Source organism: Macaca nemestrina, chromosome 12 (genome assembly GCF_043159975.1).
Source record: "Macaca nemestrina isolate mMacNem1 chromosome 12, mMacNem.hap1, whole genome shotgun sequence".
NCBI lineage: Eukaryota > Metazoa > Chordata > Mammalia > Primates > Cercopithecidae > Macaca > Macaca nemestrina.
This window is the reverse complement of record NC_092136.1, coordinates 37939792-38011880: the sequence shown is the minus strand read 5'-3', so window position 1 is coordinate 38011880 and position 72089 is coordinate 37939792. Positions and strand designations below refer to the sequence as shown.

The following is a 72089-nucleotide window of genomic DNA, read 5'->3' as shown; positions in this document are numbered from 1 at the left end:
GCGGTGGCTCAAGCCTGTAATCCCAGCACTTTGGGAGGCCGAGACGGGTGGATCACGAGGTCAGGAGATCGAGACCATCCTGGCTAACACGGTGAAACCCCGTCTCTACTAAAAAAATACAAAAAACTAGCCGGGCGCGGTGGCGGGCGCCTGTAGTCCCAGCTACTCGGGAGGCTGAGGCAGGAGAATGGCGTGAACCCGGGAGGCGGAGCTTGCAGTGAGCTGAGATCGGGCCACTGCACTCCAGCCTGGGCGACAGAGCGAGACTCCGTCTCAAAAAAAAAAAAAAAAAAAAAAGAAAGGAAAATATATTATAAATTCCAATACTGCCAATATTTGCAACAAAAGTGATTTTAATTTTGTTAGCAGCCATTCTATTTTATAATTATTGATATGTTCATGTATTTGCCTGGCTGCAGAGATACCATACTTTCCAGGTGTCATCATGTGAGTGACTCCTAACTGCTTCCACCCTTGGTAAAATTCACTCCATGGGAGTGGAGTGGCAACTGACTGGCAATCTGGGAGGCAGCAACAGGCCCTTATCCTGGACACGCCTAGAGAGGGGGCAAGCTCTGCCCCTGCGGGATTGGCACCATCAGAGTTCAGTCCCGACCATGCCCATTCCATGCTTGAAAATTGTCCAGACTGAGCCCGCAGCCACAGGCTTCTCTGAGAAGCTTCTCTGGCCAGTTTTGAGAATGCCCATTTTCTTCTCAGGCCTCAGGTACATGCCTCTGCCCAGCCTTGAGCAGAGCGTCCGCTCTGTGAGAGCAAGAGCTTTGTTCTGTTTTCCAAAGAATTCCCAGCCCCTAACCATGGCTGGTAAATGGTGGACATCTGACAAACATTTGTGGTCAGTATAAATTAATAAGTAATAAAGCTCATATTCTGGCCCTCATCTGCCACTTATTTATTTCCTGCTGTACCTAGAACCCAAGTGGGGAAGGGAGATACTCTTTATTGATCCCTGTCAAAACCCCCGATTTCCCAGATAGTCCAAGAGTGGCTTCTTCAGTTCACACCATTCAGATCTCTCTTTAAATGTCATCTCAGATGTCCTTACCTGCCCTATCAAAAACACCACCACAGTCTTCTTTCAAATTGTTTCTTCTGTGAACAAATACTGTTTACTATGTGGTAGGTGCTGTTCTCAGCTATAAATATATAACAGAAAACTAAACAGTGTCCTGCCTGCCCTCAAGTTTATAATCTTGAGGAGGGAGTAGCCAAAATGGACAAATAAATACATAGCAACAGAGGGTAAAGAAGGTTCCAGGTAGAGAGAACCGCAAGTGTGAAGGTCTGTCCTACTGGAGATACTTGGAGACAGAGAGGGAGAAAGTGTATGAGTGAAGGCTGGGGAGGGAAGCAGCAGCTGGATTATGCAGGGCTTGGTGGGTCATGGTGAGGGGCTTGGGTTTCTATTCTAACCGGGCTGGGCAGCCAACGGATGTCTTAAGGATAACTGGTAGAAAGGACTCACCAGCACACAGCAGGTGCTTTCAAGATAACATGAGTGCTGACTGGGTGCAGTGGTTCACCCCTGTAATCCCAGCACTTTGGGAGGCCAAGGCAGGCAGATCACCTGAAGTTAGGAGTTCAAGACTAGCCTGGCCAACATGGTGAAACCCCATGTCTACTAAAAATACAAAAATTAGTCGGACATGATGGCGGGTGCCTGTAATCCCAGCTACTTGGGAGGCTGAGGTAGGAAGAATCGCTTGAACCTGGGAGGCGGAGGTTGCACTGAGCTGAGGTCGTGCCATTGCACCCCAGCCTGGGTGACAGAGGGCCAGAATATGAGCTCAAAACTCCGTCTCAAAAAAAAAAAAAAAAAAAAAAAGAAAAAAGAAAAAAAGAAAAAAATGGTAATATGAGTGCTTAGTAATTACAAGCATGATGGGAAGTGCGGTTGGTGCTGTATGGAGATTCTGACAAAAGCTACAATAAGCTGCTTAGACACGTTGAGCCCATGTCCCTGAGTCCACCCCAAACATACCCCAGTGTGAGGAGAAGGGACTGTGGGATTTAGCTGGCACCTTGACAAGTGACTGAATGTCCGTGAGTCTTATTTTTTTTATTGCTCTCCAGCTCCCCTAGCCTGCTGGACTTCATAATACTTGTCACTACCTAAAATTATGTTATTTGTTCTCTTGTTCTTCTGCTTCTCCCACTAGAATATGTGCTCCTTATCAGCAGGATTTTATCTTGTAGACTGCTATATCTTAAGTACACTGTCCAGTACATAATAGATGCTCAATAAATACATGTTGAGTGAATGAATAAATGAATGAATTAATTTTATGGTATGTACCCAGTAAAACAAGACTCAAAATCAAGCTCATTTTATTGAAATGTATAAAACCATAGCTGATCACTTTCTTCTTCCAATTTTTCCCATTGTCATTTCTTCAGTTAGTTCCTTCCACTATCATCAACAGTTAATAAAATGCTCTTTCATTATTTTTTAATACAAAATTTATGTAGAAATAGGGTCTATGTTGCCCAGACTGGTCTCCAAATCCTGGCCTCAAGCAATCCTCCCACCTCAGCCTCTGAAATTGTTGGGATTATAGGCGTGAGCCACTACACCCAGGCTATTTTTTTAAATGTTTTTTTTTTCCTATGGAAATAATTCAGATTGCTGCCATTTTCTGTAGCATTCATCACTTAAAAATTTTTAATTGCTACAACATTCTTTTTATAATTTTGTGATACAAAGTAACAAAGGTAGAAAACAATAGGTGGTATTTTCAATGTACTAATGCTATTTAATGAAATAATAATACCTGTATGCTGGGGAAGAGATGCCAACTTAAAAATATCCAATTGAATATTCACATAAATATACTAGTTAGATTCATACTCTGCTTTTTTGTTGTTTTTCATACAGGACTCTAGATTAAAAAAAAAAAAACTGCAACAAATCCAACAAGAAACCTAAAAAAATTAAAATAAAATGAATGAGAGACAAAATCTTGCTAAAAGTGCAAGGCGGTATTGGGGAAAAATTATGGGTTTTGAGAACAAACTCGGGATTAGAATCTGGTCCATGAGTTAGTATGAGTGTGTAATTATGAATAAGCTATTTGGTGTTTTTGATTCTGTGAAACAGAATAACACCCATCTTATTGGGGGGTATAAGGATTAGAGGCAGCGCTTAGTAGATGCTTTATGAAAGGCAGCCATGCATGATTATCAATATTTCTGATATTTTAGCAAATACCCCCTTTGTGCATAAACTAGTGTATATGTCATCACGATACAAAATAGTTCACATCAAACCAATTGCATGCTAATGTTATTGAGCTTTTAGAACAGTAATGGACTTTAAACTGGTCCCTGACCTTTTTGGCACCAGGGAATGGTTTTGTGGAAGATAATATTTTCCACAGGGGTTGCGGGGGAAGGCGGTGGTTTACGGGGAGATAGGAATGGTTTCAGGATGAAACTGTTTCACCTCAGCTCATCAGGCATTAGATTCTCATAATGAGTAGGCAACTTAGGTCCCTTGCATTGCATGCACAGTTCACAATAAGGTTCACGCTCCTATGAGAATCTAACGCCGTCATCGCTGATCTGACAGGAGGCGGAGCTCAGGCGATAATGCTCGCATTCCTGCCACTCACCTCCTGGTGTGTAGCCTGGTTCCTAACAGATTTACCAGACACTAACAGATCTGCAGCGTGGAGTTGGGGACCTCAGCTCTAGGACAAAGGTTTTCAAACTGTGCTCAGAGGAACTCCTGTCTGCAGCATGGGACGGTGGGTTGAAGAGGGACAGCCTTCTTGAAACAGCATAGTTCTATATATTAGGCTTTGGCTGAAGAGAGGACTTTTCTAAGGAATAGAGAAATGAAACCAGATTGGAAACTACCAACCTCCCTTATTATACAGTCAAGAAAATGAAGACTTAAGGCCGGGCGCGGTGGCTCAAGCCTGTAATCCCAGCACTTTGGGAGGCCGAGACGGGCGGATCACGAGGTCAGGAGATCGAGACCATCCTGGCTAACACGGTGAAACCCCGTCTCTACTAAAAAATACAAAAAACTAGCCAGGCGTGGTGGCGGGCGCCTGTAGTCCCAGCTACTTGGGAGGCTGAGGCAGGAGAAAGGCGTGAACCCGGGAGGCGGAGCTTGCAGTGAGCTGAGATCCGGCCACTGCACTCCAGCCTGGGTGACAGAGCAAGACTCCGTCTCAAAAAAAAAGAAAATGAAGACTTAAGGATCATGTTAATGGCAGAACTGGAACGTAAGTCCAGTGTTTCTTCCACTACACTTTGTCATTGCTGTTATTTTTTGAGACAGGGTCTCATTCTGTCATCCAGGATGGAGGGCAGTAGCATGATCAGGACTCACAGCAGCCTTGAACTCCCAGGCTCAACTGATTCTCTGCCTCAGCCTCCCCAGTAACTGGGACCACAGGTGTGCACCATGCCTGGCTAACTTTTGTATTTTTTGTAAAGACAGGGTTTTGCCGTGTTGCCCAGGCTGGTCCTGAACTTCTGGGCTCAAACGGTCTGTCTGCCTTGGCCTCTCAAAGTGGTGGGATTACAGGTGTGAGCCACTGTGTCCAGCCCGGCTATTTTTTATTTAAAATTACACACTAGACATTTTAAAAACTAGGTCTTGGTTAGCAGTGCACAATTCTTTTTTTTTTTTTTTTTTGAGACGGAGTCTTGCTCTGTTGCCCAGGCTGGAGTGCAGTGGCGCGATCTTGGCTCACTGCAAGCTCAGCCTCCCGGGTTCATGCCATTCTCCTGCCTCAGTCTCCCGAGTAGCTGGGACTACAGGCGCCCACCACCACGCCCGGCTAATTTTTTTTGTATTTTTAGTAGAGACGGGGTTTCACCGCGTTAGCCAGGATGGTCTCGATCTCCTGACCTCGATCTCCGCCTGCCTCGGCCTCCCAAAGTGCTGGGATTACAGGCGTGAACTGCCACGCCCGGCCAAGCAGTGCACAATTCTTCATTTAATTTTGGTTGTTGCAATACCCAAAGAAAGAGAATCTTTGTTCTATTTTTAAAAATTAGGTGTTACTGTACAAATTTTATCTATTAACATTAGTTGGAACAGTTTTACATAAAAGATGAAAGTAACCTTCATTGTCCTCCACAAACGGTACTTGGCATTTTAATGGCGTGAGCTAATAAAAGATTGACAAGGGTATTGTCCCTTTAGTATTTTGATCCGTTCTAGGACATCTAACATCAAGATCAGTTGATACTGTGTCTACCTGATACACACGTTTGTTTTTATATAGTTCTAATATAAATTATTGATCTACCTGTGGAATTATGGAAAGCCAGTCAATTCTACAAGGTATAACAAGTCATCACACCATGTTTTAGGCACTGTGTTAATAGGGGTACAGTTGTGTCCTTCTTGCTGTCATGTAACTTAAATTCTAATGGAAAAGAAACAATTAAGCATGTTAATATAAACAAGGTTTTGGCCGGGCACGGTGGCTGATGCCTATAATCTCAGCACTTTGGGAGGCCAAGGTGGGTGGATCACCTGAGATCAGGAGTTCGAGACCAGCCTGACCAACATGGTGAAACCCCATCTCTATTAAAAATACAAAATTAGCTGGGCATGGTGGCATGTCTGTAATCCCAACTACTTAAGAGACTGAAGCAGGAAGATCGCTTGAACCTGGGAGGCGGAGGTTGCAGTGAGCTTGGATCACGCCGCTGACCTCCAGCCTGGGCAACAAGAGTGAAACTGTCTCTCAAAAAAACAAACAAACAAACAAACAAAAAAAACCAGAAACAAAAACACCCCAAAAATCAAAAACAACAAGATATTGCCATATTAAAGGATGAGGAATCAGCCTTGAGATGGTGAACAGGCAAAGTAACTTCAGCTGACACCTGAACGAGGGCAGCCAGTTAGTGGAATAACTAGAGGGAAGCTTTCCAGTAAGGGAATAGGCTGTGGAGCAAAACAAATAGGGCAGTGGACCGAGATGAGGCCTGAGAGGAAGTAGGGCATGGATTATGCGCAACCTTTGAGGTCATGGCAAGGTATTTGGATTTTATCCTAAGTATAATGCAGAGTTTTAAAGAGGGAGCAACACAATCAGTTCTGACTTAATTAATGCTTGGTACTAGGCCCATGGATCATAAGGAACCTGTACAAACCTTTACAGGCTGAAATGCCCCAGGTCAAAGACAAATCCTCATCTCACTCCAGCTGGAGCAAGGACTGCTGCAGAAACTACTCTCAGTGCTGAAGGAGACAATGCCCTGACCATACCAACTCCTGACAAGTCCTGGGGTTAAGACGCAGCCATGCAGTAACTGCCAACCTAAAGTGAAGAAACAGCTAGGTGCTTAGGTGCTTATGAGTCCAGGGGGCCAACGTGGAGGCACAAGCTCAGTTACACAGCTGCACAGGTGTCCAAGGAAGCATTTCAACCATAGAAAACAAAGAAACCAGCATTCTCCTCACCCCCAAGGGCCAGGAATTTCATCCTTTCTTAGCCAAAGCCACTTCTACTGGAATGTTTTTATCACACATTGGAGAACCAACATTTAATTTTGCTTCTGTACCCAGTTTTGGTAGTGATGCTGCCGAAAGGTGGATTCTCTCACATATCCATTTTCTAGGGCTGGCATAACAAAGTACCACAAACTGGGTGGCTTCAGTGAGTTATTGTTTCACGGTCTGGAGGCTGTTAAGTCCAAGATCAAAGTGTCAGGAGACTTGGTTCCTTCTCAGTGTAAGGGAGAATTTGGTCTATGCCTTTCTTCTTGCTTCTGGAAGTTTGTTGGCAATCTTCAATATTTCTTGATTTGTAGAACCATCACCCCAATCTTTGCCTTCATCTACCCATCGTGTTCTCCCTGGGTGTGAGTCTGTGTTCAAATCTCTCTCAGGTTTTCAAAAAGTATGGTACTAGCCATACTGAATTAGGGCCCACCCAAATGACCTCATTTTAATTGGATTACCCCGTAAAGATCTTATCTCAAAATGAAGTCACATTCTGAGGTACTGGAGGTTAGGACTCCAACCTATCTTAGGGGACCACAATTCAACCCGTAAATCTGTAAAACACAAAGGTTAGATAGCATTAAAGTCTGGGCTCAAAATTATGTCACATAAGAGATACCAGGAATAACTTCCTTCTTCATGGTTTGATTGCATTTCTTTGTCAAATAAAAAACAAACACAAAATTAGTTTTGGGTTTTTAATACTCTCTGATGAAATGAATTACTTCCAGTAACTGCCATATACAGGAAACTTACCTGCTGCAGTGGCTAAAATTTCTATCCCTATTGGTTAGAATGAGAAATCATCCACAGGTTCTTACCTAGAGATAACTCTAAAAACACCAAATCTTTTTTTTTTTTTTGAGATGGGGTCTCTGTTGCCCAGACTGGAGTGTAGTGGTGCTATCTCAGTTCAGTGCAATCTCTGCCTCCTGGGCTCAAGCAATTCTCATGAGAACCTCAGCTTCCCTAGTAGCTAGGACTACAGGGACGTGCCACCACACCTGGCTAATTTTTGTACTTTGAGACAGAGTCTCACTCTGTTGCCTAGGCTGGAGTGCAGTGGTGAAATCTTAGCTCACTGCAACCTCTGGCTTCCGGGTTCAAGCAATTCTCCTGCCTCGGCCTCCCAAGTAGCTGGGATTACAGGAACACGCCACCATGCCTGGCTTATTTTTGTATTTTCAGTAGACACAAGGTTTCGCCATGTTGGCCAGGCTGGTCTTGAACTCCTGACCTCAAGTGATCCACCCTCCTTGGCCTCCCAAAGTGTTGGGATTACAGGCGTGAGCCACTATGCTGGGCCTCAATTTTTGTCTTTTTAGTAGAGACGGGTTTTTGCCATGTTGCCCAGGCTGGTCTCAAACTCCTGGGCTTAAGCGATCCACCTGCCTCAGCCTCCCAAAGTGCTGGGATTACAGGTGTGAGCCACTGCACCTGGCCCCAAAACACCAAATCTTGATGTTTGGTGATTTTAAATATACATATTGTGGTGTCCAAATAGACCCTGTCACAAAATAAATAAAAAAAAAAAGATTTGGTGTTTTAAAAGTTGTCTCTAGGTAAGAAAGTGTGGATGACTTCTCATTCTAACCAACAGGTATAGTTTATGAGAATTAGGAGAGGTCTTACATATACCTTATTGAAATGAAGCATTTGTCCCTTTAAAATTAAACCTCAAAAAAATAAAATCGACAAATGGGTTCTGTATGAATTTACCTTTTGCTCTGTATATAAAGTAAATCTTAAAGATTCCATCAGGGAGATTATCTGCCACTAATAAATACATGTACAAAATATGGGTAATTGATTATATTAAAATCAGAATAATCAAAATAGTGAATATAACAAAACCCAACTCGAAAAATTTAGCAAATGGATACTCTGGTCTACGAAAGTTTTGAAAAAACTGAGTCCTAACACTAAATGCTTTTTGTTGTTCCGCGGCTGCATGGCACATTTCCACACTTTTTTAAAGTTAATGGTGGTGATGCCTTGTACTAACACCTAGTCCAGCAGTCTACTATCTCTAGAACTAGGTTGTTGCCTTACAGTTTAACAAATCCTTACTTGGACTTATTTTCCAATGATTTTCATTTGAATATGGCCTCAATCCTCAAAGTTCCAATTTAAAAATTCTGAGTTTCTTTGACCAAAATAGAAATTTGATAATTTCTTATGAATCTTATTCTTCTAAAGTTTTTAAGCATAAAGGTTGTTTTCTAAACATCAAAAATAAAAACTTGCTAATTTTAATTTTTTGACCAGAATTACTTCCTTTAGCTCATAAGGTTCTGAAGCTATTTTACATGAACAAAAGCAAACACAAACAGTATTTACTATGCCAGGCACCTTTTTAAGGGCCTTACAGAAAATGGCATGACACTTACAGGTATTTTTATTACCGATGACAGGTGAGGGAACTAAGGCACAAAGAAATCAAGCAATTTGTTTAAGGTGACACACGGTAATGGTGGAACTGGGATTGAAACCAGAGTTGTCTGGCTTCAGAATCTGTGCTCTCAATCACATGTCATATTGCCACTCTCGAAATAACACAAGAAAATGTTTTTTTCTTTTTAAATTTTATGAAAGACAAACCAAAATATAGAAATTCAAAGTTTCATTTCGGCAGCCACCATGAATTATGCTTTTTTATACATAGCTTTGACAAACATTATCTATTGTGTAGTTATATCAACTTTTTTCAATTCCAAAGAACGAGGACATAACTCATACAAATTTATTTTAAATATGCCTTAAAGTCAGAATTAAATTGATAAATGAATTAATCTATTGAAAAAGTGTCATTTTACATCCATTCTGGGTATTACCACAAATTTTAAAAGTAGAAGCATAGTATTTGCCAGTATTTTTAAAAACCGAGTCAATACAAATTAGTCTCAAAGTTCTTGAAAATTAGTAAGTAATTTTTCCCACTACTTAACCATAACTGGAATAACCTTTGAAGAAACACTACCAGCAAACTTTAGACAACAATTCTAAAACCAGATTGTTGGCAGAGGACACAACAAAATGTAGGTTAGAAAATTCATAAACATACATTTATTCAGGAAATACAATTACTAGAATCCTTGATATTTCAATGATCATTCCACATTATAAAATATTCACAAACATGTAGTTTTTAAAGTCGTCATGCTGACATTCTTTTTGGATAAGCCATAACCATTTCTTCTATTAAATGCTATAATATCCATTTTAATTGTAAACAAAGTACTTGAGCCAAACTACTTAAGTACTTGAGCAAAAGAACTTTAAAAATCTTGGAGGAGGAGGACAATGATATTTTTTAAAAACATATTTGAGGCTGGGCACGGTGGCTCATGCCAGTAATTCCAGCACTTTGGGAGGCCGCGGGGGGTGAATCATGAGGTCAGGAGATTGAGACCATCCTGGCTAACATGGTGAAACCCCGTCTCTACTAAAAATACAAAAAAATTAGCCGGGCGTGGTGGCACACGCCTGTAGTCCCAGCTACTTGGGGGGCTGAGGCAGGAGAATCACTTGAACTGCCTTGAGGCGGCGGAGGTTCAAGTGAGCTGAGATTGCACCACTGCATGCCAGCCTGGGCAACAGAGCAAGACTCCGTCTCAAAAAAAAAAAACAAAACAAACAAAAAAACCAAAAACATGTTTGAATCATCAAATCCTAAAGAACTAGGCTGTTATAATCTACTACTACACTAACAAATCAAGTGCTCACATTAAGACAGCACATAAATTAACGACAATACTGCTCATCTGCAATTTTTAAACATGCTTTCTCAAGTAACAGACACATATTCTTGTAAGTTTTAAAGGCAAAGGGGGCAGATTGATGACAGACATAAAAAGCTCACATTTAAACTACTGGTAGATTTTATTTAAAAAAAAAAAAAAAAGAAGAAGAAAAAAAGGTAAGACTGTAATTACTTCCCAAATAAGAAATGCCAAGTACCTTTTATTCCTAAAGAAATTACTTGGCCAGGTGCAGTGGCTCACGCCTATAATCCTAATGCTTTGGAAGGCTGAGGTGGAAGCCAAAGAGTTTCAGGCTGCAGTGAGCTATGATCATACCACTGTGTTCCAGCCTGGGAGACAAAGCAAGATCCTGTCTCTTTAAAAAAAAAAAAAAACACAAAAAACTAAGAAATATAATTAATCATTAAGTAGCTGCAAATTAAACTGTTCTATTCTGATACTTCCTGACAGTGTCCAGTGTAATCAGATCATTTTATAATGGGTTCTCAACCCTAGGTGTCCTTTAGAACCACTTGGAAAGCTTAAAAAAAAAAAAAGTGGTTTTGATTTAATTGTTACGGAATAGGACCCAGGTATCAATTTTTTAAAGCTCTGCTGGGCTTTCGAATATGTAGCTAAGATTGAGAATCACTAAGTCAACACATTTTGATATATCAAGAAAATAAACGGAAATGGGGGTGATAATTTATATTTGTAATTGACAAATCAAACATCTATCATATCCTATGTACCTAGTTTTATTCATGAATCATCCATTTCTAAGATAAAAATTCCCATCATTTCCTCACTGCACTAAACCACCACTGTACATCTCTGGCAATGAATGACTGTATTTTTCTATGGTCAAGATTTAAAATTCTGGGATACATTATGAAAACTGCATTAATGAAAACAAACTACTGCTATTCATGCTCAACAGCAGCAAGCTAAACTACTATATTTGGCTCCTTTGAGCTACCCTTATTTTAAGAATTATAAATAGGTGTCAACCCACACAAAGAACAGATTGTGGATTACCGTAGGGAAAAAAAAATAGCTTACTCAACTTACTAAAAGTTTCAACACCAAAAAAGATTTAACTTGGCTGAAAGTTATTAAACAGCTGAGACACAGACCCAGGAAACTATAATTTATAATGAAACGTTGATACATCTGTAAAAGCTATTGCAGCTGTAGCTATACTAAAATAAGATTTCTTCAGGGTTTACTTACCCTGAAATGCAAGAATACAAGCATAACAATAATATTACTGTTTTTATATGCACCAATACCTCTCTTTAATATATAAAGCTCTACAACAAATACCTCTAATAATTTTACAATTAAATTAAGTCCATACTTCTATACTACTTTGGTCTCAACATTTTTAAAACATCAATTAATTTTGAAAATATACAATTTAACAACATGATCCTATCAATAACAAGCACATTTTGCAGTGGATTAAAGACACATTCAACCATGCAATCCAGTGTTCAATACCTAAATGATAAATAACAATGCCGATTGACTTTTGTTTTGAAAAATCATTGAAAACTGGAATAATCATCTGAGACTCACTCACAGAGATCACAAACATGCAGAAAAAAGCATACTATTCTTCCTGAAGGAATGTTACAAAATGCCCACTCTTTTATACAAGGTCAATAACGATGCCAAATTACTTATATTTTTCAATCCATCATCTTCTAACATTTGTCACTTAAGTTTTTCTTAAAGTACACATGTTCCTGTAAGTTGTGACAGAAAATGAACCTCAACTCTCAGTCTTTAAGACCTCAGTCACAGTCACACACTAATAGCTGCCTTTTAGTAAAATAGTGACATCCAGTGGACAAATGAAATATTTCTCAAATTCCCATATTTGAATCATAAACAAAAGGTGCATCTCTAAATCCAACAATTTTAGTATGAGTTCCTATTTTGATGGAATCTACAGATTCTCATGAAAACATCACATCATAATTTCTATGTATCTTAAATATATCCTCTTTTCTTCCTAAAATCAATTATTTAAATTGAGCTAGTAAGAATGTCTACTCTCGAAGCTAGTGAGGTTAATGGTATTACTTTTCCTTTTTTGCTTCAGCTACTTCCCACCACAAAATAACTGGTTTCTCTCTAGGAATGGAAGGACCAAAATATAGGGGAAATACTGTGCATTTAAATAAAAATGAATAGTATTTAAAATAAATTGCAAAAGATGAAATCTGAACCTGTTTTGCATTTATAATTTGATGTATTGTTGAATATAAATAGGGATGTAATAAGTAATGCTATCGATTACATCCTCTTGTCTCAATGTTCAAATATTAAGAATACATCCTTTAGCAATGATTGTTTCAGTGTTTAAAAACTTACTTTTATAAATCAATATAAATGAATATCCATTATATATTATGCTTAAGTAAAAGTGAAAAAACTTGCACTGGGCTGAGTCATGATTTACCACTGGTTTTGTATATATTGTGTGTGTGTTCAAAGTACAAAATGCAGCAATGATGTTAACATTGACGGTGTAATGAACTGCTGTAGGTGAGACTGTTATGTTTAACTTCTTGGAAAACCTGTAAAGAAATTTCACAGGTTAAAAAAAACAGAGTAAGCAAAAAAAGAATTGGAGAACTTTACTTTTAAATCAGCAGCCAAATGAAGAAAACTTCCTTTCTAAAAAAAGATTAAGAATGTAAAAGTACATTTTAATATTAAAAAAGCATTTTAAAAAATCTATAACAACTTTATGACAAAATCTGCATTTGAAAAAGGCCTGTAAAAACAGTAGGACAGAATTGCCCTCATCACCTTTTACTTTTTCTTGTCAGAAAAAAGTGTATGCATCTCTAGAACCATAAATGATGTTAAAATAGGCATTTATAAAATGGCAAGGAGAATTTCATGATAAATTTGTTTGTTTTCTTACAATCATTGGCATTGCAGCCATTAGTAAGTCACAAGGAAAACTTCTCTAGCTAAAATGCAAAATGAAATATCAAGTTTTGAAATGTATTAGGTCTGTTGCCTGCGTTTTGCTGATCTCATTTTTTCAAAGCGCGACTCCATTTCTTCTAAGACTTTGGGTGTATATCGCACCACTAATTTAACCTTTCCTTGTGCAGCTTTCAGCAGTTCTACAGCTTTTTCATGATGTTCTCCTTCAACACTCTAGGGGAAAAAAAAACAAACAACCATACACTAAGTTTTGAAAGTAACTCAAAATGCAAAAATTATTAAAATATATATAAGGAAGACAGTTTTAATGTTATATTATTCCAACATTATAAAACTAAGAAATAATCCTGCCTTACCATTTTAATCTATATGAAATCCTCTCTTACATATATTCTGTTTATAATCTAAAAACTGGCTTTTAAGTTCCAAATAATTAGCATATCAATTATGCCTTATTATGTCAGTAGATCAAGCAATTGCCGTAAGAGTAAAATTAGGGTAGACTTCTGATTTAATGTATTGCCTTTAATAAAGAGCTTATGTCATAAAAATTACATACACTAAGCACTGCTAATTTACACTGCAAAATACACTTACAATGCTTAAAAAAAAAAAGGATCACTGTATTAATAGTACTGCCTAGGATTCCCTCAAGGCATTTCTAAACCACAAGTTTCTTAGGTTTCTCCTATAACTCAAATACGCCCCCAGGTGGTCACAACAGATCACTACAAATAGAAATAAAATTCATCCTTACCACGCCATTAACAGAGAGGAGTTGATCTCCACGTTTGAGGCCCCCATGTCTATCAGCAATTCCACCTGGAATTATTCGAGATATATAGATTGGAGAATTTTGTTCTTTGCCTCCCATAATATTGAATCCAAGGCCCTCTTCTGTTTTTGGTAGCTCAACAACTCGAGGATGAGAATGTCCTTCACTGGCAGCAAATGCAGCAACAGTAGCCTGAAAGCAAGTTTTACGTATTAAAAGTATGACTTTTATTTACTTCGGTTCTTATGTCTCTTTAGCTGAGATTACAGGCACCTGCCACCACGCCCGGCTAATTTTTTGTATTTTCAGTAGAGACAGGGTTTCACCGTGTTAGCCAGGATGGTCTTGATCTCCTGACCTCGTGATCTGCCCACCTTGGCCTCCCAAGTGCTGGGATTACAGGCGTGAGCCACCGCACCTGGCCTCTTTTTAAAAACTACTTTTGAGCACGTATTTTTGACGTCTGAATACTCACAAATTCACTGGTGACTCTGAGAAGGTAAGCTAAACAGAAGGTATTTTAGAGATGACAAATGAATAATTCTGAGTTACACAGGAAATGTTATGATTTTTCAGGTCATTCCTAGCCCATCCAGCGCCCAGTCTCAGTCTTTGGTGCAGTCCCATATGCACAGGGCTTGGCAAGCAGACTTGCTGGGCAGATGGACATTATACATGGTAAGGAGGAAAACCCCTCCCCCACCATGCCAGCAGCCCTGAGCTTTAGATCTGGATTGCCCAACTCCTTCAGGAGCCTCTGTGCAGGACACGACCTACCTATATAATCAACATGCAGTTGTCCCTATATGTAATCATTTTGGCTTCTACACTATTTGTACCATATACTAAATATCTAAGATGTCAAGAAATAACTCAATAATGAGAAAAAGAGAGGTACATATAGCCAATCTGAATGTTTTTGTTGCTTTAGTTAACTAGTCACAACTAAAAATCCCCATAGAAGATGAAACAGAGCCATATCTTATTTAAAGCTCAAATTTAGACTAATCCAAACTAATTATAAAGTTGAGATTTTGTTTCACTTTGCTTTTAAGGGTAATTGTCTAGTACCTTTTTTTTGTGATGGATCACAAAAATGGGGAGGAAGAAAGAAATCAAGATTTACTGAATACCCGTTATCTTCAAAGACATCAAGATTTACTGAACACTCGTTATCTTTGAAGAAATCAAGATTTACTGAATACCCGTTATCTAAGGCTCAGAAATTCAGTAGGCTATCAAAGTCACACAACTCAGCAATTAAAACCATGTTTCTCTGGTCTTTTCTACACTGACAAACTACATCCACGTGTTTAAGCATTTGTATTCAACAAAGAATCCACCATTTCCTTCTGAAAGCCAGTAACTATCCATAAACAATTATCTGCTGATGATTAATTTAAGTCACCGACTGCTGGTATTATCCTGTTCAAACCACCTATCATGAATAGTGAGGTCAATACCTAAATTATTTGCGGAAAACAATGGCACAGAAATGCAGATAATGTAAAGAAGAAAGCACAAATCAGCTCGGGGTAGTACCACAGCTCTATCATATGCTATTTGTGTGGTTTGGGGCAAATAACCTCACGCTTCCTCATCAATAAGATGAAGATAGTAATTCGTATCTTAAAATTATGATTAGATTTTGTATAATGAATATTATATAGTATCATATATGTAACATATACAACACAATTATATATTGCACGATATTGTATGCAAGTACATTTCTATTGCATTATCTAAACTGCATAACATAGCTTATGTAAAGCTATTTATCATGGACCATTTATGTAAAGCCAGTAGAAACAAATGTCTTCTTAGTACTTGAGAAATTTGGTGTAGCTTGAAAGATACATGTTAGTCTTCAAAGTAAGTTTATTACGAATTTAATAATTGCATATTTTAAACTTCTAATTTATGAAGAATTCTCACTTTTGGTAAACAAAAAAATTTACCTTTGCAGTAGCGTTTGCTCTCACTTCGGGACTGCTACTGATGTCCACAGTCTCATAGACATGTTCATATACCTGTAAAAGCCAAAGTTATATCTCAGAATATACCATGCTTGAGTTCTCTGTGAAGTTAAAATTTCAGGCAAAGTTATGCATCTTTATGTTTTTTCTATCAGAAATTCCAAAAATGAAAGGGATTGGTTTTAACGTTTTCTGAAGTTTTTCTTAAGAAATTTTGAACGCAAATTTAGAGTATTATCTGACCTAATTAACTCAAATTTTTAGTAAATTTTAAAGATGTTTACTCACCTCTCTCACAGCATTGCAGAACTCACTTTGAAGGACTCTTTGCAAAGCCTGAAGTTTCTGTGGTGGTACTTCTCCACTCCTTTGTAGTTTTTCCAATAATTCAATTGCTCTACAAATATCTAGAGTTAAACACACAGATAATTTTCTCGAAGGGTTTTCTCAATGCCTATGTAACAGTGTAGCACTTAGGATTCATTCTTCAAGGGCTAATAATATACAGACAATAGTGGGGAAAAAAGCATTGAATTTGCACATGTGTTTGGTGGGGAGGAGACTGTGCGTGTGTACACACATGAAGGGTGAGAATGTAAAATGTAAGAACACTAAATTTTACAGTAGATAGAAAAAACTACTGAGATTACAGAAGCATCAAGTAAGACCTCGGAGAAACACAGGCAAATTGAACACAAAATACCAAATGTCATCAGAAAGGACTGCGACTCAAACGTGACCATTACATGAACATTGTACTGCTTCAGAAAAGCTAGCAATATTGTCAGAAACTAGTCAACAAAAATTTACCAAATTATCATTATTAGTAACCAAAGCACTGAACGGTACAAGGCACTATAAGCTAGTAAAATCACTGATCATTTCTTGAAAGAAACATGATACACAGGTAGATAACCATTAAAGAGCAGATGCAGTGAGTGGCAGGGACACATTTAAAACAACCGTAAAAATGCAAAAACAAGCAGTACAAATGAACTGATTTTTTTTCACCTTAATTAACATTGTTAATTCAAACAAGCTCAAACACTTATGTTTATGAAAGAGAAAAATAAAAACAATTAGCTTTGTGACCTTGGGCAAGTTACATGACTTCCTTATGTCCCAGTTTCTTTCACTGTAAAATGGAAATAACAGTACCTTCCATATAAGGGTTACGAGGAAGAGTTATGAGTTCAGTTAACGACTGAACCACACAATACATAAAAAAGGGCTCAGCAAGCAAAAATGTTATGTTACACTGGTACCAATTAATCATAAGAAATACTGGCTGGGCATAGTGGCTTATGCTTGTAATCCCAGCACTTTGGGAAGCCGAGGTGGGTGGATCACCTGAGGTCAGGAGTTCAAGACCAGCCTGGCCAACATGGTGAAACCCCATCTCTAATAAAAACAAAAAAAACAAAAAAAAAACAAAAATTAGCCAAGCATGGTGGCAGGTGCCTGTAATCCCAGCTACTTGGGAGACCGAGGCAGGAGAAAGCGCTTGATCCCGGGAGGCAGAGGTTGCAGTGAGCTGAGATTGTGCCACTGCACTCCAGTCTGGGTGAAAAGAGTGAAACTCCATTTCCAAAAAAAAAATAAATACCAACCAAACCAAAAAAACCCTAAGAGGTTGTATACATTTATAGAAATGTATGAAGCATGTTAGGGGATTCCCATTGAGAAGTGCGAGGATAAATGTTATGAATTGAGACATTTTTAGAAGATTCAGGAGGTCAGCTATAATACTGTTATCTCTACTTTTTTTTTTTTTTCCAAAAACTGTTTTTGTACAGTTTCTGTACCCCAGGTACTATAGTGCCCAGTATTCCATTACTGCTTTGCTTCCTTTTGACTTAAGTAGAAGATGTTTCTGATTTCATGTTATACTCAAGGACTAGAAATTTTTCTTTATATAGTATGGCCTTCTTCGTGTTTGCAGATAGAAAACTATGAATAAATGCAGTAAAGAAAGATATTTATTTATTTATTTATTTATTTGAGAGGGAGTCTCACTCTGTCACCCAGGCTGGAGTGCAGTCACGCAATCTCCACTCACTGCAACCTCTGCCTCCCAGGTTCAAGAGAGTCTCTTGCCTCAGCCTCCTGAGTAGCTGGGATTACAGGGGTCCACCACCACGCTTGGCTAATTTTTGTATTTTTAGTAGAGACGGGGTTTCACCCTGTTGGTCAGGCTGGTCTCGAACTCCAGACCTTGTGATCCACCCACCTTGGCCTCCCGAAGTGCTGGGATTACAGGCATGAGCCATCAAGCCCGGCTGAAAGATAATTTATTTATTTATTTATTTGAGACGGAGTCTCCCTCTATTGCTGAGGCTGGAGTGCAGTGGTATTATCTTGGCTCACTGCTACCTCCGCCTCCAGGGTTCAAGTGATTCTTGTGCCTCAGTCTCCCGAGTAGCTGGGACTACAGGTACCCGCCACCACGCCCACTTAATTTTTGTATTTTCAGTAGAGACAGGGTTTCACCATGTTGGCCAGGCTAGTCTCGAACTCCTGACCTCAATTGATCTGCTCGCCTCGGCCTCCCAAACTGCTGGGATTATAGGCATGAGCCACTGCGCCTGGCCAGAAAACAAATTTTTAAATTTGTGGTAAAGAAAGCTTAAACTTAAAAAGTTAATCAAATGCAATGGAAGCAAATAGACCTTCACCATTCTGATTTCCCATCACCAGAATGACTGATAAATGGGGACTGTTGGTTCATCAATTATTTTGATTTATAAAGTTATAATATGTAAGTCATATAAAAATTTCCAATGAAGAAAAAAAAAACGGAAAAAAATAAAATGCTTTTGACTAAATCTAAAATGTAGCTAACATGTGCTCAAATTTGTGTTTCATTAGATCATAGTTTGATGATTTAGAAGGCACTCTAAATCATATGTGATCAGGTGCTGTATTGTAATTGTACTGTAGGATTTTCTGCTGTAAGATTGTTGGGAGTGTTTGTTAATAGAGTCTGTTAGAATTGTAAACAAGAATCAGAGGTGATGTAATCTGACTTTCTTACCCTGCTAAATGGCAACGACTAGTACAGCTGTCTCAGTAACTGTGGGGAATTCGTTAGGACCTTCTTCAGATACCACAGATATCAAGATCTGCAGATGTTCAAGTCTCCGATATAAAATGATGTAGTATTTGCATATAACCTTATGCATATCCCCCCTCCATACTTTAAATAATCTCTAGATTACTTACAATATCTGATGCTATGTAAATAGTTGTTATATCACATTGTTTAGGGAATAAGGACAAGAAAAAAAAGTACATGTTCTATACAGACACGATTTTTTTCTCTGAGTATTTTCAATCTGCAGTTGGCTGAAACGTGGAACCCATGCATATGGAGGGCTAACTGTAATTCATCCTAAGGGGCTGAGCCTTCTACTGAAGAATGGAAAAGAAGTCTGTTAACAGCAAAAAACAAACCATGACTATCAAAACTAAATGCCACAGAAGTTCCACATTTTGTGTTGCATTTAAAAATACAAAGACTGGTCGGGCGCAGTGGCTCACGCCTATAATCCTAGCACTTTGGGAGGCCGAGGCGGGCGAACTGCCTGAGCTCAGGAGTTCGAGACCAGCCTGGGCAACACGGTGAAACCCCGTCTCTACTAAAATACAAAAAATAGCCGGGCGTGGTGGTGTGCGCCTGTAGTCCCAGCTACTCGGGAGACTGAGGCAGGATAATTGCTTGATCACGGAGGCGGAGGTTGCAGTAAGCCGAGATCGCACCACTGCACTCCAGTCTGGGCGACAAAGCAAGACTACATCTCCAAACAGCAACAACAAAAACACAGAAGACCACCAATATGTTAGAATCTTAACAACTAGCTTTCAAAGAAGAAACCTACTCCTGTTAACACCAAACAGATTTGTTCCCATCCATAAAACACAGTGCTACTGTGCTCAAGAGGAAGATGTCACAGACTTAGGCCTAACTCGGCAAGTCTTCCCAGAGTAGCTAGTCCTCTAAAATGATGCTTTAATTGGCTTAAGGGTAAGAATCTCATTTACAGTGAGACTTCCAAATGGTGAACACAGTAAAGAGCAAATCAGCAACATTAAGTGCACATTTCTTTGTGGGAAGGCATTAGGAAAGAAGTTTTTCTAAGTACAGTAATTCTAAAAATGTGTTTTCTTAGGGAACAATAGTAGTATTTAGACTGTAACTGCAAATGTTAATATGTGCAATATAATTTCAGTCTCCATCCTATAATTTTTTTTTTTCTTTAACCACAAGTACTCAAAATGTTTATTTGTACTTCTCAGCTCCTATCAATGATTTCTAATGCTGGTGTATGAAAAGCATGCTTGAAATTGTTTGAAATAAAGGATTAGGGACAGAGTGGAATGCTGGAAATCTGTAAAAGGACTGGAAACGCTGGAATGCTGGAAATCTGGTAGGCGCATAGCCAGTTATTTTCACAGGCTTCTCTAAAAAAAAATCACTCAGAAGAGGAGGTTTTATTTTCCTTGACAGTCTGCTCTAGGAAGCAATCAGCCAACCAGTTTGCAATTGTAGGGTTTGCAAGAAATGAAAAACACTGCACCTGCAAGCGTTTTAGCATCTACCACTATTCTGCTTACTTACGTTACGTAACCTCCTTCCCAAGACCAAGTGAGTAGGATTGTTTTAAAGCAACCTCTCCATTTCTAGGAGGGGCACAAAAGCTAGCAAATACCCCAACCCAAATACAAGCGATGTTGTGGAAAAAGTAATGAAGGAGTATGTGTGTAAACAAGGGGGAAGGGAGGTTCTGTTGAATTGTACCGTGTGTGTTCTCATGTTGTACAGGCATTGAGTGTAGTCTGTGCGAACCGGGTGTGTGACGTTTGCTTTTCGGGTATATGGGTCTCTGAATGCTGCTTCTGCTGTGCCCACCAAGGGAGCGCGTGTGCGGCGTGTGTCTGCGAAGCGGGCAGGTTGTGTTTAGTTGTGCTGTGCTTCGGGACAGTCCGTGTGAACAGAGGAGAGCTTAGAGTAACAGTTGAAATACGGTAAGCGCCCTCACTAAAGCCAGGCACAGAACAACGGTGGCCTCTGGCGCCGGCACAAGGGATAGCCTGGCTCCGGATCTCAGGGCCTGGGTCACTCCTCCTCCCCTCCAGCGACACAGCACTCTCCCAACCCTTCCACCAACCTCGGCCGAGCCTCGGCTGCACTCACCCCTCTCCAGTCGCACGGGTTCCCCTAACGCCGCCATCTTCTCCCTAGCGCACAGACCCACAGGAAATGACGACAGAAGGGCTGAGGTGGAGGGGCGGGGCCTAGAGGAAGCCGGAAAAGTGAGTACCGGCTAGTATCGCGAGATCAGGAGGGTGGCCGAGGGTGTCGCCGGGGCCATCAGGGTAAGGGTACCTGGACTTGCGGCTTTTGAGGTTGGCCTGGCTCCGCTCCTTCCGCGGTGGCGAGGTTCCCCGGCCTCCTAGGGTTGGAAAGAGCTGCTTTCATGACTCTCGTTCCCTGCCTCGGGCTTCCCTTATCCGAATCGCTTCGAACCCTTGGCTCCACGTAGAGGAGTCAAGCCTGGATTCTAGTCCCACCTTGCCCATTAGCAGCTCTGTGATCTGGGACTGTTCTCTTACCCTCTCTCAGTCTCAGTTTCCGCCTCTGTACAACGAGAGGTCCTATCTCTTAGGTCCTTCCAATTTTTAAACTCTGGGATGTGGTGGCAATTAAATATGTAATGACATGTCAGTTCTCAGTTTGTGACAGCATTGCTTTAAATTTAAAAATCCACGGCTTGAATCTTCCCTCCAAATCTGTTTAAGGGTGGAAAGTACAAACAGCATGAAAACATATCTGGGTGAGGGAGAGAACAAGGTGCTTTGGTGCACCACAAAGTAACAATTTTATAAGCAGCTGATTCTTATGAAATCTTAAGTAAATTAAATATTGTGAAGCAAATAGTATTCTTAATGCATTACAGATTCTTTGAGCCACTCCTGAAATTTTCGCGAACCAAGAAGAATTTTAGTATTTGGATTTGACTAACATTTATCCAAGCCCTTAGTCTGTACTGATACTGTGGTAGGTGTGTTTACATCCAATATTTCAACACTTCATGATGCGACTGTTTTAATAACCTGGTTGCCGCTGGTCCACCCTTTCCATTCACCTTTAGTATTTTCTTCTCCAAATCCATCACGGATATCTGCCATCACTATGCTTCTTTTTTCTCCCCTTGAATTCTGATTTCATCATCACAAGATCTGTTCAGAAACTTTCAATGGTTCTCTCCTGTTTCTTATTTCTAAAGCCTTGCATACTCTGACCCTAACTCATCCAGCTAAGTTCATTTCTTATTACCGCTAAGTGCAACCACCACTTCAGTCCGGGTGGGATAGTTTCAACCATATTTATTCCTGGTTTCAAGTCTTTTTGTTTGTTTAGAGACAGAGTTTCTTTCTGTTGTCCAGACTGGAGTGCAGTGGTGCGATCACAGCTCAAGAGAGCCTCCTGTCTCAGCCTTGCCAGTAGTGAGGACTTCAGGCAAGCACCACCGTGCCTGGCAAATTTTTAAATTTTTAGTAGAGATGGGGGGTCTTGCTATGTTGCCCAGGCTCAAACTCCTGAGCTCAAACAGTCTTCCTGCTTTGGCCTCCCCAAGTGCTGGGATTACAGGCGTGGGCCACTGTGCCGGGCCCCAAATCTTCATTTATGTTGTTCTTGTGTGGAATGCCCTTCTTCATCCCCTCCTGTTCTCCAAACTTTGTAGACACTCAGTTGAACCCATTTCATGGGTCCCTGCTGAAGACATGCCACTTCTACCAAGCCTTTTCTCCATATTGTTCCACTTTTTTGTCCTCTGATGGCCTAAATACCCTGCAGTAACACTCAGGTGCTTATCTCTTACTCATTGTTGTCTTTTTTTTCTGCTGCAAATGTGTTCAAGAAATGTTTATTAAGCACCTAATATATACCAGGTGCCTTGATAGGAATACCAGGTAGAGCAAGACAAATGCAAACATTGCTCTTATTTCTTCAAATATTTTTTCTTTGCATTCTCTTGCTCCTCTCCACTGGTGACTATTGGAGTCGTGTGCATGTACATAGTATACATGTATATTGAGCTAACTGGCATTGTCTCACAGCTCAATGATGCTCTTCTTTTTTTCAAGGTTTTCTTTATGTTTCCTTTTGGATAATTGCTAGGTTTTCATGTTCATTAATCTTTTTTTAATATCTAATATTGAAATCCTGTCCAGTTCATTCTTCATATAAAACATTGTAGTTGTTGCTTCTACCAGTTTGATTTGGGTGTGGGTGTGTGTTTTACATCTTTTATATTTTAACATGCTTAATCTTTTCTGTAGCTTCTTAAACACATAGAATACAATTATAATGACAGTTTTAATGTCCTTGTCTACTAATTCTATGATCTACACTATTTCTGGCACAGTTTCTATTGATTGATTTTTCTCTTCATTACCGTTCATAATTTCCTTCTTCTTGCATGCCTGGACACTTTTTTTTTTTTTTTTTAAACAAAATGGTAGACTTTGTAAAATTCACTTACTTGAAAAACAATTTTGTTCTTTTGGGGTCTGATTTTTTTTTTGTTGTTGTTAGGTGGAACCAATTCAGTCATTTATGTAGGGCTAATTGTATACCACTACTAAGACAGTACCCTTCAAAGTTCCTTACCCCATACCCAATGTGAATTATGTGGTTTTTCTACTTTGGTAGGAACAGGACTGTTCTTATGAACTGGGATTGTGGATTTTTTTGGCTCTTTTCCTTTCCCTGTCTGGTAATTTGTTTCTTCTTCTTTCTTCCTTCTCCTTCTCCTTCTTCTTCTTTCTTCTTCTTCAGATGGAATCTCGCTCTGTCACCCAGGCTGGAATGCAGTGACGCAGTCTCAGCTCACTGCAGCCTCTGCCTCCTGGGTTTGAGTGATTCTTGTGCCTCAGCCATCCGAGTAGCTAGGATTACAGGCACCTACTACCACACCCTGCTAATTTTTGTATCTTTAGTAGAGACGGAATTTCACCATGTTTGGCCAGCTGGCCTCAAACTTCTGTCCTCAAGTGATTCGCCCACCTTGGTTTCCCAAAGTGCTGGGATTACAGGCGTGAGCCACTGCACCCGGGTGGATGATTAACACATGTAATCATCATAAAATTTCAGAATCCCAGGAATAGGTAGAAGATCCTAGAAGTTTCCAGAGAGGATAAAAGTTATATTCTAAGGACTGGAAATCAGAACAAGATTGTACTTCTCCTCAGCAGTACTGGAAGCTAAGGCACAGAGAGCAATTAAATTTTTAGAAAAAAATATTTGCAAACTAGATTTCTATACCCAACTGTATTAGGTTTCTAGGGCTGCCATAACAAGATAAAACAAACTGGGTGACTTAAAACAATAGATATTCACTGTCTCACACTTCTGGAGGCTAGAAGTCAGAAGTCAAGATGTCATGTGCTCTCTGAAAGTGTAGAGGATTCCTTCCTTGTCTCTTCCTCACTTTCTGGTAGTTTGCTGGCAGGCTTTTGTGTTCCTTGGTCTGCAACTGCATTGCTTCAGTCTCTGTTGTCATTATCGTATGTAAATCCGTATAAATATGTGTATCTGTCGTCAGCTGGAAATCTTATAAGAACTTCCTATTTCAGTATGACCATACCCTAAATTAGTTGCATCATCAGTGACCTCATTTCCATATATAGTAACATTTGAGGTTCTGGGAGTTAGAACTTTAATTTTTTTTTGAGGGGAAGAGATACAGTTCACCCCATAACACCAACCAGAGTATCAATCAGGTGTGAAGGAATAATGAAAAATATTTTACACATGTAAGTTCTAAAAAATGTTAACCTTCCATACATACTTTCTCAAGAGCTATTAGAAAATATGCTCCATCAATAGTAGGAAGTGAGCCAAGCCAAGTACAGTAGCTCACACCTGTAGTTCAAACTACTCAGGAGGCTGAGGTGGGAGAATCACTTGAGCCCAGGAGTTTGAGGCTGCAGTGAGCTATGATTGTGCCACTGCACTCCAGCCTGGGTGACAGAGTGAAACTCCATCTTTAAGAAAAAAAGTTAGCTGGCCAGGGGCGGTGGCTTATGCCTGTAATCCCAGCACTTTGGGTGGCTGAGACAGGTGGATCACTTGAGGTCAGGAGTTTGAAACCAGCCTGGCCAACACTGTGAAACCCCATCTCTACTAAAAATACAAAAAGTAGCCAGGGGTGGTAATCCCAGCCCTTCAGGAGGCTGAGGCAGGAGAATCACTTGAATCCAGGAGGTGCAGTGAGCTGAGATTGCACCACTGCACTCCAGCCTGGGCAACAAAGCAAGAATCTGTCTCAAAAAAAAAAAAAAAAAAAAGTTAGCCAATAAAGGTGTATGTAGTACAATAAAAAGAGGATCCAATATAGAAATATAGAGGAGATCAAGGTGATTTCAGAATGATTACTGTATCAGGGTGCCTCACAGGAACAGAACCAATAGAATATATTTAGGTATATAGAAACGATTTATTATGAGGGATTGGCTCAGGAGGCTACAGAAGCCAAGAAATCCCATAATTTGCTGTCTTCAAGTGGGAGACCCAGAAAAGATGCTTTAGTTCCAGTCCAAGCATGAAGAACCAAGGCCTGAGAACCAGAGGGGCCTCTGGTGTAAGTACTAAAGTCTGAGTCTGAAGGCCTGAGAACTGGGAACACTGGAGTCGCAAGGGCAGAAGAAGGATATCTGAGCTCAAACAGAAAGGGCAAATATGCCCTTCCTCTGTCTTTTTGCTCTATTCAGGCCCTCAGTGGATTGGATGTTGTCTATTCACATTAATGAGAGTGATCTTTACTCAGTTTACTGATTAAAATGCTAATCTGCTCTAGAAACTTCGTGACACACTCAGAAATAATGTTTTACCAGCTATCTGAGCATCACTTAGCCCAGTCAAGTTGACACGTAAAATTAATCCACCACAACTGTGAAGGGAAGCCTTGGGTAGCAGACATGCAGCTGGCAAAGAGAGCAATCCATTCACAGGGCAGGGCAGAAGTGGAGGTGAGGTGTTGCCAAGAAAAAAAAGAAATGTGCAGTTCACCAATGTGGGTGAGCATATTGATAACACATTTCTGCATTTTAGTGGAGAGTTTGGGAATAAAGTGGTGATAGACACATAGAAAACTAAGCAAATGGGAGGAAATAAAGCAATTATTAACTCCAAAAAAACCTAAAAAGCCATGTAATAAAGGAAATATATAGAAGGTGGATCAGCTGCATACAACATATTCAGCAACTTTTACTTTTTTAAAGTATAAACCCTGTAATGCTGTTTGCATTTTTAAAAAGACATTTTAATAAAAATGAAAATTAATAAATAGCAATCACAATACTAAAGATAATATTTGATGTATTTTATTTTGAAATCTTTAATTTGTATTGGCCTCATGTTTTCAGTTTGAAATCTTTGCTCTTGGGAAGGGGAATAAGAAAACTTCATTATAAGCACAATTTGAATGCTTGAAAAGCACAGACTTATTAGGTTTAAAGCAGTGTTTAATGATTAGACAATTTTCATTTAATAGATTTGTAAATCTGCTTTATTTGGTATTTGAATCTCATTGTGCTGTAGTCTGTGGATTTGCTACCCATGATCAGATACTCACCCCTGGTTCAATCAACTCTATCTGGTACAGTGGAAGTAGTGGTTCACCCAAGTCTCTGATAAGTCTGGAGACAGAACATTTTCCCTTAGAAAGGGCTAGAGTACAGCAGGCAATGCATTTGGCCTATCTAATATAGTACATTATATATACATTTGGGAAAAATGTTGCAAATTCCATAAGCGTAGCAGCCTGACATTATGGGAAAAGCACAGGACTAAATGTCAGGAGAGCTGGTTACTTATCATAGATAAGCCACCTTGTGATAGTGTGATCTGGACAATATCACATTCTCATTCTAGACCTGTTTCCTTATTTGGCACGACAACTGAATAAGATCTGTCTGAGCCAGCCGCAGTGACATCCACCTGTATGCAGTCCCAGTTCTTGGGAGGCTGAGGCAGGAGGATGGAGGCCAGGAGTTTGAGGCTGTATGATTGTGCCTGTAAGTAGCCACTGTACTCCAGCCTGAGCATCACAGCAACACCCTAACTCTTTAAAAAAAATCGGTCAGCATGTAAAAATTACTTGACTCTGTATCAATAAAGTAATTAATATAAATATGTATTTATTTAAATACAGATTCCCTTGAACTTCATGGACTTAACAAATCAGAATCCTTAGGAGAAGGCTCTGGGAATCTGTATTTTAAAAAATCTCTAGTGATTCTGACACAGCTAGCCTGACACAGGGACCTGTGTTCAGGATTTAAAAGATTATTTCTAGGGCCTTTTTCTACTAAAATTCGGTTTCTTTATAAAACTGCAGAGACAAATTATTGAGAAAATGATTTTCATTATAAAAGAATATATAGCTGTTGCATAAAGGGCAGCATTTCTAGCTGATTTTAAATTTTATATCAATTATTTTAGGCATAGGTAAGGAAGAAAAAAGTTTTGGAAACTACTTCTGAGAGGAAAAAATATGCCTCACATTAACCAACAGCCCACTGGTACTTAACATACAAAATAAACAAAAGAATCAACTATTGTGTAAGGAGAGAATCCCAAAATGTTCCTCGTTAATTGAAAATTCAAGAGTATTAGCATTGGGAAAGACCTAGAGAGTCCAGCTCCCTCATTTTAAAGAAGAGAATATGGATTGCTGTCCTGCATCTCAAAGGAGGCCATTAGGAGCATGAACCAGGGAAAGCTGGTTTTCCTTTTATGCCTCTGCCAGGTTATTAAATCACCAATTCTCCTAATCAAGAATTGCTCTTTGTGTGGAAGAACTCCTCTTCACCTGTTGCTTCCTCATACTACTTCCTGCCTCAGAGATGTAGAGGAACTTTAAAATTGGAATAGGATGTTTGGGTCTAGACAAATCCCAGTGAAAGCTAAATTATGGAAATTTAGTCTTTGTATAACAAATGAAAACCCTAAGTAGGCTGCCAAGGTATAAAAGCTTTCTTAACCCGAGACATTGCAAATACAACGTACTAAGTGAAAAAAGGAGTGGGTGGGGAACAGTGGGGGTAGAAGGCTGTCTAAAGGGAAGCTAGGAAAATGGAAAGTAATATGGAGAAGCAACATGCTCCAAGTGGAGTGTTTTACTATTCCATTGCCTGTTGAACTGTAACACAAATAGGCACTACTACATAAAATAGCTATTTGAAACAGTTATGTCATTGCAGGGTAGAACATTACTCTCAAGTAAAGACTTCTAACAGTAAAATTAAAGTCTCAATCTTCTTTTTTTAACAGAATTCCTCTGATGTACTAAGCAAAGTAAAATTTTGAATAAATTTATTCTTTTATTTGAAGTGAATGATATTGTCAAATGTTAAAGAGCCTGCATTTTAAAATAATTTAAACAATACATAAAAACACTTGGCCTAATTAACTAAACATAACAGTATGGGAAAATCTCTTTAGGAGCACCTTTGAAGGGAAATTTTATCACAGATCTCGGATCAGAACATAGAAACCCATCTGTGAGTTCCAGAGATCTAACATAAACCCTCCTTTTCCTTGTAGGATGAGTTGCAGATTCTATTAAAGTGTAAGGGTTGACTTTTTTAATGTCACTTGTTTCATCATCACTCTGTAGTACATGTAAAGGCACAGATTGATGTATTTTTCTGGCATCTTCCTGACGCACCCTTGCCCTATATAAATCGGTTTGCCAGGATCTTGTCGCTTAAATTAGCCATTGCAAACTCTTGGTCCTGCCAACACAGCCGATTGTGCCAATGTTCTCAGCATCTACTGGCACATGAGCTGTTGCCTTTTCTTTGGCTTTCTGTGTGTACCTGGGGCCATCATCCTTCCTTCACAAGGCAGCAGTCTGGCTTAGTTGTCCCTGAGAAAGACTTCAGGATTGGTTGGACTTACTCTGGCTCTCTTCAGGGCGTGCATCCTGCACAATGTATTTTCAGCCACCCAATGTATTGTTCAGGATTTGTCGTGCACATACTTGCAGATTGGCAGAGGCAACTGCCAGAGATGAGAACCTTTTAAGTTGTTGTCAAACGTCATAAAATGTGTTCCATGATTAATTTTGTGGGCACAGATTGGTTTTTGCACAGAGTCCAAAATTTAGGATATGTCACAGTGACTAAATGGCACCGGCATGCTGAATGAATTTGGAATTTGTTTTGTCAAGTGTGGGAGCAGGCACACAGATGGGCTTTGATCCAGTGGTGCTGCTTGGAATTCTCATTATAGCAATGATGTCACTTGTCACGTGGAGTAAGTGATAATGCTGCCAAATTGTGGAAAAAGCAAGGCACATAGGAAAGTACACAGACCAAGAGAAAGGACTTAGGTAGCACAGTAAGCTTTCACTATCAGATGAATGGACATAAACATTGTTTTAGGGCTGCCAAAAATATGCATAGTAAAAATACAGGCAGAAAGTAAAACTTCCAGCCGAAAGGGCCCTTAAAGAAGGGTCCCTGTAATCCAGGAAGTCTTCCCTTCTTAGAGAAAATCAAGTAAAGCAAACACATCCTTGACTTTTATATTAGGCTATGAAAAAAATTTTTGAGCTGCAAGCAAGAGTCTTTCTGCAATATCTAACCAAACCCAAGCCAAAGTATTTTGCTTTATAAAAAAACCTTTGTCTATGAAGAAGTTCAGCAGTCATGCTGGGAAACTGAAAAAAACAGAAACCTTATAGTGGCAAAGAAATACAGTTTATTCTCACCAAGTGTGCACATCAGAATTCTCTGTAGGACCTTAAAAATATATTCATGATGCAGCTAAAGCAGTGCTTAGAGGGAAATTTATAGCTATAAGTGCCTGTATTTTAAAAAAAGAAAAATCAAATCGACAACCTAAATTTCTATCTTAAGACACTTAACAAAGAAAAAACTAAACTCAAACTAAGTAGCAGAAAGGAAACAACAAAAGTTAGGGCAGAACTAGAATAAAATAAAAGCAATACAGAATAGGAAAACATAGAATATAAATAAAAACAATTGAGAAAGCTGATGAAACCAAAATGTGGTTCCTTGAAAAGATCAACAAAATTAACAATGCTTTAACTAGACTAACCAGGAAAAAAAGAGGAATTGCTAAAATCAAGAATGAAAAGGGACATTTCTACCAATCTTACAAGGATAAAAAAGAATATAAGGGAATACTATAAAAATCTCTCTCTCTTGCCACACACACAGTATATACTATATATAACTGAATGTATGTCATCTAACATCTAATTTGTTGAAAAATATAATTTATATTTGTCACACAATTCATGCCAGAGGACCACCATGTAAATTTTGATTGAAAAACTCTCAAGTATGGCATGAACATTTGTATTTTCTGAAAATATAAAGGTTTTTGTGACATGTACTTTTTGTTGAGAACCATTGATCTACCACATAGAAGGCATAAAAAATTGTTGAATTACAATTAAATATGCATCAATTAGAATTAGGTATAGCTGCATATAAACACAAAAATCCAGGCTGGGCATGTTGTCTCATGCCTATAATCCCAACTTTGGCATGGTCTCGGCTCACTGCAACCTCTGCCTCCTGGGTTCAAGCAATTCTTCTGCCTCAGCCTCCCCATTAGCTAGCATTACAGGCACCCGCCACAACGCCCAGCTAATTTTTTGTATTTGTAGTAGAGACTGGGTTTCACCATGTTGATCAGGCTGGTCTCGAACTCCTGACCTCAAGTGACCCACCCACCTTGACCTCCCAGAGTGCTGGGATTACAGGTGTGAGCCACTGCGCCCGGCTATTCCCAGCACTTTGGGAGGCTGAGGTAGGGGGATCACTTGAGGCCAGGAGTTTGGGACCAGCTTGGGCAACATAGCAAGACCTTGTCTCTACAAAAATAAAAAAAAAAATAGCTAGTCATAATAATGTGTGCTTGTAGTCCTAACTACTTAGGAGGCTGGGGTGGGAAGATTGCTTAGGCCTAAAAGTTCAAGGTTCTTGTATACCACTACACTCCAGCTTTGGTGGCAGAGCAAGACACTGCTTTGAAAAAAAAAAAAAAAAAAGACTCTGTTTTGAAAAAAAAAAAAAAAAACCTCACAGAAGTCCAAAATAATAGTGCATTTAAAGTGAGTAAAGGAAATCCACAGATAGGTAACTTGGTACAAGTATGACAGCCCCATAGTATCACCAGGATCCCAGTTTTTTTTCATTTTGCATCACCATCCTAGGACATGGCTTCCATAGTCAAGTTCACTCATAATCTGAGATGGCTGCAGGAATTTCAGTCATTACATGTGAGATGCATGCCAGAAAAAAAAGAAATAAGGAATTGCTGAAGGGTAAAAATCACCCTTCCCAGTTGAATAAGCATCATTAAAGCACCCTTTTCAGATGTCCAACATAATATTTTGACCTGTATCTTCTTAGCCAAACTCAGTTACATGTCTCCATCTTACTGCAAAAGAACTAGGAAATAAAATCTTTTATTTTGAATGACAGAGAGCCCAGTTACAAAATCTCAACTCTGTCCCCAAGGAAGAAAGGCAAAATAAATACGGGGATAAGCCTCCAGCAAGCTTTGCCATACTACACCACAACTTCTGGAAATTACCTTTAAACCTAGTTCCTGAAGCATTCCAGGTCGATAGAATTGTTTCCCTTCATTGGAAAGTTTTCAACTTCTTAATTCAAAAACATTTACTAGCAGGTGCTACGGGAGAGAGGAGAAATGTCAGATGTGTTCATGTCCTTGAGGAACTTTCAGGCAATTTCAGCAATTGGAAACTACACCAATGAGACAATCGGAATGTTATCTACCTGTATGTACTGAAATGCTATGTTTTATGGTTTGGACCACTACTTTATATTTTAAACCTAAAAGCCCATTGTCTGCAAACTGACTCAAACTAAATTGAAATGAGCCACATTACTGTTTCAACCCAAACTGAGTCTGAAAGCTAATATTTACTCAACTACAAACCATTCATTCAGTAGTGTGAAGATTAAACAAGCAAACAAAAAGACCCTCTCCAGATCCTCCAGATCCGTGCCTGCCTTCCTGCCTTCCTGCCTTCCTGCCTTCCGTCCTTCCATCCTTCCTGTCTCTGTTGCCCAGGCTATAGGGCTCTGTCGCCCAGGCTGCAGTGCAGTGGTGCAATCTCGGCTCACGGCAACCTCCGCCTCCCAGGTTCAAGTGATTCTCCTGCCTCAGCCTCCGGAGTAGCTAGGCTTACAGGCACCTGCCACCGTGCCTGGGTAATATATTTTTTTTTTTTGTATTTTTAGTAGAGATGGCATTTCACCTTGTTGGCCAGGCTGGTCTCAAGCTCCTGACCTCAAGTGATTTGCCTGCCTTGGCCTCCCAAAATGCTGAGATTACAGGCATGAACTACCACACCCTGTTCTTAGTGTTTCTTGTAACTTCCCAGATGCGAACAAAACCTTGCAAAAAAGCATTTCAATAATTTTTAGCTTCTCGATCTTCCAACTGATGTGGCCATCAAATGGCTAGTCAGAAGACAAATAGATGAAGAGAACAGCTTTATCAAATCAATTCAAACTATGACCTACTATGGTAAGACGCTGTGCTGGGGTCTAGAGGCACCAGGACTTCATCCTTCTCTCAAACAGCTTACAAACCCATTGGAAGGGGTCAGACATAGAAGTAACCAACAGAAACAAAGGGGATGGCATTAAATATTATTCTGCTCTTGTTGCTTTAGTTGTTGCTGCTTATTGCTGCTCTTGTTGCTTTAGTTATAGGGGTTTTTAACAGTTGCAAAGTGTGGTGGAGTAGTGAGTGGGGAGAAATGATTTCGCACTGGAAGTAACCAGAAAACACATTAGAGAGCAGTGTTTCTCAACCAGGGGCAATTTTCAAGCCCACAGGACATTTGGCAATATTTGGAGATATTTTTAATGGTTATGACAATGGATAGATGGATAGTGAGGGTGAGCGTTGGTACTGGCATCTAGTGAGTAGAGGTCAGAGATGCTGCTAAGCAGTTTTCAATGCATAAGACAACTCCCTACAACAAAGACTTGGCCAGCGTAAAATGTCAGTAGTACCTAGGTTGAGAAACCCTGCTTGAATAAGATGGATACATTGTACAAGGAGGATTAGAATTTTCACAAGTGGATAAATGGGGACAAGAATCCCAGAGACAGTACTAAATGAACAAAGCCCCATGGGAAAAAATATAGGCCCTGTCCAAGAAACAGGAGGGAGGGCTTCAGTGGGATATAGTTTACACAACTGAGCCTGGGGAAGCTGTAAAAGGAAAGGGGGGTTAGCATTTAGATTGGGGCTGAGAGTGCAAGACTGCTAAAGTTTGGATTTTATTCTTTTGGCCAGAGTAAGCCATTGAAGGATTTAAAAAATGGAAGCGATAGGATTAAAAGTGTGTTTTAGAAGTAAAATCAGAGGAAAAAGCTTTGATTTTCATACCAGATTGTAAGAAAGTTCCTTTAAGGGAGTCACCCTTATTTTGGGTGTTGCCTGATGTTTATTAACCTCTGGTTGTTGGAAAATAGCAAAACTGCAGACAAATTCTGCATATTTGGGCCTGGGTTGGATGGGCAGTGAGGAGGTGAGGAAGGCCAAGGGAATGAGAGAGTGGTACAGTGCTGACGTTTATGCTGTGAGACCCTTCCTCATGGCTTCCAGAACTTCAATAATCTTTAAAAAAAACCTTACTATGCTTGTTGTGCTTGGATTTCTTGTGCAAAATGACTGTATTTGGGTTGATTGTGAAGACTGGGAGAGGAGGTTGGTGACAATGGTGCAATGGTAGCATAGAAGTAATAATTTGGATGCTTCTGTAATGGGCAGTTTCTTCTCCTTGCTTTCAGATCCTGTAGTCCTGCCCCACAGAACTGCTCATGCTTCTCCAGTTTGCCAGTCTGCATCACACCTACATACTCTTCTTTCTGCTTGGCACACTTTCCTTCTCTAACAAGCTTCTGCTCATCCTTCAAGACCCACTTCAAACGTTCCATTTTCTGCTCTGCCCTGTATACAAAATATCAATATTGTATTGTGTTTGCTAAGGTGTTTATTTTCCTCAACCAGAGAGTGAGCCCCTTCAGGGCTAAGAATGGCATTGTAATCATCACTAACTCCAACAGGTAGCAAAGCATATTACCCAATCTCCGTGATCATTTGCCAAATGAACCATGGGTAATAAGGTCAGTGAGTGGCAGAAAGATTGTGACTTTGGGCCTACATAGCCTTACATTTTCTTCTCCTTATTAATTTTATATTTTAAACTTCATCCCCTGGCTTAAACATTTCCTTCTGATAGATGATATTCTATTGGGGAGGGAAGAAAAAAAACAAAATCCAAAGTACAACTTTAAGCCTTGAGTGAATGGGTTAAAATCAGGTTTCAATATGCTTTTTAGAATACTTCCATGTAATTAACATCGACCTGCTTATTAAGAGTCCATTATTAAGGAAACAATTGTAAAAGTCATTAAGAGCATTTCCACAGATCTTAGCTGCTGACTCATCTTGCTAGTTCTCAATAAACGTGACCTGAAAATCTCTCATTCACAGTATCAGGTAAAATGTTATTTTTCTAACCATTAGGAAACATTTACCCTTGGGCTGATTTTTATGTGTTTTTATTGTTGTGGTTAATGTGAAGAAAGTCCTATACAGGAACAGCTGTGCATATGGGTCAATGCCTGGGAATGGTTTAAAGATGCCTTTTCAAAACATCTTCCCCACACTGGGATTATGCAATGCCTCTGTCTCAACAATTAATAAGTATTTCCTTTTGAGTTAAGTCATGAAGTATATAGTCACACTAGCTTATTTGGAGACAGGGCAAGACTCTTCTGGCATCAGAAACCCATATTTGGAATGTTGATATTTTGTCTTTTCTGTGTTATTTCATCTTATGTTTTCCTTCAGGATTTAGTAAAATTCTTTATGAAAGTATAAGCTGGCTCAGGTTAGGGGTTTTCACATCTGCTAGGGGGCAAGGTTTAATGGGGGAGCCATTCATCCTAGGTCTGAGGAAGTGGTGAAGATGACACCAAAGTTTCAAGGGCCCCAGAGCCCTGGCAAGGTTCTGGCATGACCCTCATCCCTCATGCCCCAACACTCACAGCCTTTCTACCACAATCTGCCTAAGAGACAATCCAGGACAGTCTCACCACTCTCTTTATCTCATATTCCAAACTATGAGGTCATTCCTAATAGTCTAGATCTACATCCTATCTGTTTATTCTCTATTCTGACCCCATTGCCCATTTCCCACTTCCACCCGTTTTCCATGCTCTGTGGCCCATCATCGGCAAAAATCCTCATGTTCTCAGCCTCTTCTCTTAGTGTCTCCTACACATTATTTTTTTTAACTGAAACCTGGACCTCTGAGTCCTGCTTTCTTGTAGCCTGGTTGAGTGGTGCTTGTTTTCTGTCCCACACTCCTTTAAGTTAAAGCAGGAAGCCTATAACCATTCCATCTTCCTTTAGGATAGAGTATGACTCTTGTGAGATCAGAAACACATAGCCTATATTTGGAATGTGAATTTGAGTAGAATTCTGGACTTAGAGGTGGGGAGATGTCGCCCTGGTTTTTATTGCTCCTATCAGACCAAGTTCTCTTCTCCCTTGGTGTGAAATTTAGACATCATTACCAGCTACTCTTTCTTATTGCAGTCATCTGCTGACTTTGGGTTACTTTTCACGTTCCTTGAAGATGTAAGCTCCCAGCTCATCCTCATTGTTTGTGACAATATGTCTGTCACAATTCCTAGATGATCATTTCAGCACTCTCTGGCATCTGAGTCCCTTGATCTCTTCTCCTATATGATTTCATTCTCTTCCAACCTCAGCCACTGATGCTCATGGAATGAGCCATTCATAACCTCCCCTCAACTTTGTCCTTGTCAATAATTCCTCGTCTTCCATAATCTCCATCTCCCATCCAGGAACTAACCAGGTCCAACCCTGCTTAGTTTCTGAGATCAGGCAAGATCAGGCATGTTCAGGGTGGTATAGCCATAGATCAAAATCTCAATCTCAAGCATTCTATACTAGGCCCACCACCTCATATCTTTCCAACTCACTGTCCCTCACATCCTTAAAAATCCTTTGACCTAACACTGAATTTGTCCTACCGTCTTTCACTCTCCTTTACATCCCGTGTATCCTTACCTCCTTATCCATCTAGATCTTATAGTCTATCATAATCATCACTCACTTTATACAACTGTAACTCCCTGGAGCCTCTTTCGTGTTTTTTTCCTTCTTTGGAAAACCCCCAGTCCTAGTTATTTGCAGCCCTTTTCTTACTCTGCATCTGTTTTCTGGTTGCTGAACTTGGCTGGAGGAAAGTACCCAATCTACTGCTTGGTATCACTTTAAACTCATGAGCCCCCAAATATAAGTGGGCCCAGCAATTCTAATTCATTCAAAGAGTTTGTGAATTCTTGCTTCACAAACATGATATCAAACTTTCTGCTCTCTCCTCAAACTTTTGCCACCTCTTAGTTCTTTATTCTCAGCTGACGGCCTTCGTTTCTTTTACACGGCAAAAAAAAAAAAAAAAAAAAAGAAAGAAAAAAAAATCAGAAGAGACCTTCCACATGTGGTTCCCATCACTTCCTCCAAATCTGCTTGTATCTTTGCCTGTGTCCCCTCATCCATTCTGTCCTCTGAGGAACTGTCCATGGGTCCGTCCAAGGCACAGCCCTCCTATTGTACACTAGGTCCCAGGATCTCACATGTACTCAAGGAGAGCACTCTAGCAGTTTTACTCTAGCCATTTTGGAGAGGCTCTCTCTTCCCGTTTTGTTTTTGTTTTTGTTTTGAGATGGAATCTCGCTCTGTCACCCAGGCTGGAGTGCAGTGGCGCGATCTTGGCTCACTGCAACCTCCACCTCCCGAGTTCAAGAGATTTTCCTGCCTCAGCCTCCCAGGTAGCTGAGATTACAGCTGAGATTACATGCACCACCACTCCTGGATAATTTTTGTATTTTTAGTAGAGACGGGGTTTCGCCATGTTAGCCAGGCTGGTCTCAAACTCCTGACCTCAAATGATCTACCCGCCTCGGCCTCCTAAAGTGCTGGGATTACAGGCATATGCCATGGCGCCCAGCCAAGGCTCTCTCTTCTTCCTGATCAATTTATGTCCATCAGTATATAAACATGCTTTATTTCTATATTAAAATACTTTCCCTTGATCTCAAGCTTCCCTGCAGCTACCTTTGCATTTTTATCTTCTTTATAACAAAACTTCTTCAAAGTATTGTCCATACTTGTAGTATCCATTTATGCTGTCTTATTCTCTCTTCAATAACTCTAAGTAGACTTTTATCTACACCATTCCACCAAAACAGCCCCGTCAGTGTCTCCAGTGAGTTCCACATTGTCAAAGGGAATTGTCAGTTCTTAGTCCTTATCTCACTTGAAACAATTGATCACTGACTCCTTGATACATTTTCTTCACTTGATTTCTAGGATATCATCCTCTCAAGTCTGAGCACTTAAAATGTGGTGAGCTCAAATAGAGATGTCTGAGTCTTCTATCAAAATCTTCACTGACTTTATTGGGTACTGTCTCAATCTTTTTAATGGTTTCTCTTACTTGGCTTCTTAATTTTGGAGGACCCTCAGAATTCTACCCTTAGACCTGTTCTTTGTCTACTCTCACTCACTAGATGACTTCATTTGGTCTAATAACTACATACTAATAAATACATACTATCGGTGCTGTCCCATAGAAATATAATGCAAGCCACATTATGATAGGTGAGTCACAGATATAATTTTGAATTTTCTTTTCTTTTTTTTTTTTTTTTTTTGAGGCAGAGTCTCACTCTCTTGCCCAGGCTGGAGTGCAGTGGCTGGATCTCAGCTCTCTGCAAGCTCCGTCTCCTGGGTTTCTGCCATTCTCCTGCCTCAGCCTCCCGAGTAGCTGGGACTACAGGTGCCCGCCACCTTGCCTGGCTGGTTTTTTGTATTTTTTAGTAGAGACGGGGTTTCACCGTGTTAGCCAGGATGGTCTCGATCTCCTGACCTTGTGATCCGCCCGTCTCGGCCTCCCAAAGTGCTGGGATTACAGGCTTGAGCCACCGCGCCCAGCCTAATTTTGAATTTTCTAATAGCCACATTAAAAAATGAAAAGGGAACAGGTTAGATTAATTTGATAACATATTTTGTTCAGCCCAACATATTAAAAAATTAACATTTCAACATGTAATCAATGTAAAATGAATAATGAGTGTTTTTCATTCTTTTAAAAATATTATTTGAATTTCAGTATGCATTTGACATTTATAGCACTTCTCAATTTGAAGTAGCCACGTTTTAAGTGCTCAGTAGCTGCAAGTGGCTAGTGGCTACTATATTGGACCTGACAGACCTATATACTGGACATTGGCTTTTACTGAGTGAGATAGCCAATGGAAAGGTTTTTTATATACCAAGTTTTAAATTAAAAAAAATATATACAGATGGGGTCTCACTATGTTGACCAGGCTGGTCTCAAACTCCTGGCCTCAAGTGATCCTCCCATCTCAACGTCCCAAAGTGCTGGGATTTACAGGCATGAGCCACCATGCCCAGCCCAAATGGAAAGTGTTGGGGAGGGAAATGACATGACTACTCTTTTTTTTTTTTGAGATGGAGTATCACTCTTGTTGCCCAGGCTGGAGTGCAATGGCACGATCTCAGCTCACTGCAACCTCTGCCTCCCGGGTTCAAGCGATTCTTCTGTCTCAACCTCCCAAGTAGCTGGGATTACAGGCATGCACCACCATGCCTGGCTAATTTTGTATTTTTTTTAATTTTTTTTTTTTTTTAGTAAAGACGGAGTTTCACCATGTTGGTCAGGCTGGTCTTGAGCTCCTGACCTCAAGTGAGTCATCTGCCTCGCCCTCCTAGAGTTCTGGAATTACAGGCGTAAGCCACCATGCCTGGCCAGACTACTCATTTTTAAAAGGCCATCCTGACTGCTCTGTCGAAAATAAACAATGTGGGAGTAAGGGGGCAGCAGAGAGACCAGCTAGAAGGTTAGTACAGGTCAAAGATGAAGGAGAGAGTGGGGTAGACTGGAAGAAGTGTGACATGTTGAAGGTAGAACATGTTGAAGATTAGGTTTTCCAGATGGATTGTACAGAAAGAAAGCAGTCCAGGGTGACTCCTGGATTTTTAATCCGAACCATTGGAGGAATTGGAAGAATAGAGCTGCCTTTAGGTGAGATGGGGAGGAATGAGATCAAGAAATTTTAGAGAAGGCAGAGATCAGTAGTGCGAATTTTGGATTTGTTAAGTTTGAGTTTTCCATTAAACAAACAGACAAAAACCACAAACAACAAAAAAATGAAGATAGTTTCTGATAGCAACATGTGTCATGAAGAAAAGAAAATAGCCATAGAGTGACTGAGGAGGAGTTTCTTATACAAGCTTGTCAGTGAAAGCGTCTCTGAAGAAGGGACATTTGAACTGAGTCCTGAGTGATGAAATGAGGCCAGCCAAACAAAAATCTGGAAGAAAATCATTTTAGCTAGAGGGTACTACAAAGATAAAAGCTTGGAGGCAGGAATATCTGAGAGACAGAAAAGCAGCCAATGTGTCTGAAGTGGGTAAGATGGAGAGGCAGGCAGGGGCCAGTCATACAGTGCCTTGTCAGTCACAGTGAAGGAGTCTGGATTCTATTTTATGCACCAAAGGAAGCCTTTGGGAGGTTTTAAGCTGGACATAGCATGATCTGATTTATGTATTACAAAGAAAACTCTGGCTCCTGGATGGCGCATGGATTTGTATTATATTAATTATTATTGCTATTATTATTACAGGAGACAAAAGTAGAAGCAAAGAGAGCAATTAGAAGCTTTTACACTAACTGGGCAATACGTTATGGTTCTTTCCACTACACAGCTCTTCCTCTCTTGCCTCTAAGTCTTTCCTTGATTTCAGGGGATTTCTTGAGGGAGACAATGTGTATTCTTAGTCTCTGTGCCCTCTGACATGCCCAGCATTATGTCCTGCCCACAGCAGAAGGCTCGGTACGTATTTTTGAGTGAATTATATGGCTCTTTTCATCAAGGCTGAGGAGCACATTTTTAAAAAATATGTATTTGTATTTCTTGTACATAGCATATTGTCTGTCCCATAGTTAAGACTCAATGAACATCTGTTGGAGCGGGGCAAGACCTCACTTCAGATAACCAGTTTACTGAGAGAGATTATTGGATAGGCAGAGGCAGCAAAGAGGGTTTGGGCTTTGCTAGTGTGGAGGGTAGGAGGAAGGCAGGGAAGGTGGAGCATGTTGAGAGAAGAGAGGTGGATAAAGTCACCCAGCTTTGAGCAGGCCAAGGGTAGATTTGGTCTACATCTTTTTTTTTTTTTTTTTTTTTTTTTTTTTGAGATGGAGTCTTGCTCTGTTGCCCAGGCTGGAGTGCAGTAGTGGGATCTCGGCTCACTGCAAGCTCCGCCTCCCGGGTTCACGCCATTCTCCTGCCTCAGCCTCCTGAGTAGCTGGGACTACAGGCGCCCACCACCATACCCGGCTAATTTTTTTGTCTTTTTTAGTAGAGATGGGGTTTCACCATGTTAGCCAGGATGGTCTCGATATCCTGACCTCGTGATCCTCCCACCTCGGCCTCCCAAAGTGCTGGGATTACAGGCGTGAGCCACTGTGCCCGGCCTGGTCTACATTTTAATTTCAAGCTAGCCTGGTTTCATTGATGGTGATGTGATCCCTATGTGTGGGAATAGCCGAAATGGTTTGATCACCATGGGACCATAATCCATTACCCAAAGCCTTCATTAAGCAAATAATTCTGTTCAACCTCACACATAGGCCTACAGGAATTTGCCATCCAGCACCAATACTGATGCTACAAGTCCCAGCAAACACAGGATGGCAGGCCAAATTCAAGCTTTCTGGCACTCCTTCTCTTCTGGCTGAGACTGATGTCCTCAGGCCTAATCTCAGGCTGGCAGAGAGTTAAGTGCTGGGCTGAGTCTGTGCTTTACTGCATGTGCTTGCATTTGATTCTGTCCAAAAGAGGTCTGTGGACCAGAGGGATGACATTTGGCATCAAGAAAGTAACCCAGGTGTCTGGCTCTTTTTCAGTCCCAAAGCCTTATTCTTTTCCCTCAAGTCTATGCAATCATTTGGAATCCATCACTCATCATCCAGAGGTTTCAGTGCCTTTAGATTAGGGATCTACACCCGTAGCTGATGATCCACTGGACTACCACACTTGGCACCTGAACAGAGCCAACAGGACTGGTTACAAATTCGTTGTTAATTACTGTGTGTAATTACACTAGACCCAAGTTTGGAGGGAAACACCCTACTCTGTTGTTTTATATATGAATTGTGTATATGTTTTTAAAAGCACACCATTTTTACTTTCTAATTAGGCTATGGGGACTTGGGGTGGAAACTGTCGTTATTTAATCATGCTTTTTTCTGGGGAGGGGAGGAGAGGAAAAAATTTTCCTTTTTCTATCAACAATTGCTCTCATTTCTGCATTAACAGGGTGGAAACTTGGTTCCTCCCTCATCCCCTTTAGGCAAAGAGTCCATGGCTCAGATTCATAAAGGTTGTTGATTTTGACTTTGGGTTGCCCTACTCTGTTTTTCCCCACCTTTCATGCTACCTAATACAATACATAAGTCTTCCTAGCCAACACTCCCTAAGGGTGGGGTAAGAAACACAGCCCATTAAGAAATTTTTTTTAAAGCTTTGAGTAATCTCCTTTTTATATTCACCCAAATAAACCAGGTTGGTGGCATATTCTCCTTTGTTTTTACATCTGAGATGTACTTTAAGTAGTGCCAGAATGAATCACATTGCTTGTGTTCTTGTACCCAGCTGCAAACCATGCCAGGCTCAAGCCCAGGAACACAAGATTGCATGCAAGCAGAGAGGGTCACTGGTGTCTTTTTTTTTTTTTTTTTAGACGGAGTCTGGCTCTGTTGCCCAGGCTGAAGTGCAGTGGCTGGATCTCAGCTCACTGCAAGCTCCGCCTCCCGGGTTTGAGCCATTCTCCTGCCTCAGCCTCCCGAGTAGCTGGGACTACAGGCGCCCGCCACCTCGCCCGGCTATTTTTTTGTATTTTTTAGTAGAGATGGGGTTTCACTGTGTTAGCCAGGATGGTCTCGATCTCCTGACCTCGTGATCCGCCCGTCTCGGCCTCCCAAAGTGCTGGGATTACAGGCTTGAGCCACCGCGCCCGGCCACTGGTGTCTTATCTACTCCTACTCTGCTAAAAAAATTGCATTTATTTATTTATTTATTTTTGGAGACAGAGTCTCGCTCTGTTGCCCAGGCTGTAGTGCAGTGGCATGATCTCAGCTCACTGCAGCCTCTGCCTCCTGGGTTCAAGCAATTCGTCTGCCTCAGTCTCCCAAGTAGCTGGGACTACAGACGCCTGCCACCACGCCTGGCTAATTTTTTTGTATTTTTAGTAAAGACGGGTTTTCACCACGTTGGCCAGGCTGGTCTGGAATTCCTGACCTCAAGTGATCCTCCTGCCTCGGCCTCCCAAAGTGCTGGGATTACAGGTGTGAGCCACAGCGCCTGACCAGAAAATTGCATTTATTATATACTGCCCCGTCCCCATGGAGAACTCTTGGCATTCTAAAATCATTGTTGCCCATCTTTTCCTTCCCATTGAGTCAACATTTCCCCTTTCCCATCCTTTTCTCATTCCTACTTCCTAGCTTTACTATCTCCTATATAACCTGCTGAGCCTCAGTTTCCTCAGGAGTAAAATGGAGATAATAAGAAACACCTGCCTTACCAATGTCACACAGCTATTGAGGATCAAATGAGATAATGGATAGGAAAGTGCTTTATTTCTACAAATGTAGGCTATTGTCAGTGTCATTTACTTACTGTTCTTCATTAGCTAGCTACATAGTCTAGATTACCTTGTTGTGTTTCAAATGTGGAAGGCTTGCTGTTTCTGGTAAGTTGAGGACCATTTCAAAGCCTCAAGAAAATGATTGGAAATGAATCAATGTAAGAACATTTTCTTGTTGGGTAGTTCATCCAATTTTTATGTATGCTGTTTGTCTTCTTTTCATTTGGATATAGGTTGCCTTCAGCTCCCAGTACTGTGAAATAAGAGGCAATAATTATAAATCCTTTGGAGATTAAGCATTTCCATCCTCATAGCTGCTGCTTAAAATTTGATTTCCCCTTGATTTTCAATAAAAGGAGGATAACAGAATGTTATTCATTCTAATTATAAACCAACAGGAATTCTAGGCATTACTTTACAAATAGCTGCTTTCATGTCAGAATAATGAGTGTTGAGAGGAAGAGCTCTGAGCCCTTTACTATATTCTTTGTTTTCATTATTTTTATACCTGTAAGGAAGATGGACACATTGAGGGATAGAGACTCCACAGAATTGTTGTCTGAGTTGCGACAGCTTTTCACCTTCTTTTTCATTACCACATGTAACATATTTTCTGCAGGCTTTGTAAAGAAAATAATTTAAATCTATGTTTACAATTTTCACACTGACTTTAACTTATTTTATTTTTGGTTGGTGTTCACTCTGGGTATTTGAGGGTTTTAAGCTGTCTGCAAAAAGCTGCGATCTTTGTCTCCAAAGAATATTTAAGCCACTTTTGCAGAATCAGAATGTGTTAAGCGAAGCCCATCTTTACACAGGAAAAAGTAAAAGGAACTAATATTAATTGAATGTTCACTACGTGCTGGGTCTCCTGCCAGGCTCTTTGCACATATCATTTTATATAATCCTCATAGCAACTCTATATTATATGATATTATCTACATTTTTTTCACAAGTAAACTAAAGTGAGCAAGTTACATTATCAGAGTTTAAAGACACCTGTGGTATATCCCTATGAAAAACCTAATTCACTATGTGTTCTGGTCTATGGCATTTACATTTTTGAAACATTTTATCTTTCCAAAATTGTAGTTACTTCCCCCTACCTTGACAGATTCCACTGTTTTTGATTTAAAAAAGAAAGTATCCCCTTCATCTGCAAAGTATAAAGATTTAGTTATATTTGAAAAGTTAAGTGCAAATCTGCAAAAATGCTAAAATAATTTATTCATAATTCAAATGGAAAGGTAAAATAATACATTAGTGCTACTGTATACATAATTTTAAGCTGATTTAACACTTTTCTTAATTACAATTTACATTACATACCTCAATATGCGTTCCGTGGAGTTTTTGTTGTTGTTTGTTTTTTTTTAATTCTCTTGAGACAGTCTGTCTCTGTCACCCAGGCTGGAGTGTAGTGGCATGATCTCAGCTCAATGCAGCCTCTGTCTCTTGAGTTCAAGCAATTCTCCTGCCTCAGCCTCCCAAGTATCTGGGAGTACAGGTGCGGGCCACCATACCAGGCTAATTTTTGTATTTTTTTAGTAGAAACGGGGTTTCACCATGTTGGCCAGGTTGGTCTCGAACTCTTGACTTCAAGTGATCTACCCTCCTAGGCCTCCCAGAGTGCTGGGATTACAGGCGTGAGCCACCATGCCAGACCAGCATTCTGTGGTTTTAAAAGACAGAATACAAATAGTACTTATACTTGTCTTTTATATAAAAGGATTCTCTGGGGGAGAAGGAGGGGGGAATGAGTTCCTGGTGGCTGGGGAACTAAAACCGTGTACAATGAGGAAAGTGTGCTGAGGAAATACAGAGACCATCTTCTGGTCTGCAGCTTTCATCACCAAAGCTCCATCAGTGTACATAAATGCCTCTCTGCTGGTGGGAAGGTTGTATGGCCTTTGCCCAAGGAGACTCCCGGATGGGATTTGAAGCCTTCTGTAGTTAGGGTTACCTTTTTCAGCCAAATCTAAACCACTTAAAAATAAAATACCACTCTGAGCACAGGGTGATCACCCCCTAAAGGAAACTTGCAAATAATATGAGCACCAATAAGCGAAAGGGGAGAAAAGCAAATGGAGTCTTTTCAATTGTTCTTTCAAAGGGAGAGAAAACTATCATTCTTTGGACGAATTCTTTACAAATGACATTATATATTTTACATCTCATAAAAGTTCTACAAGGAAGTTATAATTTCCCCAATTGTGTAGATGAGAAGTAGCTAAGAATCGTGTTTAGAGTCATGTGGGGGCCCAGATTCAAACCTAAATTGGTCTGGCTTTTTCCACGTTATCAATAATTCCTTGTTGAAGGAACAATTACCTGGATTTTCTTCACTGAAGAGTTATCAAATACAATAGAACAAGTATCTTTTAAAAAATACGGAAACAAAACATTTCTAGTCAATTGTTGGACTTCTTTTGAAGTTCTGGGTTAATATCAGGCAGGCCTTTTACTAATGCATTTTATTTCCTTCTGTCTGCCACCAGCTGGAGCTACTGTATAAAAGCCAATCATTTTGAGTTCAAAGTATAACTCTGCAGTGTGAAGGTAGACTACTTTTGCTCCTAAACAATTTGAGAGTAAATTGTGAGGAATTAAAGATTAAGAAATGCAGTGTCATAGGTGGTTAAGTAATTGCTTTGATCACTTACTAGTTATGTGATTTGGGCAAGTTATTTTGACTGTGACTACCAGTTTAGTTATGAAATGGTTACGACTACCAATCTTGTGGGGATCACTGTAGGGAAAATTAAATGTTAAGAAATTAGTAAGGAGCCTCCCACATAGTATGTACTCCACATGTGTTCATTAGTATCATTGGCAGTTATTATTACTCATTTTGTTATCAGTATCACAGCCCCAGGGATGCTCAATTCATTGTAATTACAATTCATATTATTACTCATTGTCGTGTGCCTGGCATGTGGCAGGTGCTACTTGACCTCCCATTGCTCAGTGTGTGATTTTTGGGTTTCAGTGTGGTGGACTGTAGGATGTCACCCACACAAGGAGGCATTCTGCTTGGATGTCAAAGGAAAGGAAACTGTGAGAGGCATTTTCGAGGTTGACTGGGTCATTCTGGGTAAGAGCAGTATTTCCCAATATATGTTCTGTAGGATTCTTGTCTCACATGGATCAAATAAGAATGAGAGATATACCATATATATCCCCCACTTCAGGGAGCAACAGTGCATGTAAGTATATTTAAGGCTCTGAAAAATACTGTGAGAATCAACCCTTCTTCTGTTTATGCCTAATCATAAATGATTCCTCCATTTTCTCCATTAAATTAAAAAAGATAATATGTAATATATAAATTTAGATGAACATAGGTATTCATTATTTCATATTATAGAAAAATATGTTGAGAAATATGGCTTTTAACTCAAATTTTGTGTCTTTTTTCCACTCAAATAGTATGAGAAAGACATCAGTGTTTTCCTCTTTATTAGCACCACCTTTGGAGCCATATAATTTTCTGGAGCACTTATTGGCTCACTGGTTTGAGACACAGCAGTTTTTACATGTGTATGATTTGCCACAGCAGATTTTATTTCTAGTTTTTAGTATCCATTTGTATAATATCTGAATTAAAAAATTCATCCTAGTATATTTTTATAATTGTTAGAATAAATGATCTTTAAAAGGTGTTTTCTTTTTTTAAAAAAAAAAAGCAAGTAAAATTGTGAGGTTGTAATGCAGAAATAATTGTGAATTTTGGTTAAATTTACTTGCCTTCCATTTAATGCTTTTTGTCAGGTAACCTCTACTAATTTGCCATCAAAAATAGCATTTATTTGGTTAATATGTTCACCCTAAATAATACATTGTTGATAAAGCAATTATAAGAGAGCCCAGTAATACAGGAGCTGGTATAAAAACTGGAATATATGACAATTCTTTCTTTTCTGAGGGATAATTTGAGGAAAACCTTGTCTCATACCTATATTTACATAACCCAGCGTTGTTTGTATGTGAATGTGTATGTGTGTGCTGAAATAACCTGTTTACATGCTAGAAACACCCTCATGGTAATGGTGGCATAGTGGATAATTGTTTTCATCAGGATTTTTCTTGAGAATAGGCTGCTAGCAAGTGCTGTATGTGACAGAAACTTTGGCCAAAAATCTGTATTTATAACCATATCAATTTCTTATATTTTCTTGGTCATTTTAACTTGCTTTTCCCTCAGAATTTAATCAAGTCTTTTAAAAAACTATGGCAGAGTCACTCCCATTCCTGAGACAGTTGGTCAGGAGCTTTACAGAAGGATAGATACTCCATTGAGGTTAGAATGGTGGTGGATTGGCGGTTAGACCACAGAAGAACCCCTGGGGGAAGGTAAAGGCCTGGGGATAAAGACATGGCTCTTTTTATTCTGTCATCCTTCTCTCCTTGTAATCTCAGCACTGATGAACCATTAGAATCTCCATGGAAGGTTTTTAAAAAACACGTGATATCACCTGAGGACATTTAAGTCAGAATGTCTGGGAGTGGACCCCAAGATTAGTGTCTCTCAAAGTCTTCTTCAGGCTTGAAAGGGTTAAACCTTCTAGATGATCATCAGTCCTTTTGTGTCTTCCTCCTAAAAATTTGAACAGTAGTGACCTATTAGAAGTCAGGAGTTGGATCTAAACCGAGAAAGCATCTGTGCAATGTACTCTATTTCTTTGTGTAGCTTCTCCCCACTCCCAAGTCACTCCTAATATTTCCATTATAGATTTAGACACAGAAAACCCAGATGAAGAAGCTGCATGCTCCCGATGGGATGGGATGATATTAGTAATGGGAAGTCTTATTTCTGAATTGAATTTGAGTGCTGGGAAAGCATATTGGCTAATGTTTCAGTCCTTTGGTTGAATTTGTGTCTTTGACAACAAATGCTTGTGGTTGAAGTTATACAATTTTCATCTCTTTCCATTTCCCCTCACTGGGGCAAGCTTCCTCTGTGTATTTTTTCCTCTGATGGGAAAGAGCATCTGCAGCTACTTTTCTTCTTAGCCAATAGACTACCTTCTTGTGAGTTATAAAGAGGATAAAATGTGAATCAGAAGCCAAGACTAGAACCCTTCTCCTATGGACATGGTCTATTCAGGAGTTAATTTTAGAGATAAAAATCGGGAACACCAGTTCAATAATAATAATAATAATAATAATAATAATAATAATAATACCTTACAACTGTGTACCTTACAAGTTAAAATACCTTTTAAAACACTTTCATATTTGTCCCTTTTCTCTTGAACATTCCGAAGAGATTGACAGGACAAATACCAATCGCCTCATTTTAAGATTAAGAAACACAGATGCTGTGACGATAAATCAGTTCCCCATGATAACATGGACAGGGACAGAAGTCGGACTAATAACTGGTTCTTCAGTAATTACCCACCTTGAGCAGCTCTGAAGGTCATAGAGTAGACCAGTGGTTCCCAAACTTGGCTGCTTACTAGAATGGCATGGGAGGATTATAAAATAACACAATTATGCCAACTTGCCTCTGGGGCTCTAATTCAATAAACCTAGGATGGGGCTCAGGGAATCTGTCATTTAAAATAATTTCTTCATAGTTGTTCTGAATTTTGATTAAACATTAGAATTACCTGGCAGGGAGGGGCTTTAGAAAATCCCACTGGAGAATCACTTGAGCCCAGGAGGTTGAGGCTGCAGTGCGCTGTGATCATGCTGCTGCACTTCAGCCTGGGCGACAGAGTGAGACCCTTTTTCAAAAACAAAAACAAAACCCATTTCCCAGATTGTATTCCAGACAAATTAAGTTAGAATCTCTAGTGCTGGGACCCAGGCATCAGAGGGTTTTTAAGTATCTCCTGGTGATTTCAGTGTGGAACTAAGGATGAGAAACACTACTATAGACTAGAGCTTTACAAACTCTGTTTTTCAGGATTTCAGCACAGCAAGTAGGAAAAGATAAGAGTAGAATTGTCACTTGTCTGGAGTAAGAAGACTAGGATTCAAGTCCTGGCTCTGCCTCTTGGGAATGTCACTTCATCTCTCTGAGTCTCAGTTTTTTATTTCATCAAATGAGGAAAATGAACAGTACATACCTCTCAGGGAGGCCATGAGTGTTAGATGGGATAATGCATGTGGAATAACCAGGCACCATACAGCCACCAGCTATTCCTGCTATTTCCCAAAGAACTCCATTAAAGATTGTGTGTGTGTGTGTGTCTGTGTGTGTGTGTGTGTGTGTGTCCCCCTAGATGTTCCCTTTGTTCAAAGTTTCCACCCTCAACCTTACATGGAGTTAGACTTCTAGGGCATGAAACACAGCTCCAAAAGTTTCCACTAATGAAAGGTTTGGAAATTAAAGGAATGTCCTTAAGTCTTCTTTTTGCTGTTGCTATTGGCATGTTTAGCCCTCTGAACCTTGGAGTTATGAATCTGCCAGTTTGCTAAATGTATACTCAGAAGGGCAATTTCATTTTCAGAATACAAGAACACTTTAGCTATTACTATTCACCCTCCCCATTGCTCCTTTCTAGCTCTTTGAGCTCCCCTGAATGTGCCCCCAAGCACCTCTTGTTTATTCCCATTCAGCAAATTAAGGAAGGTTCTAGTATGTGTTTCTTATTCAGCAAATGCTGAGTTCACTGGAACTCAGGCCTGCTGGAGAACAAATTAACCCATACTATAAACACCTACTCTCTTGCCTGACAATTTGTACTGGTTAGAACGGAATTCTCTAATATTAGGAATGGTGGTATGAGGATCATTTCATAACCACAAACACAGCAAAAGCAATCATGAAATTATGGATGACTCATTGTCAAAGGAACACTTGGATCATTGTGAGCAACCCCCTAGGTTGATCAAATAAGGAAACTTCTGCACCAAACTCACACTGTGCCATTAGTCTTCTCTGTAATTGATTGTTATTGCCAGATTTGTCTCCACCACATCAGACCTATTTTTAAACCTCTCACAATTGCCTTCTCACTAAGTAAAATATTGTTTTTGTGAGCACCTTTCTATTATTTCTTATGTATCTACTTGTTTCTTTCTTAAACTAGACAGTGCATTGAGGACAGAGATTACTTCTTATTTATCCTAAATAAAATAGTACCTGGTGCACAGTAGGTTCTAGTACATACATGTTAAATGTACCATAAATCGTACATTCTTTCCCAATGAAAGGGCTTGTTTCTAACAAGCTAAGGAAACTAAGATTTGCATTGTATACCACTTCCTCTAGGGTTCCATGAACAAAGAAATTTTGCCATGATATGTACACATATATATTTTAGAGAAAGAAAGGAGCGGGGAGGGAAAGGGAATGGAGAGGAGGGGAAGGGAGGAGAGAGGAACAAAAAGAAGGATGAGAGAGATAATACTAAGTTCATGATACTATTTTAGGTTGTTGGGATACAAAAATGAACAAAACTGCCCAAAATACTTGCTCTCAGAGTTTCCACTAGTGTGTGTGTGTGTGTGTGTGTGTACGCACATGTAATGAGGAAACAGACAAAAACAAAAAAGTAAATAAGTACAATATAATAGTGTTAGATGGTGATCAATGCTATAGAGAAAAATAAGTTAGAGTAAGGGAATAGAGAGTGCTGGATGGAGTGGGCTATTGGATTTTCAAATGGAGTGGACCGGGAAGGCCTCGCTGTGAAGATGAAACTTGAGCAAAAACTTAAAGGAGGTGAGGCTGAGAGTCTTGAAGCTATTTGGATGAAGAATATTCCAGGTGGGAGAAATAGGAAGTGTAAAGTCTCTGAGGTGAGAGAGAAATTCAGGAGTTCCCGGGTTGACACAGGCAGTTGGCCTGGAGTGGAGCAGTGCGGGTTAAAGTGTAGGATAAGAAATCATGGGGGTGGCTGGACAGCTGAGTGGCAGTGTTGGGAGAGCTTTGGAGGGACCTGTTAAGTCATTGTAAAGATCAGCTTTTACTCTGACTGAGATGGGAAGCCATTGAGGAATTTGATTTGATTTAAGGTTGAAAGGGTTATTTTTGCTGCCAGGATAAAAATGGTGGGTGGGAAAGTAAAGAGGGAAACAAGAAAATCAGTTAGGAAATTATGGTAACAAGACAGGTGTCTCAGACCATGATAATAGAAGAGGAAATAGTGTATGTGAAAGAATCTGAATAGATGTTGAAGACAGAACTAATAGAATTAACTCTCAGATTGATCATGAGTCATGGGAAAGAGTGAAAAATTATCCCAAGTTGTTTGATCTCAATAGCTCAGTGGATGGATGGAGTTGCCAGCAATTGAGAAAGGGATTCCTAAAGAAGAGGTTTTGAGGTAAAGAGGAAGATGATCTATCTACCTATCTCTTTCTCTTTCTGTAGCTATTTATCTATTTATCTATCTATGTATATATCTAGCTATCTACATACCTACCTGTCTGTGTCTTTCTATCTAATCAGCTGTTTTATATATGAGGTATTAAAACTCAAGATGTTAGGTATCTGGCTGAAGATCTCATAGCTAACATGAGTGATGTTGGGTTTGAAGTGAAGTATTATGGTATAGACTTCAAAATCCCTACTTTCCCTATCCTACCAGATCTTTTTCCCATATCATTGCTTTTAATCTTCACAACAGCTTTTATCCACATTTTAAAATTTAAAAAACCCTAAAATTTAGAATGTTTACATAATTGGCCTAAGTCATGCAGCTAGTAAGTGAGACAGCAGAGATTCAAACTTGGTTTCTGACTCCAAAATTTATATTATTTTTTTTCACTTTTATTTTAGGTTCAGGGGTACATGTGCAGGTTTGTTATATAGGTAAATTGTATGTCACAGGGGTTTGGTGTGCAGATTATTTTGTCATCAAGCATAGTACCAAATAGGTAGTTTTTTATTCTTACCCTCCTCCCACTCTCTACCTTCAAGGAGCATTTCTCTAATGATTAGTGATGTTGAGCCTTTTTTCACATGCTTGTTGACTGCATTTATGTCTTCTTTTGAAAAGTGTTTATTCATGTTCTTTGCCCACTCTGTGGGCTTTTTGTTTGTGGGGTTGTTTTTGCTTGTAAATTTGTTTGAGTTCCTTATAGATTCTGGACTTTATTGTCAGATGCATAGTTTGTGAATATTTTCTCCCATTCTGTAGGTTGTCTGTTTACTCTGTTGATAGTTTCTTTTGCTGTGCAGAAGCTTTTTAGTTTAATTAGGTTCCATTTGTCAATTTTTGCTTTCGTTGGTATTGCTTTTGGCATTTTTGTCATGAAATCTTTGCCTGCTCCTATGTCAAGAATGGTGTTGCTTAGGTTGTCTTCTAGGGTTTTTACAGTTTTGGGTTTTACATTTAAGTCTTTATTCCACGTTGAGTTGATTTTTGTATATGGTGTAAGGAAGGGGTCTAATTTCAAACTTCTGCATGTGGCTGGCCAGTTATCCCAGCACCATTTACTGAATAGGGAATCCTTTCCCCATTACTTGTTTTTGTTGATTTTGTTGAAGATCAGATAGTTGTAGGTGTGTGGCATAATTTATAGGCTCTCTATTCCATTCCATTTGTCTATATATGTCTGTTTTTGTACCAGTACCATGCTATTTTGGTTACTATAGGCTTGTAGTATAATTTGAAGTTACATAGTGTGATGCTTGTTGTTTTGTTCTTTTTGCTTAGGATTGCTTTGGTTATTTGGGCTCCTTTTTGGTTCTATATGGATTTTAGAATAGTTTTTCTCATTCTGTGAAGAATGTTATAGGTAGTTTATAGGAATAGCATTGAATCTATAAATTGCTTTGGGCAGTATGGTCATTTTAATGATATTGATTCGTCCTATCCATAAGCATGGAATGTTTTTCCATTTATTTGTGTAAACTCTCATTTCTTTGAGCAGTGTTTTGTAGTTCTCCTTGCAGAGATCTTTCACCTCCCTGGTTAGCTGTATTCCTAGGTGTTTATTCTTTTTGTGCCTGTTGTGAATGGAACTGCATTCTTCGTGTGGCTCTCAGTTTACATGTTCTTGGTGTATAGGAATGCTACTGATTTTTGTACCTTGATTTTGTATCCTGAAACTTTGCTGAAGTTGTTTATCAGATCTAGGAGCTTTTGGGCAGAGACTATGAGGTTTTCTAAGTATAGAATCATATTGTCTGCAAACAGGAATAGTTTGACTTCTTCTGTTTCTATTTGGATGCCTTTTTTTTCTTTTTCTTTTCTCTTTCTTTCTTTTTTTTTTTTTTTCTTGGGGGACAGAGTTTCACTCTTGTTGCCCAGGCTGAAGTGCAATGAATGGTGCAATGTCGGCTCACTGTAACCCCCACCTGCCAGCTACAAGTGATTCTCCTGCCTCAGCATCACAAGTAGCTGAGATTACAGGCATGCACCACCAGACCCAGCTAATTTTGTATTTTTAGTAGAGATTGGGTTTCACCATGTTGGTCAGGCTGGTCTCGAGCTCCTGACCTCAAGTGATCCACCCATCTTGACCTCCCAAAATGTTGGGATTACAGTTGTGAGCCACCGCACCTGACCTGGATGCCTTTTATTTCTTTCTGTTGCCTGAGTGTTCTGGTTAGGACTTCCAGTACTCTGTTGAATAGGAGTGATGAGAGAGGGCATCCTTGTCTTGTTCCAGTTTTCAAGGGGTATGCTTCCAGTTTTTGCCTATTCAGTATGATATTGGTTTGGATTTTTCATAGCTGACTCATTATTTTTACATATGTTCCTCCAATGCTTAATTTGTTGAAGGATTTTAACATGAAGAGATGTTGAATTTTATTGAAAACCTTTTCTATATTTATTGAGATGATCATGTGGTTTCTGTTTTTAGTTCCGTTTAGGTAGTGAATCACATTTATTGATTTGCATATGTTGAACCAACCTTGCATCCCAGAGATAAGGTCTATTTGATTGTGGCAGATTAGCTTTTTGATGTGTTGCTTGGTTTGCTTTGCCAGTATTTTGTTGAGGATTTTGCATCTGTGTCCCTTAAGGATATTGGCCTGAAGTTTTCTTTTTTAGTTGTGTCTCTGCCAGGTTTGGGTATCAGGATGATACTGACCTCACTTAGAGAGGAGTACCTCCTCCTCAATTTTTTGGAATAGTTTCAGTAGGAATGGTACTAGCTCTTCTTTATACATCTGGTAGAATTTGGCTGTGAATCTGTCTGGTCCTGAGCTTTTTCTGGTTGGTCAGCTTTCTTTCTATGAAACTGTCCCACCTATTATTTATGCCTTGCAAAAAGGTGGTAAAGATTACATGTATGTAACACACCCAGCATATACAACGTCTGGTGCATAGTATATTTAAATTAAATGATAGCTATTACAGATTAATGTAGATCTCATTTGTGTATATTGTGCTTCTACCTAAGGGAACTATAAATTCATTAAAATATGAGACTTAATTGTTTTGTGGTCTCAAGGACATCAGAAATATTTATTATTTATTGAGTATGTACAACTACTATATTTCCATAATAATTAGAAATAATAACTTTTTAAAAAACAAAGACGATAGCAACCACAAAAATCATTTATTGAGTGAATCATGTTGGGTACAAATGAGTATATTGTAAAAAGTGTACCATCAACACACCTACAATGTTTATCAGTATTTCCTAGTAGAAGAAACATGAAAGTAGGAGCAGGTAGAACTAAAGAATGCTAGTGTACACAGGGCCATCAGATGCCTTTTAGTAAAGGAGGTCTAGAGCCTTGCAGAAGAGCTTCCCACCCTGTGCAGAGAATGTGTTGCCTATTCTTTGCTTTCTGAAAACTCTTGCCTATTACCACTCTGTGATTAATTCTGTACTAGGCTGTCTAGAGCTTTCACATTTGGGATCATTTTGTTACCCTCTCTCAAATAATTTGATGGGTTCATTATGTCACAAATATCAAATATCTTACATGCAAATGTAAATCCGATGCACCCTCAACTCCAGGCCTGAGTATTTTTTCTACCACACAAAGTTTTTTGCAAAAATTTAAAAAATTGATAGCATTAAATGGTTACCTGAGAAAAGAAGTCCTCAAATCCTTCACTTTAAACAACTAGAAAAATAAAACTAAAATAAACCCAAACAAGCAGACATAAGAATATAACAAAGACAAGAGTGGAGAGCAATGAAATTAAAACCAGAAAAACAATGGGAAAAAAATTGATAAAAACAAAAGCTGATTTTTTGACATTAATGACATTAGCAAAACTGACCAAAAAAAGAGATAAGCCATGAATTACCAATATCAAGAATGAAAGAGGGGGTACCACTATTCCATAAACATTAAATAGATAATAAGGGAATACTAAGAACAACTCTATAGACATAGATTTGAAAACCTAGAAGAAATTAAATTTATATTAATTAAACTTAACTTTCAGTTAAAAGTTTCCAAAAAAGCAACCTTCTAACTCAGATGGTTGCACTGGCAAATTCTACCAATTATTTGTGGAAAATTAATACCAATTCCATACAATCTCTTCCAGAAATAAGAAGACATGAGAACACTCTCAATTTATGAGGCCAGCATTACCCTGATGCAAAAGACAGCATAAGAAAAACAATCTTTTAAACACAACCAAATATACTTCATTAACATAAATGCAAAAATCTTCAGTAAAATATTAACAAACTGAATCCTTAAACATAAAAACAATAATATACCATGACCAAATAGAGATTGTAGTGGGAATATAAGACTGGTTCAATACTGGAGAATTTTTCATTGTAGTCCACCATATTAACAGTCTAAAGAAGAAAAATCACATGATCATATCAATTGTTGCAGGAAAAGTATTTGACAAAATTCAACATTCATTCATGATAAAGACTCTCTGCAAACTAGAAATAGAAACTTTCTCAACCTGATAAAAGGCATACACAAAAACTAACATCATTCTTAATGGTGAAAGACTGAATGCTTTTTCCCTCAATTTAGGAATAAGGCAAGGATATTGATACTTTTTGTTTCTCTGTTCCCACCTAAATGTCACCTTGAATTGTAGTTCCCATAATCCCCATGTGTCATGGGAGGGACCCAGTGGGAGGTAATTTAATCATGGAGGTGGTTACCCTCATGTTGTTCTTGTGATAGTGAGTGAGTTCTCATGAGATCTGATGGTTTTATACGGCGATTTTTTCCGTTTTGCTCAGCACTTCTCCTTCCTGCCATCGTGTGAAGAAGGATGAGTTTGCTTCCCCTTCTGCCGTAATTGTAAGTTTCATGAGGCCTCCTCAGCCCTGCGGAACTGTGAGTCAATTAAACCTCTTTCCTTTATAAATTACCCAGTCTTGGTTATGTTTTTATTAGCAGCATGAGAACGGACTAATACAGATATCTACTCCCAACAAATATTTTACTGGGTGCCCTTTCCAGTTAATAAGGTTAAGAAATTAAATAAAAGGCAGGCAGATTTTCAGGTGACATGATTGTCTATGACAAAAATTTCAAGGAATTCATAAGCAAATTCCAAGTACTAAAAAGTGAGTTTAATGAGATTACGGGGTACAAGGTTCAACACACAAGAATCAAATGTATTTCTTTATACTAGCAATGAATAATTGGCAACTAAACATTTTTAAAAAAATTCACATTAGCTCCAAAAAATGAAACATATAGGTACAAGTGTAACAAAGCATGAACAGGGTCTGCATGCTGAAAATTACAAAATCTTAGTAAAATAAAGCAAAAAAGACCTACATAAATGGAGACATATACTATTTTGTGGATTGAAAGAATTAACATAGAAAAAATGTAATTTGACTGGGCGCGGTGGCTCATGCCTATAATCCCAGCACTTTGGGAGGCCGAGGTGGGTGTATCACCTGAGGTCAGGAGTTCGAGATCAGCCTGACCAACATGGAGAAACCCTGTCTCTACTAAAAATACAAAATTAGCCAGGCATGGTGGCTCATGACTCTAATCCCAGCTAGGGAGGCTGAGGCAGGAGAATCACTTGAACCCAGGAGGCAGAGGTTGCAGTGAGCTGAGATCGTGCCATTGCACTCCAGCCTGGACAACAAGAGTGAAACTTGGTCTCATAAAAAAAAAAGAAAGAAAAGAAAGATGTCACTCTGCCTAAATTGATCTATAGATTTAATGTAATTCCAAGCAAACCTCAGGAGTATTTTTACAGATCCAGACAAGCCGATTCTAAAATTTATATGGAAAGTCAAGGGAACTGTAATAACCAAAACAATTTTGAAACAGAGTAGTAAAGTTGGAGAAATCACACTATCAGATTTTAAGATTTAATATAAAGCTGTAGCAATCAATTCAGTGTGTATTGACAAAAGGATAGACACATAGATCAATGGAACAGAGAAGCTGGAAACAGACCCACACAAATATATTCTAGATACTTTTCATAAAGTTGCAAAAGTAATTTCATAAAGGAATGATAGCCATTCAACAAATGGTGTTGGAACAGCCAGACAACCATGTGCAAAAAAATGAACCTTCATCTTAATTTCAAATCTTACATAAGAATTAACTAAAAGATTTACATGTAAAATACAAAATTATAAAAATTTAAAGGAAAAAGTTGAGAAAAACTGGCCTGGAGTTAGACAAAGAGTTATTAGACATGATACCAAGAACACAATCATGAAAGAGAAGATTTATGTATTGGATTTCAACAAAATGAAATTTTTTTGCTCTATCAAAGACACTGTATAAGAATGAAAAGACATGCTACAGACTGGGATAAAATATTTGCAAATCACATATCCAATAAAGGACTTGTATCTGGAACACAAAAAAACTCTCATAACTCAACCATAAGAAAAGAAACTACCCACATTAAAGAAAGTACTGCGTTCATCAACTAGAAGTCTCAACATAGTAAAGATTCAGTTCTCCTCACATTGATTCATAGATTCAACTCAATTCAAATCAAAATCCCAACAGGACTTTTTGTAGGTATATAAAGCTGATTCTAGAATTTATATGAAAAGACCATATAGCATAGAGACAATAGTTAAAAATACTGTATTGTATACTTGCAATCTGCTAAGAAGATAGATCTTAAATCTCCTCACTATACACATACACAAATAGTAACTGTAGAGGTAATAGATGTGTTAATTATAGGGAATGTGGTAATTATTTCATAATGTATACATATATCAAAACATCAAGTTGTATACCTTAAATATATGCTTTTTTTCATGTCAGTGATAGTTTAATAAAACTGTTAAAAAATAGAAAATAAAAATAGCTTATGTGAAAGACAAAGGAACTAAAATATCACAAACGATTTGGGCAAAAGGAATGCAAATAAGCAAACAATTAACAAATGTTCATTTGCTATTCAGAAAATGCAAGTTAAAACCACTATGAGGTACCATGGCATGTCTGTTAGCATAGCTGAAATAAAAAAATATTGACAAGGGCTGGTAGGGATGTGGAGCAACTGGAACTTGTATACATTGCTGGTAACAAAATGAAAAACAATCACTCTGGATAACAGTTTGGCAGTCTCTTGTAAAACTAAACAAACACTTTCCATATGACCCAGCAATTCCATTTCTAGGTACTTGTCGTAAATAAATGAAAACATGTTCACACAAAAACCTGTACGTGAATGTTTATAACAGCTCTATTCATAATCACCCAAAATGGAAATACCTAAATGTCCTTCAACAAGTAAATGTATAAACAATCTCTGTTACATTTATCCAACGGAATACTACTCAGCAATAAAAGGAACTATTTGTGCACAGAACTACTTGGATGAATCTTAAAGGTATTATAATAGTTGGAAGAAGCCAGTTTCATGAGGTTGCATACTGTATAATTAATTCCATTCATATGCCATTCTCTAAAAGACAGAACTGTAATGACAGGGAAAAGATCATTCATTTCCAGGGATTAGGAATAGAGAAAGGGTATGACTACAAAAGGGATAACAAGAGAATTTGTCTTTTGGTTATATGGAACTCTTCTGTATCATTATTGTGGAGGTAGTTACAGAAACCTATATATGTGTTAAATGCTAAAATTGGACACAAAAGTCAGTTATGTTGTATGGTAATCTAAAAATAAAATATTTACTTGAATTTTTGGTGCTGAAGAACTTGATTTGTATCTTAAAATGAGACTTTCCAAAATTTGGTTGCATTTGCTCCCTGGGTTGTCTGTACTCATCTATCACCAGCACAGAGACAGAGAGAGAAAGAGGGAGAAAGTTGATTAGTTTATATACTCATACACACTAATGAAGTTGGAAAATCTTTCGGGTGAAATATAATGATTTTGTGGGATGATTTATGCCTTAAGGTTTATATGGAATATTTGTTATAGATGTATCTAAAATCCAGGTAAGGATGGGGAATTCTATTTAGAAAATAAGAGATGTAGATGAAAGAGAATACATAGGGTGAGAAAAAAAACTGAGAATGGCACTCAAGGATACTGATATTTGAGGGAAAATGAGAAAAGGAACTCATAGAGGAAACGGAAACGAGTGTGGGAAGAGAAACAGAGCATTGAAGAAAAGAAAAAGGCCATGGAGGCTGTAATAGTTCATTCTCATGCTGCTATGAAGAACTGCCCGAGACTGGGTAAACGATGAAGGCAAGAAGTTTAATTGACTCAGTTCTATAGGGCCGGGGAGGCCTCAGGAAGCTTACAATCATGGCAGAAGGGGAAGCAAACACATCCTTCTTCACATGGCGGCAGGAAGGAGAAGAATGAGAGCCAAGTAATGGGAGATCCCCTTATAAAACCATCAGATCTCCTGAGAACTTACTTTCAGGAGAATACCATGGGGAAGCTGCCCCCATGAATCAATTATCTCCCACCAGGCCCCTCCCACCAGATGAGGGGACTATGGGAACTATAATTCAAGATGAGATTTGGATGGGGACACAGCCAAACCATATCAGAGGCCAAGAAAGTTGCAAAAGAAGAGTCAGCACTCTCCAATGGCATGGAGAAGTTGAGTAAGATGAGGTTTGAAAAGTCCTCAGTGTGTTTTTCCAATAGAACATCTGTTCTCAACCTTTTTGGCACCAAGGACTGGTTTTGTGGAATATAATTTTTCCATGGAGGTGAGGGGAAGGGATGGTTTCGGGATGAAACTGTTCCACGTAAGATCATCAGGCATTATTTAGATTCTCAGGAGTAGACAACCTAGATCTCCCACATGTACATTTCACAAGAGTTCACACTTCTATGAGAATCTAATGCCCAGCTGATCTGACAGGAGGAAGAGCTCAGGCAGTAATGCTTGCTGGCCCACTGCTCACCTCATGCTGTGTGTCTCGATTTTTAACAGGCCATGGACCAGTACCTGTCAGTGGCCCAGGGATTGGGGACCCCTGCTCTAGAAGGTCATTGGTAATGTTGCAAAAGCACTTTTAGGGCCGATGTGGGGGTAAGAATCTTAGGGACATATCTTTAGAAATACATGAGAGGTAAGGAAATGCCCTTATAAAGCTTTGGCTTACCTGTATTTAGATTCTTGAATAAAGTTTTGGTGGGAAAATTACTCTTATGTCAAATCATTAGGCCAAGCTAAGTAAGAATTTTGGTGAAATTTTGCATTTCTGGCAAAACTTAAAGCCAAGTAATAGTGGCCTGTACTTAAGCTTTAGACGTAATCTTTTTATTTTTTTTATTGGGTAGTACTCAAAATTAGTAAGTCAGTTCAACACTGGCTAAGCACCTACAGTGTTGCCGATGGTGAAAAGTATACAAACATGTACAAAAAATAAGAACCAAATTTATTTAACCTAACCTTCTCATTTTAAAGATAAAGAAACTGAGACTCAGGAAGGAAATAACTTGACCAAGGACATGCTTTATCTGCCTCCCTACTCTCCCATTGCCATATTTTGCTAGTTCCCCAATTTTTCCCTTTACATAAGCTACTCTCCACCACAAATATAGTACATATGCAGAAGATACTCATAACTATATGGCTAGTCCATTTCCAAATGTATTCATGTAGTTTGTTGAATCAGAATTTTTTTTTTTTTTTGAGACAGAGTCTTGCTCTGTCACCCAGGCTGGAGTGCAGTGGTAAAATCTCCGCTCACTGAAACCTCTGCTTCCTGGGTTCAAGCGATCCTTGTGCCTCAGCCTCCTGAGTAGCTGGGATTACAGGCATACGCCACCACGCCCAGCTAGTTTTTTTATTTATAGTAGAGACAGGGTTTCACCATGTTGGCCAGGCTGGTCTTGAACCCCTGACCTCAAGTAATCTGCCCACCTTGGCCTCCCAAAGTGTTGGGATTACAGAAATGAGCCACCACACCTGGCCTTGAATCAGATATTTATAAGAAAAGAGATAATACCAACCTAGGCAGTAGCCGGCAACAAATTCAGTGCGCGGAGGGTATGATTGCAAATGGTTGCGTAAAGGAAGAAGAGGTATTAGGAAACAGATTGCCTTTTGAAAACAAAACAAGACCTTTGGCAGGAAAATATTGGGGTAGATAGGTGCATATTAACAGATATTTGACTCTCTCCCTACCTGGGGATTATTCTTCTAGAATTCTTTGCTAAAACTCTAAAGGATTCTTGGTTTGCTCTAATGAGACAGGCAGTTTCTTTACTATAATTCCAGTTAGTGTTTTGAGGGAAGATGGAGTAGGACAATATGACTGGAGTTTCCCTCCAAGATGAATTGGAGAGGAAGAGTGGATGGCCTTTAAAACAAGACTAAATTTAGAAGCACAGTGAGTAAGCATGTTCATGCTCAGGTTTCGTGGGTGAATGTCTGCTTGAGTTCCTTCAGTTACTTATGGGGTGTGTAACCTTAAAAAAGTATATTGACCTCTTTAAGACTCAGTTTTCACCTCTGTAAAATGGGTTCCTTGTGAGTACGAAAGATATATGATGTACCTAGTGCAGTGCCAGACTTATTAAACAAAATACTTAATATTAGATTTTAATTTTATGATTAATTAGAAATGTGTTTCTATTCTGTAGGAAATGTCCAAAGACACTGCAAGCCAACATTTTCAGACAGAAATAGTTCCTGTCTTTAGTAAATTGATCTTTATGTGGCTTCAGCTGGCATGACTAGGCCCCTCGATAGGAATTGCAAAGATATTTAGAGTTGAATGCAAAGCCTGAGCTCAAATGGGATAAATGATGAAGCACTACTAAAGATATAAATGGATAGGCACCCTACACCAGGGGACTGGTGGGTGGGAGTGGAGGCATTATTTGTCAAGTGGCATCAATGTACACAGCTGACTGTGTCTGTGTGAGGAGAGGAGATGGCAGTTACTGTTGCAAAAGGGACCTGGAAACGGACAGCAGCATGAGCACTGCTGATCAGGTTTCTTTAGGAGGATGAGGGGATTATAATGTCCTGAGAGATTACTGAAGCTTAGAAAGAGGAAGTAGTAGAATCACATCTTCCTGCCCCTGAGAATTTATGCTGCTGGATACCATGTTTCCAGTGCTTCTTATTTTATCCATTCCTTTAAAAATTATTTTAAAATAAAGATGAAAACATAGGTGAAAAAAAGTCTAACTTGTTTGTTTATTGTAGATTTACTCTTGGATTCCAAACAAAAGAGGCAATGGCACAGGGGGTGCTGTCTATATTCCTTTCATCAATCATTGCTGCAACTTAGATATTTAGTATACTTATGCCTCTACACAGATACATATGGTCAAAAGATATGCTATAAAATTCATTTATGAGGACTCACAGTTGCACCTCTCAGAAAAATTTCTGCTCCAGTCATTAAAAAAATTTTTTATAGGCTTGTAATTCAGTTACCTCTTCCCTGGAAGTAAAATTCCAGGGTAGACCAGAAAACTCACTAACGAGTCCCAGTGGTCTTCAACCTTGGCTGCATGCAAAATCAGCTGTAAACTTAAAAAAAAAAAAAAAACAAAAAAACCGAAAAAGTCTGTGCCTGGCCTGGGTCCCATTCCAGAGCATTTAAGTTAGACTCTCTAAAAGTAATTGTCTCCAATTTACTCTATAAAAATTTAAGATTTTAAAAAACCAGGCCAGGCACGGTGGCTCATGCCTGTAATCCCAGCACTTTCGGAGGCCGAGGTGGGCAGATCACTTCAGGTCACGAGTTCGAGACCAGCCTGGCCAACATGGTGAAACACCGTCTCTACTAAAAATCCAAAAATCAGCGGGGCGTGGTGGTGCATGCCTGTAATCACAGCTACTTCAGAGACTGAGGCATGGGAATCACTTGAACCTGGGATGCAGAGGTTGCAGTGAGCTGAGATCCTACCACTATGCTCCAGCCTGGGTGATAGAGTGAGACTCCATCTCAAAAAATAATAATAAAAATAAAATCCCAGTTGGCACAATATTTTTAGCTCTTGTAACAAAATTCTTGACTTAATGAATCTTCTGTGAATAACTTTGGGAGTACTAAAACTTTGTAAACTCTGACCCAGCATATCCATCCTGAGAAACAGAGCAGGAGGAAATGGTCATGGATGCATGCAAAAATGTATCAATCTTGAGTCATTACAACAATACTTTTAATAATAAAAATCAGAAGCATTATAAATGTGCAATAAGAGGAGATTTTTCTTTCAACCATGGTACATCCATTTAGTGGACTACTTTCCAGCCATTAAAAATAATGTAAGAGAAAAATTTAATACATATAACATGCGTGCAATTCATAAAGAGAAGAGAAGGATATTATTCAAGTATGGTGAGATAGACTTCTTTGGGAAAAATCGATTTGAATAGAAAAAAGACCAAATGAATATATTCCAAAATAGTAATATTTATTATAAAGAAATAGCATGAGAAATGTGATGTATTTTACACTCTTCCTTGGGCCTCATATTATTTTTCAGATTTTCTATGCTAAGCATGAATTATTTTTATAAAGAGAACAATGCTATTAAATTAAAAGCAGTTATAGAACTCTAAAACTCTAAAGATTTATATTAAAATATTACTCTGTGGACTGCCCACTTCATATGTTTAAAGTAACTGATGCACATTTTGCATATGCTACCTGTGTGAATAGAGTCCATAAATAAAATAGCCTTATAAAAACACTCTTGATTTTTGTGTGAAAGTAACCATAGGTGAGTCCTTGTTCAATGTATGACTTTGATTTAGGAAGTGGAGTCTGGAACAACTGGCTTAATTTGACAAAGATAGAGGAAGATGAAATTGTATGCTCTGTGATTGGTTTTTGCAGTTGTTCTGAACTAATAGGTTGCTTTCTTCCTTAATGTTTTATAATGAGGAACAGCTGCTATGAGCTGTGCAGGAGGCTTTTCTTCCCTCCTCTCAACCTTCCATCTCCTGGAGTTAAATCAATCTCTGTAATTCAAGAATTGATGAAATAGACAAGGAAGTGGGCTGGCAAATTTATATATTCTGCTTTAAAATGTTTAAGTATCATGTGGAAGAACTAGACTGTTGTGACATAGTGGAATAACATTTACATTTTCCTAAAAAATGTCTTTCAACATTTATCGTTAGACCTGGAGAACACAATATTATTACTTAATTGGGCATTCGATGTAAACCACAAAAGTGAGCAGACTCACTTCTCCGTCAAGTTAATTGGAGTTCAGATCAACCAAGAAGCTAAAGATGAGTTCAAGACTACACTGTTTGAAGATGTATCATTATCCCTTGTGAAAGAGTAGATGAGGTGTGGTTGATCTTAGTAACTTCGTGGACTGAAAGGAGAAAAAAAATTAATTAATCTCATTCCTTGAGTATATTTCCTAGTTGTTTTGTGTATGTCTTGATGGGTTTGTTCCCAAACTGAACTGAACCAGAAAGCCCCTATGACACCTCTCTCCAAGGGAAAGACGCACCTAGAAGGAGCTGGGCCTCTGGTGACAGCTGGAGGAGTCACTCTGAAGCCTCACCTCCCACATCACTGTCATCTCTAATAGTGGAGACTGGTTGAACTTCGGAAAGGGAAAAATCGACGACTGAAGATGAGCCTTGGTGAGTGTATTAGTCAGGGTTCTCCAGAGAACCAGAACCAATTGGCCTGTGTGATTATGGAGGCCCAGAAGATCCATGATCGTTTCTCTGCAAACTGGAGAACCAGAAAAGCCAGTGGTGTAGTTTGGTCCATGTCCAAAGGCCTGAGAACCAGGATGAGGTGGCTGATGCTAGTCCTGGAGTCTGAAGACCTGAGAACCAGGAGGTCTGATGTCAAAGGGCAAGAGAAAATGGATATCCCAGCTAAAGAAGAGGGCAAATTCTTCCTTTCTCCACCTTTTAGTTCTATTTGGGCCCTCAACAGATTGGGAACCCTAATGGGGGTGATTATTCTTACCCTGTGAGGTAAGAATTAGTTAAAGTGATTATTCTTACCCTGTCTATCAATTCAAATGCTAATCTCTCCTGGAAACACTCTCACAGACTCACCCAGAAATAATGTTTTACCAACTATCTTGGCATCCGTTAGTCCAGTCAAGTTAACACATAAAATTAATCATCACAAGTTCACTAACCCCTTGTCAACGCCGCACTTATGCATATCTCTTTAAACCATACTTAATCTCCAAGTAAATAAAATAACAAGGTCAAAATCCATGTAACATCATACAACTAACCTGTATGCAACCAAAAATAAACTAATCCTTTCCCTCAAAGAGGAGGTAAAATCCTTGAGTGATGTTTACTCTTCTCCTGGAATCCTGTAACTTAAATACTATGATGTAAAATTAACACTATTTAAATATGGATGTAAAGTCATTTGTTACTATGATAAGGGAATAGGAAAGAATACAAAGATACTTGCTTTACACATACACACATGCACAAATATATTTATAACAGAAGAATATATGCAGGACAATTACAGTTCTCATTTTTGTAAATGGTTACATGGTTGTAGCTGATATTTATAAGGACCTTCTTCTACTGCCATTCTGTATTCTCATTGCTTTCAGCAAGCACCTCAGCTGGTTGTGGTTCTTTACCACAGGATAAAGGTGACCCAAACCTTTATTCCTTAAGGGTCTGGGCCATTCATAGTTTTGCCTGAACTGGGTTGTTGTAGTTCCTATTGACCTTAATCACAGGACATGGCAATACTAAGAAACTCTTTAAGAAATCTGTATTCCACACATAGTCTTCTTTACCTCCATTGTGTTGGAGTAGTTCAATTTCCCCTTGGTAGTTTGGATCAATCACCCCAGCCAACACTGTAACTCCCTTCTTTGCTTGTTGACATAGAGGCATTAGGAGCCCAACATGGTTGGGTGGCAGTCTTAACTTCCAGTTCAATGGAATCATTGTTGTATCTCCTGGTGGAAGCATTCTTCCCTCTAGAACAATGACCTCTAGGCCAGTAGAGCATAAAGTCATGGAAACAAGAAGTAAAAATTTTACCATTGTGTCTCTAGGGGTAATAGTGAATGTTGCCACAACCATTTTTACCCCTTGATTCCTAGACCTGTGATTCTGGCTATGGGAGAAACAGCACCATATATAGGTTGCTGATTCAAAGTATATAGTGCCTTATGGAGGACCTTGCCCAAGCACTGCACCTAACTGGAGCTGTAACTGAGTCTCAAAAGGCCATTCCACCATTTTATCAAGACAGCTGCTTCAGGATGGTAAGGAACAAGGTCAGACCAGTGAATTCCCTGAGTATGGGCCCATTGCTGCAATTCTTTTGCTGTGATCAGAAGTAATGCTGTGTAGAATACCATGATGGTGGATAAGGCATTTTGTAAATCCATGGACAGTAGTTTTGTGTGCAGGGAAGGAAAATCCATGTGCCGAGCTTTGTGTGCAGGGAAGGAAAATCCATGTGCACTGTTGTCTATTCCAGTAAGGACAAAATGCTGCTCCTTTCATGGTAGAAGTGGTTCAGTGTAATGAATCTGCCACCAGGTAGCTGGCTAATCACCCTGGAGAATGGTGCCATACTGGAGGTTCTGTGTTGATCCCTACTGCTGACACATCAGGCACTTAGCACTGGTCGTAACAAGGTCAGCGTAGGTGAGTGGAAGTCCATGTTGCTAAGTTCATTCATGACCTCCATCCCTGCCACCTTGTCCACTTTGTTCATGAGCCCACTGTGTGATGACAGGGGTAGCTAGGGAAAGAGGCTGATTAGTATCCACAGAACAGGTCGTCCTAGTCACTTGACTATTAAAATACCCTTTGGCCAAAGTCACCTTTTGGCGAGCATTCTTGTGGGATACAAATATCTTCATATTTTTTGCTCAAAGAGATCTATCCATATCTCTTCCCCAAATTTCTTGTCACCAATTTTCTAATTATGTACCTTCCAAGTTCCTGACCATCGAGCCAAACCATTGACTGTAGTTCTTGAATCCATATATAATCACATGTCCAGACATTTTTCCTTTTAAGCAAAGTGCACAATCAGGTGCACTTCCTGAAATTCTGCCCACTGGGAGAATATCCCTTCAACACTGCCTTTCAGAGATGTCCCAGAGAGATGTTATAGTGCTTCAGCTGTCCACCCTTGGGTAGTGCCTATATATCACACAGAACCATCTGTAAACCATAGCCAAGTCTTCACTTCCTCTGTCAACTGACTGTAGGGAATTCCCCATGGAGCCATGGGTGCAACTGGAAGAGAGAAGGCAGTAGCAGAAATGAGGACCATGGATCACTTTATGTAACTTCTTTGTGCCTTCAGGGCTTGCTTGGGCCAATTACATGTATACCACTTCCATTTGATGATAGAGTGTTGCTGTGCATGCCCAATTTTATGATTTGATGGGTCAGATAATACCCAGTTCATGATAAGCAGCTCAGGTTGCATAATAACTTGTTGACTCGTGGTCAAGCATTCAGTTTCTACTAAGGCCCAGTAGCAGGCCCAGAGCTGTCTCTCAAAAGAAGAATCATTACCTGCAGATGATGGCATAGCTTTGCTCTAAAATCCTGAAGCCTTAAACTGCAATTCACCTATGGGAATTTGCCAAAGGATCTAAACAGCATCCCTGTTTGCCATTGACACCTCAGGTACCATTGGATCTGCTGGATCATATGTCCTAAGTGGCAGAGCAGCTTATGTAGCCTCCTGGATCTGTTGCAGAGCCTTTTCCTGTTCTGGGACCTACTCAAAACTAGTAGTATTTTTTTGAGTCAGTTAGTAAATGGACCAGAATAACATGCTTAAATAAGAAATGCATTGCCTCCAAAATCCACATAGGTCCACTAGCCATTGTACCTCTTTTTTTTTTTTTTTTTTTTTTTTTTTTTTTGGTTAGAGGCCAGGTACAACAACTTAGACTTCTCCTTAGAAGGGCTACTTCAACATGCCCACACCATAGACCCCTAGAAATTTAACTGAGGTAGGTTACACCTAAATTTTAGTTGGATTTATTTCCCATCCTCTAACACATAAGTGATTACCAATCAAATCTAGAGTAGTTGCTACTTTTTGCTCACTAGGTCCAATCATCAATATAATGAACCAGTATGATGTCTTGTGGAAGGGGAAGGTGATCAAGATCCCTGTGTGCTTGACATTGTCTAAATTATGACATAGAACTGTAGAGTTAATATAACCCTGAGGTAGGAAAATGAAGGTGTATTGCTGGCCTTGCCAGCTGAAAGAAAACTGCTTCTGGTGGGCCTTATGACAGAAATGGAGAAGAAGGCATCTGCCAGATGATAGCTACATACCAGGTACCAGGGGATGTGTTACTTTGCTCAAGCAATGAAACTAAATCTGGTATAGCAGCTGCAGTTGTAGTCGCCACTTGGTTAAGCTTACCGTAATCCACTGTCATCCTCCAAGCTCCATCTGTCTTCTGCATAGACCAAATAGGAGTGTTGAATGGGAATGTGATGGGAATCACCACCCCTGCATCTTTCAAGTCCTTAATGGTAGTACTAATCTCTGCAGTCCCTCCAGGAATGCAGTATTGCTTTTTATTTACTGTTTTTTGAGGTGGAGGTAATTCTAGGAACTGCTTCTCCTTGGCCTTCTTCATCATAGCCCCCAGTCCACAAGTCAAGGAACCAATGTGGGGATTCTGCCAGTGGCTAAGTATGTCATTCCAATTATTTCTTCTGGAACTGTGAAATAACTATAGGATGGTTCCGAGACCTATTGTGAGATGAACTTGAGCTAAAATGTCCATTGATCACCTGACCTGTATAAGCCCCTACTCTGAATGAGGGGCTACAGTGGCATTTTGGGTTTCCTGGAATCAGTGTCAGTTCAGATCTAGTGTTCAATAGTCCCCCAAAGGTCTGATTATATCTTTTACCCTGGTGCACAGTTACCCTGCTAAAATTCTGTAGGTCCTTTGGGAGAAAGCTAGGAGAAAGATTCACAGTATAAAATTTCATTTGAGGGCTTCTGGGTCTGTAAACTGGCTCAAGTCTGAAAATTGATTGAGGGGCTCTGACTCTCTGATTTTATGATTCAAGTTAAACTTTCGTTCATTTGACCTGGAACTTTTCTGTTTATACAGATCAAGTAAAAATTTAATAGGCTTCCTATCTATTTCACTTCTAGGAACACCATGATTAACTAGCCCACGCCACAGATCTGTGTGAGTCAGACTATTCTAATTGCTGCTTTGACTCTGCCACCTAACACAGTAACTACGCCCACCTTGCCTTTGACTGTGGAATGCTGCCACTTGGCCTCACCACTCTGGATCCAATTACTCCCATTGCATTTAGATTTTCCAATTAAGTGGCCGTGGTTCCCACTCTAAGGTCTGGCCTACAAAGAGTAATCACAGAGTTCTTCAAGAATACTGGGGCTTCCTTTAGTAATTTATTTCTTAAAGTATTGGTAAAAGTGTGTCTTCTAGATCTTCTCAGTGTTGGGGAATATATCATAAATTATAAATCCACTCTTTCTAATCTCCCTAAGCCTGTGAATCCCTTCCTCTACATTAAACCTCGGGAGAGCCGACATTTCCAATTTGCTTACAATGGGCCATCTTTTGATTGTGTTTCAGCCAACCAATCAACCACATTATTAGAGCCTTAACTCCCATGCTGTAATATTAAATGAAGAATCTCTGCTTAGTGGGCCCACATCAATAAATTCTACCTGATCCAACATTATGTTCCTTCCTTCATTATCCCACACCCTTAATTCACACACATGTTCCCTAGATTTCTGCTTGTGTAAATTAGAAAGGTTAGGTAGTTCTTTTGGAATATAGCATGCCTCCTCATGGGCCACAGGGCAGGAGAAGATAGATGTCCCAGCTAAAGAAGGAGATAATTTGTCCTGATTCTTCCTTTTTGTTTTATGTGAGCTCTCAATGGAATGGATAATGTCCACCCACATAGGTGAGGGTGATCTTCTTTACCTAGTCTACCAATTCAGATGCTAATCTCTTCTGGAAACACCCTCAGAGATACACCCATAAATAATGTGTTGCCAGCTATCTGGGCATCTCTTACCCCAGTTAAGTTGACACATAAAGTTAAGAGGTCATCTACTTACTTGTGCCATTTCCCAGATGTTGAAGCTTGCCACAGTTTATCCAAGAATACACGGAGTGGGAAAGGTAGAATTTAGTTTGCCCAGGTAATGTTCTCCCAGTGATTTCCCTCTGGGCCTCCCACCAACACTATCTCTTGTGATGAAACTGGGGAGAACTGTAGGGAAGAAGATAATTTCTGCCTCTCAAAACTCACAGGCTGATGGACAGAGATCCCATAAAGCATTTACTGTAGAAAAGGAAGAAGTGGCAGAGGAAAGTGCTGGAGAAAAGAAGATAGAAGAACAATGCAAATGCTAAGCCCAGGTGTAAGGTGACCAGGTCTGCCAGGGATGATGGCAGCTTGAATGGTGAGGAAAGACAAAATATGAGAAGGACATATAAGAAGATTTGACCATGTTTGTTTAGAGACTACCTTCCTTGGTTCATCCTTAAAAGAGATGAAAATCTTGTAGCACCATTTCTAGCATTTGGTATGTACTCAAGAAACATGAGTTTTACTGACCATAGACTGAACATATAGGCTATTAATGAGAAAATTCCTATACTTGAAGAAGCCTAACTTGCTAGGCCAATTTTATATTTTTGCTGGGCTGCCATAGGGTTAGAATTAAAGGTACATTAAAATATGTATTAAAAGGCCAATAGTGGTGGCTCATGCCTGTAGTCCCAGCACTTTAGGAGGCTGAGACAGGTGGAACACTTGAGGAGTTTGAGACCAGCCTGGGCAACATGGTGAAACCCTGTCTCTATAAAAAATACAAAAATTAGCCCGGCATAGTAGTGCATGCCTATAGTCCCAGCTACTTGGAGATGAGATGCTTGCTTGAGCCTGGAACTCAAGGCTGCAGTGAGCTATGATCACATCACTGCACTCCAGCCTAGGCAACAGAGTGAGACCCTGTCGCCCCCCCGAAAAAAATGTATTAAAGGTACATTATAATGTGAATGTGTCTGTAGTATACATTAAGTCTTTATGTCTGTAAAGACATGCCATGTTCTTCCTTTTTCTCTCTCAGCATATATACACACAATACACACTTAAATCTCTGTGTATGTGTGTACATATGTATACACATGGCACATTAGCTTTATCTAGAAATAGATACATATGCATTAAGCTACTGTAAAGTTTATGAACACTTAAAGGCACATTAATTCTATCCAGGTATATTTCTCTATAATGTACTGCATATCTATATGTATACTAATACATTATTCTATCATCCAGCATAAATTTCTGGCCCCCCCACAGGAAATGACCTTTGTATTTTGTGATCAATGCAAGGACCAAAGATTTTGCATCCTTAAATTATATTCAATACATACTTTGTGAATAAAAATGCCATAACTTAAAATATTGCCTTTGGTATTTGCATAGTGCCTTTCATTACTGTTGAACAAAAACTAATCTATGCATTCATTCTGTGGAGATAAGTTGTATAAATGTGATAAGTGAGATATTTTCTTCCTTAGTCCTTAAAATGATAGTGTAAGGAAATGGAATGATTTTGCCTGGAGATGAGACTACTCAAGGGCATAATATTTCCAGAAGGGACACTATGAAGTTGTAAGAAGTTGCTGTATCTCATTTTCAGTGAGGCCACAAGAGAAAATGATTGTAGTAGGAAGTTGTGGTTTAGGCTTTAAAATGCCTTTGCTGTGAGATAACATAGAAGGAATGGGGTTTGTATATTCTTCCTTTTTTTGATGTTTCAACAAGGTAACCAGTTCTTTGAGGTTCAGTCAGTCTATTCTACTGCCTATTCTAAGAAGAAATGACGCCTTCCTACCCACAGCGGGTGAGTCTAGGGAAGTAGTTTTATATCACCACAACCCTGATACACCTTTCTTTCCCCCACAACATGTGCTTACTGGACCAGGGATGGGAATTGTAATGAAGGAAAACCAATTAGAAAACTGGTCAGAGAC

The 72089-nt window shown here is 39.3% G+C and overlaps 1 protein-coding gene and 1 long non-coding RNA gene across 3 annotated transcripts; both read right to left on the bottom strand.

The window, feature by feature from the left end:
- Positions 1 to 9544: 9544 nt before the first annotated feature.
- On the bottom strand, positions 9545 to 21257 carry LOC105463285 (lin-7 homolog C, crumbs cell polarity complex component). The gene is made up of 5 exons (XM_011710312.2): positions 21158 to 21257; positions 16252 to 16370; positions 15946 to 16017; positions 13967 to 14176; positions 9545 to 13422 (listed from the first exon to the last, which is right to left on the bottom strand). The coding sequence occupies exons 1-5, from the start codon at positions 21192 to 21194 to the stop codon at positions 13267 to 13269; spliced, it is 594 nt and encodes a 197-aa protein (XP_011708614.1). The 5' UTR covers positions 21195 to 21257; the 3' UTR covers positions 9545 to 13266.
- Positions 21258 to 31579: 10322 nt separating this feature from the next.
- On the bottom strand, positions 31580 to 70295 carry LOC105463282 (uncharacterized). Of its 2 annotated transcripts, none has more exons than XR_011610739.1 (4): positions 70160 to 70295; positions 47305 to 47426; positions 42897 to 43082; positions 31580 to 31705 (listed from the first exon to the last, which is right to left on the bottom strand). It is a non-coding gene; the product is annotated as an uncharacterized lncRNA (long non-coding RNA). The 2 variants fall into 2 exon arrangements; XR_011610740.1 differs by lacking the exon at positions 70160 to 70295 and adding an exon at positions 68459 to 68589.
- Between the last annotated feature and the right edge of the window lie 1794 nt (positions 70296 to 72089).

Bases quoted from the DNA above. Each gene is read 5' to 3' on its own strand.
- LOC105463285 (XM_011710312.2), bottom strand. From the start codon at position 21,194: ATGGCGGCGTTAGGGGAACCCGTGCGACTGGAGAGGG. The intron at 16,371-21,157 runs GTGAGTGCAGCC...GTTTAACTCTAG, and splicing joins ACCCGTGCGACTGGAGAGGG to ATATTTGTAGAGCAATTGAA. The intron at 16,018-16,251 runs GTGAGTAAACAT...TGGCTTTTACAG, and splicing joins TCTGCAATGCTGTGAGAGAG to GTATATGAACATGTCTATGA.